Source organism: Arachis hypogaea, chromosome 3 (genome assembly GCF_003086295.3).
Source record: "Arachis hypogaea cultivar Tifrunner chromosome 3, arahy.Tifrunner.gnm2.J5K5, whole genome shotgun sequence".
NCBI lineage: Eukaryota > Viridiplantae > Streptophyta > Magnoliopsida > Fabales > Fabaceae > Arachis > Arachis hypogaea.
In genome coordinates, this window is record NC_092038.1 from 43,539,246 (window position 1) to 43,611,334 (window position 72,089).

Here is a 72,089-nt window from a genome sequence, read left to right on the forward strand (position 1 = left end):
TTTCGTATGTGTAATGAAACTTGTTATTTGTATCAAATATTTCTGTTTAATGTCTTTTATATCATTGACATTTATAACTAGAACAAGCAACATTATATCATGGTATGACTGATAACGAATAACATAACATGAAACTATAAATAATAAAATAAAAGTAGAATACATCAAAGTAAATGACATAACAAAACATGAGAGTACATAACATAAAATCAAATAACATAATAACAAAGTACATACCATAACAATGATAACCAACCAACATAGTACCCAATATAAATATGACAACAAGACAAAAACCACTATCCATGAATCATCTAAACAGGTGCGATCCAGTGCCGCATCGGCGTGGCACCCGTGTCCGGTAACCCCTACGAATAAGTGGCTCCTCATCCTCAATCGACTCGTCGCTGTCATCCGGAACTGGCTGTCTCGGGGTCATAGGCGCAACATGGACGGGTCTGGATGACGACGGGCCGGCAACTGAGTGTGATCCAATACTCTGCGCCGATGCTGGGGTCCCACCCATGGCAAAAGGATGCGCAGGAGCTACTGTGGCAGGCTCATTCAGATCGACGTCCAGCGGTGCCTGTGTCCCTGTCGTCTGAACCCGTCCGGCTGTAGCCTCATCCTCTTGCATGATGGTCCGGATATCCTCAAGGAAATGTGGTCCACCAAACTCGTGCACAATGCCATCACTAGCAAGTAAGTCTCCAAACATCGAGCCAGGACTCACCCATGGAGTACTATCCTGAAGGGTATGATCATCACCAGGAACACCTACGAAGTAATCTCCAAGACCTCCACCACCAAGCCCAGCATCAGTGTGACTCGTGGGATCTCCCATACCAGATCCAGGGGACCCACCATCATGCCCGCCCTGATGGGCCCTATCAACCCCCGCAACATCACCTCCCCCAGGCATCTGGGCACCCTGTCTAGCAGCACCCACCCTCCTCCTGCCTCCACGACCACGAAGTCTCCCCCCACCCCTAACTGGGTCGTCTCCGGCATCCATAGCCTGATCCACCCAGTTCCACTCACGCTGGCTACGACGTGTCCCAACTCGTGCTCTCCTCTCAATACGACGTCTGTCAGGAACATCCTCGACCCGGTCCATGTCTGGAAGTCGGCCTGCACCCCTCTGCGTCGCCTCATCTGGAATAGGAACACCTCTCGGATCCCCCAGTAACATCTCCGGCGACAGAAACCTCTTTCCGTGCTGATACCACCATGTCAAGAACTCATGTGACGGTCCGGGGTCGGGCACGATGTCAAACTGTAGAATATGATCAGTACGCTCCTGCCAGTGAAGATGCCAGTCAGGGTACTGTGCCGGGAACCAACGGTCACCTCCTCTCCCGTCCTTCGACATCAGGAAGTCGATGTTCAGGGCGGGAGACGGTATGGGCTGAACGCTGCCGAACTGAGGTAAAACTCTATCAACCTGATGCCACTCGACAACCGCAAAATAAATCAGGGATGTCCTGCATCGCCATAACATCGTATGCCTAGGCTCCAACACCTCAGGATGGACAACCTGGATGACGTCGACTGCGCTATACGGCATCCATATGAACTGAAAAAATCAAATCAAATCGTTTGTACTTTAAGTTAAGTGATATAAACTGAAACAATGACTTGAGATACACAAAAGTTCTGCTTACTTACCTTCCGAGGCTGTAACAAGTCGATCTGCATGCGAGCCATCTGTACCCGAGGTCCCTTGTTGCTAATCCCCGGGTTGTAACCAGACCATCTGCGTACAAGAAAACAGAAGGATTGGTGGCATAATTACAAAATAATAACAAAATGAATATCTAGTACAAAACAATAACGGTACCTCGAGGCAAGGGGCCAGCTAATCTCATCATACCCAGATGGTCTAAGTGTGGGAAACCTCCAGAAGATCCACGACTGTAATAACTGTAACGGGCCAGCTAACTTCACAATATGTCTGTTGGCGACTCGGCACATGCACCTGTACAGCCATGCTAGTGCCGCCGACGCCCAACTGTAGCGACCCATCTCCTCAAGCCGAGCAACATATGGTAGCCATGTGATGTGTATACGATTGCCGGACTTGTCGGCAAACAGTTGCGTACCCAATAACATCATGATATAGGCTCGGGCAAAGCGCCTAACTGTCTCCTCATCTGCCCCATCTGGACACTCTGCAAATGTCTCCTGAAACCAGGTGCAGTTGACTGCGAATTTCTGCACCTGGTTCTCCGGAGGTAAAACACCGAGCAACTCATGGAACCACTGCCAAGCAGGTCTCCCACCCTCAATGTAAAGGTGGAAGTCCGTAAGGCAACCACTAACATAATCTCCGTCGACTAGCAACCCCAGTTGGTATGCGACGTCCTGAAGCGTGATGGTGCACTCTCCGAACGGCATGTGGAAGGTGTGCGTCTCAGGCCGCCACCTCTCGACGAATGCGCTGACTAGGGGCTCGTCTAGTCGGAACCATCTGTCGTTCAGTCTCGCAAGATGGTAAAGTCCCGCCATCTGCAAGTACGGGACATACCTCTCATCAAGACGCATCCCCTGTTGCCGCCTAACGCTGGATATGCAACGACGAGGCTGGCCAGTACATAAACCACATTATTAGAACAGATGCACAAACCACTAACAGTAAAATAAACCGCTAAAAGAAAACCATTAACAAAAACCATCAACAAAGAGCATCAACAAAAACCATTAACAAAAACCATTAACAAAAACCATTAACAAAAACCATTCACCAAAAACCATTAACAAAAACCATTAACAATAAACCATTAACAAAAACCATTAACAATAAACCATTAACAATAAACCATTACCAAAAACCATTAACAATAAACCGCTACAACAAAACCATCAACAAAAACCATTAACAATTACCATTAACAAAAATCATTAACAAAAACCATTAACAAAAACCATTAACAATAAACCATTAACAAAAACCATTAACAAAAACCATTAACAATAAACCGCTAAAACAAAACCATTAACAAAAACCATTAACAAATACCATCAACAAAAACCACTAGCCTACACTATTTTCCTAAACCATTAACAAAAACCATTAACAATAAACCGCTAAAACAAAACCATTAACAAAAACCATTAACAAAAACCATCAACAAAAACCACTAGCCTACACTACTTTCCTAAACCACTAACAGTAACATAAACCATTATAAAAAACCAATAACAAATACCGTTATCATAAACCGCTTTCATAAACCACTAACCTCGTCGTTGATCACACCGGCGATATGAGCTACTCCATCCAAACGATAAAGCCTTCCCGGATCGTCCCCCATCTACAGAAACAACCGCTCTGGTCGCACTCGTACTGAACGTTGGTCTTCTTCTCTGGGATTTGGTGGGGTTGGAGAATGAGAAAGTGATTCGAATGAAATTGGCTCGAACTCCTTTTATAGCCGAACTCCTTGAAATTCGAATCAAGTTGATTCGAATTACTATGCAACTCAAATTTCACCTAATTCGAATCAAGTTGATTCGAACCTCCCTACAATGCGCTTCTCCTAGTAATTCGAATTAAGTAAATTCGAATTACGTTGATGTATATCATACTGCTACTGCAGCTCGACTTTCCTCCTTTGTATCCTCTCATATGGTATTAATTTAGTATAAATAATGCAATGGATATTCGTTTTTTAATTTGAATATGGAAGCAAAGTGTAGTTGGACTCGGATAATGGGAATATAGCGATGTTATGCTTTTTAATTTGATTTTTGTTTTTTCGTGGTTGATCTCATTTCCATTTTGTTTATTTTTCATTGTTTTCTTTTTGGTCTAAATTTCATCTCCAATTTTTTTTGTTTTTTATTTGTGTTTTTTTTTTCTGATTTTGTCTTTTTTAGATCTCATTTTTGATTTTTTCTAAACTTTATTTTGTGTTTGTGTTTTGATTTCTGTTTTTTTCCTGGTTTTCTCTTTTTTGTGTGTTAGATCTATCTCATCTCTGAATCTCACTTTCTTTCATACACTTCATTTTGTTTGAGAATATTTTTAATGATCTAATGTTTTGTGATTTTCTCCTAGTTTACAACAAGTGAATATGTCTTGGAGGACGTTCTGGGATTAGGTGCTGCTGAGAAGTCACCTAGTGGTAACAGCACATCATCTTCCGAGGATGAAAAAAACAGAGAGCGTGGATTCCATTTGGAATCTCCGAAAAGAGAAGAACACGACAAAGAAAGTTGGAAGGATGGATTTGATTTCTCGGGTTTGGATGAGTCCCACATGGCTGAGTTATTGAGGAATCCCCCATTAGAGGAACTACTGAAGTCAAACAATTTATATCTCCTTCTAATTAAGTATGTATTGTTATAATTTATTCATGTATTATCTCGTCCATCAATTTATGTATTTTTAGTAATAATTTTATTTTGTTTATTTTTCAGAAATAATATTATTAATGCCGATGAGGATTTGATTATCAAGACTAAGGATTTGATTATCAAGACTAAGGAGAAGCTCTTTTACGGAGTTCCATTCATTGAAGTTAAAGAGCAGGATTGTCCTCCAATTTTGGAAGATATCTTGGATGTCTCCAAGGTTGCTTGTCCGACCATCCTCCTCCTCAGGGGATCGCAGTTGGTCAGCCATTATCCATATTATTCCACTACTGCAACTCAACTTTCCTTCTCTGTCTCCCCTTATATCGAGGCTGACATTCGGGATTTAATGCCTTGAGCATTAAAAACTAAAAACTATGGGAAAATTTTCAGGTGTTACAATCACTTTACTGATACATTGGTATGACAAGTACTATCAGGTAGCCAATTAAAAAGTTGTTGTGTATAATATTGTGTAAAGACCAAAAAGACTATGGAAGGACACTCAATGAAACGGCTAAAGATAATCCTCAAAGAAAGCTTATTATGAGATAGCTGAATTGGAATAAGCTGGTGGTGGCTCTTGGCTAATGGGCTTTGATCGTATGCCCGTTTTTTTATTTTTGGACTAACTTATTTCTTTTAATTAATGGTTGATAATTTTTAGCCCAAACTGTATGATGAGTTTGAAAAAGAAAAAGAAAAAATATGTGAAATAAAAAAGTTATAACTAATCAGATTTGTAATTAATAGAGTTAGGTTTTTCGATCCGCAGGAGATTGCTTCAATCTCGTTGATGCTCTCCAAGAACTCTAATCTCTCTCAGTTTCTCATACCCAAAAAAAAGAAGAAGATTTGTAATTAATTAAAAAAGTAATCAAATTTGTACTGTATTGGATAGATGATATTTTCCACCGTTATGGAGGATTGGAAGGTTAGGAAAGTGTGAGGAAGAAGAAGGTATAATTTTGATGCTGCCGGGATGTGTGTTAAAGGAACGCAATGTTGAGATGCATAATGCTATGCTGAGTTCTGTCATCTTCCCAAGGAGAAGAGCCGATTTTAAGATATTCCAGCAGCTGATTCCTCTCCCCGGCGACCTTCTCTCCAGTGGCTCACTCCTTGCGTCGCCGTCTCCCACCGCTATTGAAGCAGCAAGGTTCTTATCTGGTAGGGCCTTGGATTCATTCAAGGAGTGCCGTAGGCTTATGTGCATCGGGATTGGGGAGGTAAGTTCCACTAAGAGGGAGTGTAGTTGTTGTTAGTGTTTTTGTTTTACATCGTATTTGTCTTTTGGGTGTGATTCCGGGTCGGCTCAATCTTAGGCCACCCTGCCGAATACCTTAATAAAAAGAAAACTGTGTTTTTCAAAGAATATGATTGTTGGAGCAATAGTAGGGAGCTTACAAAGAGGAGGTAGGTGGTTTACCGACGTGGTGGTTTTTGGGGTCTTCCATTTCTGTGTTTGTGTCATTTGAATGTGTTCATGGAGTGGATGTAGTCAGGTATTGAACGGTTCCTGGCGTGGTGGGTACAGTGCTGGGCAGACGAAGTTGATGGGATAAATACTCAGTACGACAAAGTGCGTTGTATTTAGAGCAATAGGTGAGTTTCACTTTAAAATCTGTAAAGTAGATGTTGTGAGCCTGGTGAAATAAGCGAAAAAGTGAACGACACATTAAGTATACCCAATTGTGCTAATTGTTGTTATGATTTCAATTTATTCAGAGAGGATGGGGTCCTGCAGCCGTGTTGTAGAGGGAACGTGCCAGTGGAATGTGAGGAGCAGGGATGATTGGGTTCAACGCAGCGGTGTAGGTTTAGATGAGCAGGTACGTTCCTATTAGTGTTTGAAAGTATGCTTTAATCTCTGAATGTGACATAGTTGTTATTGGCAGGTTTAACATTAAATTTTGACGTGTTTGTAATATTTGGTGAATGTGGTTAGTCTTTGCAAGTGTTGTGAACCATAGGAGTACAATGAATTTAATGTTTTGTGATATGCGTTGTTTTTTATTTGGTTTGAATAAGGGGTATTCATGGTTCTGCTTTTTCGTAAACGGAACTGAAACTGGTGAAACCCCGCGTTCTTGGTGTACTCTTCCACCTCTTCTATGATGGATTCCTCTTCTGCCATCTTGTTTGAGTCATTGTTCTCTCTGTTCTATGTATATCTTTATATGTACCTTGATCATGGTCCATAGTCTTCGACTTTGACTCGTTAATGTTGGAGTTAATGTCAAGTTTCTCTAAATCAATAGCACCAATTACTAAGGCGTTGACTTCTTTGAGTAAAACTAAAACAGCAGCAACCCATGTCCCATGGTAATGCAAGTACCAAGTTTTGTGACTTCTTTGACTATAACCTATAGTCTATCAAAAGATTCTTTAGATATTTTTATTCTACTAATCAATATTTATCTGTTTTTACCTTATATTTGAATTAACACTAATCAACTTTCTTGTTATCTTTTTACACAAAAAATATTAGCCTTCTACTATTCTCCATTTGTATTATGTTATGAAAGCAATGGGACTCTTATTAACAAAAGAAATAAATAAATAAATAATGGTTGTTTGAGTTCATAAATCAAAAACCAAAAGCTATACAACTCCAAAAAGAAATAACAAAAGAAAAATGTGTAAGACATAACATTTTGCCTCTCAATAATCTTGTAAATCTTTTGTCTTTTAGGAAACACAGATTTATACAGAACACATATGACTAGAGGATTAGGAAGCATTAACAAATTAAAACTAACTGAACTGCCCCATCTTCGAAACTATAGTTAAATTCAGCAATGATTAATGTAAGCAAATTAAAGAGAAGAAAAAGAAAAATAAGAAACTCAATCTATATCTCTCCCATATGTGTTTTTGTTCCATATACAACTTGATGGACTTGGCTGTGTTTTCATTCTCTGCTGCATCTTTGTTACATTATTATTTTCTTCTTGACGAGGACTACTATTTAGAATGCTATTATTTTCTTTAACCACATCAACTTTGACTATGTGATGATCTGAAGTCCCTTTGGAAGAAAGCACAAGATAGGACCCTGCTACGAACTTATATGTTGAATCTGATGATGATAATATGTAATCTACCCTTGTTCCATACTTACATGTCCCTTGCACACCTGCATTATAATTTTGAGGATTAAAGAGTTTTCAAAATTGATGAAATGTATGTCACATAATTAAAAGCTTAAGGTATTCTTGTTTTACTTTGTCCTGTGGCAATCATCACAAAAGATTCACATTCCCGTGAATAGTCCTTAGCATCCGTGTACTGCTTACTATTTAGATATTTCATCACTTCAATCTTTGGTCTTGGTTTTCCAATCTCTTCATAGTACTGAAAAACAAAACAAAGAGAAAAAATAATATCAATTCATACATAGGACTAACTTGACTTAAGTTTGTATCATTACTCTTAGTTTTCTGTTGACGTATATCCTCTGCAGTTACTCGGATTGAATCAATGATCGATTTGTAGGTTTCACTGTAAATCTTTTCAGTTACTTCCGATTACGTAAATCAATCTTCAAGTCACATTCTAAAATAGGTCATTTTCTATAACTTCTCTAATAGAAACAATGATATCTCCAATTATATCCCTTTGGATGTAAAATAAATTATTTTATGGAATATTTTAATGACTAATTTGACTATCGTGTGACTTATTAGGAGGTCAATTTGGACATTAATCCCATTTGAATTAACTCATATTTACATTTGACTATGGTTAAAACTTTAAAGCTTACGGATAAGAATATACCTTAACAATATCAGTCCATCTTTCTTGTGACTAATCTGATTCATCAAGTGAGTTAAGCCCTCCAGCTAAGGTGTGAGGCTCATCATTATTAGACTGGATTATTGCATTAATCAGCTTCATCCTCCAATTCTCATCAAGATGATCAAGATGGGTGCAGTAAAAGTTCATTTCACCAGCTTCAGGTACATCGATGGTGGCCTTCAGAACATTCCTGTTGCCAACAAAATTAGTGACATTCGCACCTGTTGCTCCATCGTTTCCTCTAATCTAATCTATTTCTAACCCACCAGAATTCAGAGTCTTTTCTTGTTGTATTTTGTTTAATCTTCAGTTTTCACAAGCTAGATTTCCACTAATATTCCCATGATCATATTCTCTAGTAGATGGTCAATGCCAAGAAGCTGGCTTTGGAGTGAAGTAAGACAAGTTGTCTTGCTTCAATTATAGCAAGAAGAGTCTGTAATATTGTTACTCTTCCTTAAGATTAGGCAAGGTCGATATCTACCTACTCCTTCAAATGGCACCATTCATTGCCAAACTAAACTATGCTCCTTGTAATGAGGCAGCATTGTTTGTGGAAAAATGAGAATAAGTGTAGGAAAAAAATTTATTAATTAACATTAAAAAATTTTTAATGATGAAATTATTTTTTTAACTTTAAAATTTTTTAGTGGAGGAATTTTTTTTTCAAAAATAGGAGTTAGACTCGAATTCGAGACCTTTAGGCGAATACAAGGGGATTATGTCATTTGAGTTATAGCTCCTTGACTTTTAGTGGAGGATTTTTAATTATAATTTCAGTCTTAAAATATAAAATTCAGAATAGAATTTAAGATACAAAATTTATTTTAAAAAGATTAATTCATAATAGCTGAAAAAATGACTTTTTAAATAAACTTATGATTATTTTAGCCTTCAAAGTAGTATGTAATAACTAAGTTAGTCCTCACTTTGAGTGAGCTTATGAAATAGGACCAATTTTTTTAATGCCATAGGATAATTATTAATTCTTGAGGTTGTCTTATTAGCCAATTAATCTTTTAACACCAATCAGAAACTATTAAGACCAGAGACATGAAATTAAAGCACAGACTATGGCTACTGTATATGACGTCATAATCATTTTATGCTACCAACAGTAAAAAAACGTGCTTAGTATTGACATTACTGTAGTGAAATTAGATACCAGTTTTGTTGGGTTCAAACCTAATTGAACCATAAAAACTAGTTTTTAGCAAACTCGTTTTTATTCAAACAGTGTAGTTTCAGTTTACTGATTTTGTTTAAAAATTCTGGTTTATTAAAGCAATTTATGTGCAGTTTTGTTAAACTGGTTTTCTTCACCACCCGTGGCCCCGATGATGAATAATGGATTTCATTAATTATACAGGAAACATTATATGACATGGGAATTGAAGCAGAGGAATACTTTCGTGACTATGCAAGTAAGGATGATGGTCGTAACAAAGGGTTCGATTCGGATGAAGGAGTGGGGCCAGATGATGTCCTTCGAATGGAATTTAACACTCCAGATGAAGCCAAATCCTTTTATAATAACTATAGCCGATTAAAGGGATTTTCTACGAGGCAAGGGAGGAAGGTAACAAATACTGCAGGGGATATTGTGCGATACACATTTGTGTGCAATAGGCAAGGGTATCGGGAGAAGAAATGGCTACAGATGGCTAATCGAAAACGGGAGCACAAGATTGTGACTCGTTGTGGTTGCCTTGCCGAGATGAGGATAAAGAGAAAAGATGGGAGTGGCAAATGGTACGTGTCTCGGTTTGTGGATGAGCATAATCATGAACTCGCATCTGGCAAGTTCGTCGATTACTTGAGGTCGCACAGGCGGCTATCTGAAGTAGAGATTGCACAAATGACTAGCTTGAGGGAGGTTGGTATCAGCATTCCTAAAATATATGAATCCTTCGCGGCACAGCTTGGGGGTTTTAACCTTGTGACATTCACAAAGCAAGACATGTATAATGAGGTGAGGCGACAAAGAGAACTGCAAAATGGAGATGTAAGCGCTGCAATTCGATACTTGGAAGGTGTTTCCCGTGTAGACAACAGAATATTTTGGAGGTACAAGGTTGGGTCTGAAAACAATCTTTGTGACCTATTTTGGAGTGACGGGCGCAGTCAGTTCGACTATGCAATATTCGGAGATGTTCTAGCCTTCGATGCTACTTATGGCCGAAACAAGTACAATTTGCCTGTTGTGTTCTCGGGAGTTAACCACCACAACCAAACATGTGTCTTCGGATGTGCAATGGTCTCGTGTGAAACACAAGAGTCCTACATCTGGGTTTTGCGGCAGTTTTTGGAATGCATGGAAGGAAAGGCCCCTAAGGCAGTCATCACAGATGGAGATACCTCGATGCGAAATGCTATACGTCATGTATTTCCCGAAACCCATCACAGGCTATGTGCTTGGCATTTGCTTCGTAATGCGACTTCCAATATATGTGACTCACAATTCACCCAGCTATTTAGACACTGCATGCTTGCGGACATGGAGGTTGATGAGTTCGAGGTGCAATGGGAGGCAATGCTGGATGAGTGTGGGGTTCGTGAAGTCGAATGGGTGAAGGATTTGTACCGCAAAAAAACTGCATGGGCGACAGCATACATCAGAGGCCAATTTTTTGCTGGAATACGGACAACGTCCCGTTGTGAATCTCTACATGCCAAGCTGGGCAGGTTTGTGGAGAGTAGATACGGGGTCCTTGAATTTGTCACAAACTTCCAAAGATGCATTGATTTCTTGCGAGACAATGAGGACGAGCTTGAATTTCGTTCATGGTACGGAACTCCAGTCTTGCAAACTGAGTTTGTTGAGCTTGAGAAGGATGGGTGGACAAAGTATACACGGGAGATGTTTTGGCGATTTCGTGAAGCTCTTAAAAGGTGCGTTCGAATTCACATATGTGGATGCAATAAAAATGCTGAGGGTGAAGTATATGTTGTTCAAAAATATCGCAGGCCGGAAAAGAAGTGGGAGGTTTTGAGGCAAAATGTGGGTAACAAATTCAGCTGCACCTGCCTGAGAATGGAATCATTTGGACTGCCCTATGTCCACATACTAGCTGTGTTGGTGCGCTTGGATTATACTATCATTCCCAATACGCTTGTGCTCCGCAGATGGTCGAAGACAGCAAAGTTGCACTATGGCTTAAATTGCACTAGAAATGAAACACAGGAGCAAACAACAACGTATAGGTCCCGGTTGGGAGCTTTTGCTCAGCTATGCACACGACTTGGCCGGGTTGCATGCATGAGCGATGAGGACTTTAAGTACTACTCACATAAGGTACTAACTGACACTATCTGCCTGGAAATTAAGAATGGCCTCAGGCCCCCGGAAGACGTAGGACTAACGGCGGAGGAACAACGAGTGAAGGACCCCATCAGCGTGAGAACAAAGGGTACTGGTCGACTCAGCCAGGCATCTGCATCGACCGGGAAAAAACGACGCAAGTGCAGCAACTGTGGCCGACTCGGTCATCGAAGGACCCGTTGTCCAAATCGTGCAGGTCAGGAGGGTGGCCAACCGTGTGTGGGCGTGAATAAGAGAGTTCGAGGTACCCAGGTAAAGATGATCAGGTTCTCATTTCTTTTCTGCTGCATGGGCCCGTTCTTTGATGTAGCATATTACATTCAATTCCGTGAATACTTGGTTCAGGTCTTTGGTTAGAATGTGACTAAATGTTTCTCATGCAGGTGGTGCAGGAGGATGCTCCTTCCAACAACCCGGAGGCTGTGTCACTTGGCGACCTTTGATATGCTCCGGAGTGGCACTTGCTCATTTTAGTGGTACTAGTATATTAGGGGGAATGTTGTCGCTTCTTGCGGCTCCAGTTACCGGTGACTATTTGTAGTTACTTTGTTATATAGCACTTGTTGTTGAAAATCTTTATATATGGGTATTGCTCATTTGCATATTACTAGTGCAAATAGTTAAGTATCTGTGAATTCAGTGACAAACATTTCAGATCTGTGAAGTTGGCATTTATTTACTTATATTATTTACATTTTATACTTATCACTTGCGTGTTGTTATGCTAGAATGACTAATAATGTTTTTCTGAAAAAGGATGCTGTGTCTTGCTTCTTCGTACATGATTGATGGCAGATTTACATGACACTCAGCCATCTCCAGTGGGGAAACTATCCATAAATAAGACTGTTTGACATTTAAAGATTAATAGTTTAAATATGAATATCATTTATGATATGATACCATGACATTGTTTGATCATCGATGCTGCACCTTCTCTACTTGTGGAACACCCCCACCCCGTTTTCCTGTTTTCTTTCTCTCCCTCTCTCTCTCTGTGGCAAGCATTCAAACTGTTTTCCTATATTTGGTTCTGCAATGGTTTTTAATTCCAACAGGATGGAATGAAGAATATTATAACGTTGTTTACTCCTTTTACTAATGTGCTGTTATACTAGGACTCTCACACCCCAGGGGTTGGCTGACACTCTGTGTGGTTCACCACTATACATGGCTCCAGAAATAATTCAAAATAAAAAATATAATGCCACGGTGATGATAGTTAGAACCAATATTGGATTCTACATGCAAATGCTTGTTACTCCTTTTTCTTTTTTAAGAAGAATGAAAAAGTAAAATTGTATTGTAATTGCAGGCTGATTTATGGAGTGTAGTGGCAATATTGTACCAACTAGTCACTGGGAAGCCACCATTTGATGGAAATAGTCAACTGCGGGTTTTCGAAGAGGCTACTTCTGCTTCAATTCATTAAAACAAAACATCAAAGTTCCTTGTGATCCTATTTTTTTCTCTGACATTTTTTTATTTTTTTGCGTTGCAGCTTTTGCAAAACATTTTGACATCTACTGAGCCGCAGTTTCCGCAAGAAGCCTTTATTGCTTTTGGAATATGTCTGAGAATGAAAATAGTTATACCGAATTCTGCCGCTCTTTCTGTTGTCTTTTCTAAATATATAATAATTTTGGATGTCCAGGTATTGCAGTGCAATGCAAAATTGTAACTGGAATCGTTTGCAGTTAGGTGAGTAGTCTTGGCTATATGGAAGAAAGCTATATAAGTTTGTGAATCTTGGATGAATAAGGGTTTCTTGCTTGCAAGCACTTTGGCCAATGAAGCCAGAACTTCGTATGGAGTTGTGGGTTCATCACAAAGCATGGAATGGAAAATATATGACCTACTATGGCGTTGTAGAGGGACCTTGATATTTGCTTAATTACGTGTATATAAATGTTTTTAATTCTTTCAACGTGGAAATTGTAAATAGTCTTTAGCATGGAGTTCTGAACCAACTACATGTGCAATGTATTCAATTATTTCATATACAGCCTTCGTTGGAATTACCAGTCTAAACTTTTTCTGAAATTCCATGTTAATCATTACCGTACATAAACTAGGGCTGAAAATCTATACTAAATTACTTACTTAAGCTACTGCTCTCGAACAAATTAATAATTGTGTCATGTGTGATGATAATTGTGAAAGCAAATTCTCCGCGATCAGATAAGATGATATTCTAATATTCGATTATCTAAATAAAATCTTACAAATTTTTTAGCATTCCCTTACATTTACTTTGTTTCTATCGGGGCACCAACTATAACATTATTTGAGTGAGTCGCACGGTCCATTAATGTGTCCTCAAACAATAAGGTTGAAATATACTAAGCAGTTTTAGCTGAAATATCCATGCCCGGGGTCAGACGACTGAAACAAAAAAACTTGCCACACAGGATGTATCAATCTAGATTGCAGGCCGTTTTACATTAGTTATAATGACTATCATTCTTAGCTCAAATAGATACCTTACATAAACATAGTCATAATGACTATCATGCTTGATGCATCATTCTTAACTCAAACACATACCTTACACAAAAGTTGTCATAATGACACCCATCCTTGATACTGTAAATACCATCCTAAATGAGCAAAGACACCAAACATAGGTACTATAGTCAAAAAGATTAGGTCTTTTCCACCTTGATTGCAAAAGGGTAATGTGTTGATATGGGTGCTCCTACCATAGTGGAGGGACCACTCGTTTCCACACTTTACCATCCAATTGAGATCTATTAGAGTCATAGACTTTATATATATCAAACCTTAGTAAGCTATTTTACAAACCATAACCATTCACAACACATGGATATATGAGACGGTCATGTTGCATGTGTCCGTGACCTTGGAAACTAGTCATGAGCGCGCATGAGGGTGCGCCACAGCTTCTCTGCCTCCTCATCCACAACCTGCTTCTTCTGGTTCCAGTCAGACAAGATGATAGTTGTTGCAGTTTTCATTCTCACCTTTCCGTTCATCATGACACCAAGCCTCCTAGGGTCAAGTAACCCATCATTCAGCAGCCAGTAAAGGCACCACACAGCGGAATCGTTGCTGGTTTTCACAGAAATGACTTGTTAGAACCCTGAATTAGCATACTAAATATCGGTTTGGCAATAATAGTTGAACATGACATAGACTATCACTAAATAAATCGTTAAAGCACCTGTTTGGTAGGTTGGGTACTCCTTTGGGATAATTGATGGGTCCCCAAGTTGTAGGATCAGAAGAGATCTCTGTGAAACTGCTAAGATTCTGCTCTTGCTTGAAAATTTGTGACAAAGTTATCATCTGCATGCAACATGTTACCACGGTTAGTTGGTTGGCAAACGAGTTACACACCACACGGAAGTCACGAAGTCGTTAGAAAAGTATGTGAAAGGCCAAGAAACTTACGATTGTACGCATGTTGCGCTCTCTACGTTCCATGGTTTCTTTAGTCTTGGTGATATCAAGAGCGTAAACCTTGCCTTGTTTGACGTGGACTACCATAATATACCATGAATGACTGGGTTCACATATGGGAATAATAACCTGCCATGATCACCAAATAAGATTTTTCCACATCCGCCTAGCACCCTAACATTATGGAATCTGAAATTGAAACCAAAGATCTTTAAATTATACCTTCTCCAGTTTAGTTGTGGCAGGCATCCAGCAACACAGGTATTTTTTGACTATCATGTCGATGGGCCTCAGCTGAAGGACATCAACAGCGAAGGGACTTGGGAGGAACCAAAAACGAATGGGAGTTTCTCTTGATGCTCTTAGAGAAGCAAACAGGACAACAATGTTCACAATCTGCCATTTCCAATATGGGGAACCCATTAACCAACAACAACATGCAAGTCATCACCGACAAAGTTCGTATATTAGTAGGTCATTTATGTTTAGTTGGAGTCACTTACATCAGAATGGGGAACAAATTTTGGGATCAAAGAGTGGAACATGCCCCTGGCGACCTCCAACTCATAAAATTTGAAGACTACCTCACTGCAACAAAAAAAAGAAAGTAATTAAGATACTCCACACCGGTTTGGATATATATACTGGCAATCAGGAGAGGCAAAATAATGTCAAATTATGGAAGGACTTACTTAAGGTCTTCTGTCTTGCCGTAAAGATACGCAGCGATGCGGTACTCATCGTAGGTGAGATCCATATCCGCAGTTGGATCGAAAACCATCTCATAGCTCTGCAATCAACAAAAAAATTGCATAGTTTGCAGACCATACTTACACCTAAATTAATAAGGTTTGCACAGTTTCCTTTGTTACCAGGGGTATGAGATAGATAGGTGAGTCAAGCCGTGAAATCAGTCCAGGGTGCCTGACCCCGCTCCCACCCTGCCTCAGCGGAGCTACTGACTTTCCCGCCAACTCAGGTAGGATCTCGTTTGCATCATCAACCGTGGATATCGGCGGTTTGTGATGTTCTGAGATGGGGCCTGCTTGCTCCACCTTAGGTATCTTGGGTGGAGGCATCGGTGTAGGTGAATGCGAGAATAACTCACACACGACACTTGTGCAGTCAAGTTGTTGAAAACCAGGGAGGTCATTAAAGGCCTGCAAGATCTGGGAACAAATCAATCAACTGCTAGAGATGTTGTATCAAAAAGTTGGAGTTAAAACTCTTAACACATGAAGAAATGTTGGGAGTTATATGTGTACACCTTATCAGTTGACCACTGATCTGGACAGCGGCGCGTAGTGTTCCCGCCAAGGCTCAGCTTAGGTGTGCCAGTTTCCCAATGCATCATAGACCCAGTTTGCAGTCCCATCTGCCGCCCGCCAACAACTGGAGCTGGGGTAGATAGGTTCTCGTCGATGACAACGTCATCATCGTAACCAGGGGAGTTGGGGATTATGACATCGCACATGTACCCGGAATTGCTTTCTATAATACCCTTCCCTTTGTTGGCTGCATTGATCAGGTGGGTGTAGGTGTGGATCTTCTGATTCCCTTGACATCTTGTGGTGGTAGTGGTTCCCGTGTCTGGGCCGGGATGTCGTATCCCAACGCTGTGATTGTTTCTCGCAGATGTTGTCACGGTGGTAGTTCCTGTAGTAACAATCAAGGGGGTCACACCGCTTGAGTTCCGGACTTTGAGCAAACGCTGAAGTTCAACCAGGTTTGCTTCCAGAGTAACTGATCTAGCATCGATCCTCTGCATACAAAAAGAAAAAACTAAAACTTTTCAGAATGGGTTCCACCAATTATTAAAGCTACAAGGCCACAAAACAAGACATATTTAATTGAGATTGAGCATCATCGCGGACGACAAACATACTTGATGAAGACTTTCATCGGTTGCATTTTATAAAAAAAAATTGGTTATGCTTAAGAGGGGCCTTTCAAGGTCAGACTCCCACATCATGTACACTACATGTGTCGGACCCCAGTGTTGACCAAAATATATGCTAACATTTATAACTTTTGTGCCACCCCCATGTACACTTCATGCATTATCACTGTTTATATTTTGTTTCCCCAAAACCCCCTCGACTTTACTACAACAAGTAATGAAATAATGGTGTCAGGCACCAACCTCAACTGCATCCAGGATGCTTCGGAGAACGTCGGAGATAATGTCGGCTCGGCCCTGTTGACCCTCAGTTGTCGTCGTAACTTCCTCAAGTGGCTGCTGTGTTAAACCAATCACACACAAAACGTCTTAGCTCCATTATCCAAACAACATCTTCTGCATAAACAACAAATCTACACGGGTTTCCAAGGGTTTCGGATACTTACCGCGTCGAGTGGCAACTCTGGGTTGACGTTGATGTTTCCAACGTCAGTGGCTGATTGTGCCTTGGTAGGGCACTGAGTCGAGAGAACCCGCCTATAGAGAACAAAGAGAAGGTTACATCAGAGTTAACAATCGCATCTAACTAGGGGTGGAAGTACAAAATAAGAATCCCTATTTCATTAGAGAACGTACCGATTTCCTTCTTCTGATAGTTGAGAATCATTCGGCACAACTTGCTCATCCCCCATGGCTAACGACATAGTTAGGAACACAGCAGCGGAGGTTTGGAAATATGGAGTGAGGAGAAGATATGGAATTGGATGAAGGTGGAGGTGCAATGACGGATCCCTATATAAGCAAGCTTGCCTCTGTGCACCTTAGCTTTTTCTTCTCCAGACAAGACGTGTACGACGGAGTATGGCCTACAGAGAGGGCGTGAGCCGTGATGACTCTGAATCGATCTGAACCCGCTTTAGGTTGCTCCGTGCCCACTAGACCCGCGAAATGTTAATTCCTCCACCCTTCCCCAGTTTGAATGTTGTGTTTCAAAAGCCACAAATGAGATATCAATAGATACCATCAAGCTCTTTACTTGGAAAACCTTGGCTATTTGTGAAAGTTAAAACTAAATCAGTAGCGCGAATATTTTCCGACGGGGTATTACATAAAAAATCAAGCTATTTAATATTTTTTAGCTTCTGTAATAATTGCAAGAAACTTATTCAATTGCTATATGTAAATCTAAACTTTATTTTACAATAATATATGAAAAACTTTAACCTCATATGGTATTCTAACAGATTCGTATAATAACATATTTCTTAAGATGAATATTAAGACATACTTTTATTCCTCTCAATAAATAATATGTTATCACATTCTGTTCTTTTTAACATTAGTCCATAGTTAATTACTAAATTTATGCTTAGTTTTCTACATATAAATGAAACTAACTCTTACTTATGCACATCCTCGTTTTTTAGACAATTGGGGGTTAAATTTCTAACATTAACAGCATAAATTTAAAATAACTTAGTGATATTGACTGAAATTAGTTGAAAATCATTGTTACCTTCCTATTGGATTTGTAATTTACATGCTTTGTTTTACATGTTTTAAGTCACTATTAAAAATTATAAGTAAAATTATTAAATTTGTTCTTTATATCATAAATCTTTTTGGGCTCCTTCAAAAAATTAAAGATAAGTTACTTAAATAAATTGAAATGTAACTAAAATTACTCGATTACAACTTCTTGCTACTGCTAACCTGAATAAGCGTTTTCACAATTCTGTGTAAATTGGTACGGAGTGTGGCGGTGGAAGAAAAACGTAAAATGATTGAGTGCCATTTTTTCCAATACAGAGCGAGAAGAGTTTTCTATTCTTACCACATAAGCTCCAAATTAAATAATTAACATCTTTTATCCTATCAAGTACTATCTATTTTCTTATATCTTAATATAACAATATAAGAAATAAAAAAATATTGATTTGATTGCTATATCAAAATAAGACTATTCAAAATATTCATACCATATTTTAATTAAAATAAAACCATTTATAATACGGTTTTTTTATATTTTATCATTTTATTTTTATTAGTTTAATTACTCTGTTGGTCTCTATAATTTCGTGAAATTTTCAATTAGGTCCCTATACTTTTTTTCTTTTTAATTGGGTCCTTGTACTAATTTTTTTTCAATTAAGTTCCTCTTAGTAGTAATTGGCTTAATTATATAGGGAGCCAAGTAAAAAAAAAATAATTGGTATAGGGACCTAAATAAAAAGAAAAAAAGTGTACGGACCCAATAAAAAAAATCAGTGCAAAGACTCAATTAAAAGAAAAAAAATGTATAGGAACCAAAATGAAATTTCTTGAAACTATACAGAATAATTATACTTTTTTATTATTAAATTTGTATTTAATGTTATTTGTGGTCTGAAATTTCAGTTTTACTTTTATTTTTTTTACGTGTGGTTTTGTTTTTATATAGTTTGTTATTTTTTTATACTACAACAAATGCTAGACCCCAACACAATATACATGACACACATTTTACATTCATTTTTTTTCTTCACTTACCATATCATACACAATAAAACACTAAACACTCACGATATAATTATTTTTTTACCTACCAAATTCTACACAACAAAATATTTTATTTTATGTTATTTTTTTTACACTACCCGAATACGTGAAACAAATCCTTAATCCTCATTTAAATGAGATAATTAACTTTACAATACAATTTCATTGTTCCCGATTTGATATAATACAGTAATTGCACTTTAAATAAAAAAATATCAGTATATTATTATGTATAAGAAACTGTCTGATATAATAAAGTATAAATTAATCTTATTATTTCTTAGTTATAATAAAATAAAATTAATTTATATTTGAAGTATACTTATTCTACTGTATCAAAGAGAGAATAATAAAATTATATTTTAAACTTAATTTTCTTAATTAAATGATGATCAAGGATTCATTTCACATAAATTAGTAGCTTAAAAAAATTTAATATAATGTAAAAATAAGTTATTGTATAAGATATGATTCGTGAAAAAATTATTGTACAATTAATGTTTAGTATTCTACTGCGTATGACATAGTTAGTGAAAATAAAAAACAAATACAAAATTTGTGTCATTTATTTTTTGGTTAGGGTCTAGAACTTGCTGTCTTACTAAACAAAATTCCAAACTACACAAAAACAATAGCATATGTAAAAAAAAAATAGAATTAAAACTCGTATTTCATACCACATCCAATGTTAAACACAAACTTAACACTAAAAATTGTTACTGAGTTTCTTATATAATTTAGGTAACGTGCCCAAAAATTAATATATTGAATGTTCAACAAAAATTCATTCTAGTGTATTTCTGTTCTGACTAGTAAAATATATTTCTATTCATACGTTACGGTTATTACACAGATCTTATATGTATTTAACATATTGATTGTAGGTTGAATGGAAGAAGAAATACAGCGCACAAATCTCGTTAAATTGTTTATAACGAGATAAGTATTAAAGTGGTCCTTAAAATTGCACTCGAGCCTAATAGTAGTCCCTGAACTTAAAATTTACCCATATTCGTCCCTGAAGTTGCATTCGTCCGGCACATTCCGTGGACCTGGCATCACTGGAAAGCTGATCTGGACTCTCCAGTGACACGCTGGCCAGGTCACGGCGAGCTGACGTGGATTATAAAACTTTTATGGTGCAACTTGGTCCCTAAATCAAAATTAAAAATTTTAATCATCAATCTCTTCTCTACAATAATTCCTCTTTTCTCTACAGGCATAGATCTTCATATCCCAAATTCACAAGATTTTTCTTTTTGTTTATTTTTAGTTGAAGTATCTTATAACAATAACAACAACTACAGTCTTCTTAACGACCATTATTTGAACAAGTTTAACTGCTTTTATCCCATTTTTTTCTGTAAGAAAGATGGTGAGATTATAACATAAAAAAAACTTATGTGATATATATAATTAAAGAAATAATGCAAAGTTTAGTTTCTAAAGTTGTGAACAATCATTAAAATTTGTTGACTTTTAAAAATGATTAAATTGATTCCTAAATTCATAAATTGTGAATCTCAACTCATCTCTAATGTTAATATAAAATGTTAAAATGTTAGCATGACATTTACAAACAAAAAGATGATATCATTAATATTTTAATATGTCAAGTTAGTGTCTTAAATTAATTAATTATATTTATTTTACTTAATTAATTTTTTATTAATTAGAGACTAAAATAATAAATATTAAATTAGATAAATTTTTGCTATTTTTTGTCTCTCTAATATTACCATTAATTAATTTAAAATACCTATTTAACTATAATAAAATCTTAAACACGTCATTTTAATGGAGATGTCATCAGATTTGAAATGCCATAATATAACACTTTATATTAATACTATGTGAATGACAGTTAAATTAGGATGATGCATGGTTATTTTGGAACAGGATTCGAAAATAAATGTAATGTAGTATATAATAATAACAATGTAACTTTTTAATTCTGTAAATACAAGAGATATATTTTTGTAAAATCATATAAAAATATAAAATTGAATTTGGTCAAACATTTTAATTAAACTAGAGTTAAATGAGTGCATAAAATGTTCAATACAAAGACATAGTATATGTGACTCTTAACTAACAAAACATATGCGTACTTTCAACGAAGTTGTAATTTGTAGCCTCTTACACATCCATATGGAGAAGAGAAGAGAAGAAAAGGAAAGAGAGGGGTTACTATTATAGAGAAGAGAATAATAATTAAATTTGGGGATTAAAATTTTTAATTTTGATTTAGGGACCAAATTGCACCATAAAGGTTTACTAATCCACGTCAGCCGTTACCTGGCCAGCGTGTTACGAAAGAGTCCACATCAGCTTTCCGGTAGTGCCAGGTGGAGGGACTGTGCCGGAAGGACGAATCTGAGTCCCGGGATGCAACTTCATCGATGAATACGAGTCAATATTAAGTTCAGGGACTACTATGAGGTTCGAGTGCAACTTTAGGGACCACTTTGAGACTTATCTCCTTTATGACAGAAGACAATGACAAAGATGCATTTATATTTTAATATTCTTAATTATTACGAATTTTACAGACATATTTTTTGTATAATTCTAGCACAGGACATGAATACAACAATTTATAATTGAGATACATAAATAAAAAATTGAATTTTATTTTTTTTATTTTTTATGTCTAAGTTATAATTTATTGGTATAGAATTATACATTATATTTCTATTAATTAATTCAAACGTGAGTTTCTGGTGTCTCCCGCTTCAACTTCGAAAATAGACTCTATTATTAATGAATCGATCATACTCATCCTTAATTAGAATATATATTGTGAATGAATTTCATGCATTCATAAATCGAAGATACCCATTTCGATTTGTCTTTATTTCTACTAATTTGAATCATATTGTTTCAATTTAGCACTAGAGAAGCTAAGTTAAATTTGGTCAATTCGATTTACATAAATTTTTGTAACAAATTTGTTCCTGGGACATGCACTAGTAACTTTTTTTTATTTAGAACTTTTTGATAACACGAAATCTAACTTGATTTATTAATGTTATTTATCCGAAAAAATATTCTGTCCTTTAAACTTAAGCTTAGGCTTAAAATAATATTTTTATTTTTTTATTCTTTTAAAATTTTTACTGCTTATATTCATTTAACATCAACTCAAACTTAAGCTAAACTCAAATAAAAATAAAAAAGATATTTAGCTTAAATAAATTTTTTTTCTGCTATCTTCTCAATTATGGAGTACTAAAATTACATACACAAACTTCTTCTTTTTCTCTTAATAAATCTCCCTTAAAACTCTATATAATTTTAGAACACTAAATCACGGGTTAACTTAATTAACTCATTTATCTAAACCTTTCTTATTTTCTGAATTAACATTGACGTACAATTTGTTAAAACTAATACTATATCATTTAAAGAAATAATTTAACAATGAAAATTATGTTCTAAATCGATAATCATTCACTAAAGTAGAATACGGTGAAAATTTAAAAATATCAACAACAAACTTGGATTCTTATTTTAAACTTTTATTTCCTTACCTTTAACATTTGTTTATTTATTATTTTGTTAATAAATTTTTTGTTAAAAAAATGTGTTAATATAAAAAAATTGTAATATTAAATGATTAATTCATTCGAAAGTAAATCTAAAGAATCATCAACAAAATAAATTTATTATTTTTCTAATTATTTTTGTTTATTGTTATAGAATGTCATGATAAAAAAATCAACTATATACATATGAGATACCAAATTTTTTAAATTTGCATGATAATACAGTAATTTATTTTATGTTAATTGTGTATAAAAAATAATTATTCATTTAAAAAAACTTTAAATACCAAAAATCGATGCTTAATAAAGATATATTTTGTCATTCTAAGGTATTTAAAATATATTTTTAAAACAAATCAACCAAACATATTTTTAGTATTTTTAATATTTGAAAATCTATCTTTTTTTTAAAAATTTTTTAAAAAATTTATACTACGAAAATTGAGAAGTTAAACATAAAATTTGTTTTTCTTAAAATAAAAATAAAAAAATTAAACATTTCGCAGCGGAATGCTTTCAAAACTTCCATTTCACACGTGCTTTACATTGCTGCCTCCAATCAAACAAACCATTGTTATCTCACCTGCAACCGAAGAGCGGGATTTACATCCCTGCCCATGACGATTTCCCGTACATTGAACAATGGTTTGTTTGTGCACCACATGACGTCAATCTTTTTTATATTGGTAATCATTATCCTATTCTAGAAGAACATATCACGCCATTTCTGCAGCAGAAGATAAAATCTGCACAAGATTTATTATCTGCCCCCTACAATAGGGAGATTACTTTCGGCGTGAAGCCAGTCATCAATAGTAAAATCCACCGCTAGATCTGCGTTGATGTATCAACACACAACCCGGGCTAGGAGGCCCGAATGGAATAATACTGAAACACAAGTTTCCTTTGATCCCATCCATGACACATGAATGGCCACGATCTAACTATAAAATCTAACGGTGAAAGACACTTCCAGCCGTATCCGATTTTTTTTATCCTCACTCCTGACGCCACATGTTGGAACAAAGAGTTTGTACAAATACATTCTAATCATAAGATTTTTTAAAAATATTGGAACTCTGTCATGTGTGCCTCTTGATCCCACCACCATATATGTGAACGGTAAATTATTGAAGTTTTTGGAACTTAATTAAAAAAAAAGTGAAAATAAAATAAATAGTATCTTAATTTTCAACAATTGTTTTGTATTTTTATTTTTTAGTAATTTTTTACCTTCAAACATCTTTTAAAAACAATGACAATACTAATTGCACTGATGTATTAAATAACATGTCCACCACCTATCACTCCTAATTGGTCATGCAGTTAGTAAGACCACCGTTTACCTCTCATTCAATCCGAATTACATTATTTTTTTTGGTATGATATTTTAATTGAATTTACGTTATAATAATGTCACTCATATTCTAATTATTTTTTGTAAATTTAGTTTTGATTAAAAATAAAATCGTGTTAATGCAACTTATGTTTGATAATTTTTATATTAAAATAGATACTAATAAATTAAATATTATTTAGATTATACTACTAAAAATTACTTTTACAAGATAAAATACTAAAAAACCATGAATTTAAAGAATTAATTTATCTTATCTTATCATGTTAATTTACATTTTTTAGATAAATCTTATTAACCAACTTTATAATAACAATTAATATTTACTTGTTAAATTAAAAAATACAAATTCTAATAGACAAAATATCAAAAACAAAAGACATATATGAATAACATATCAATATATAGTTTATTAAATTATATTATCTATAATTTTTTTTATTACTTTCACTATTTTTTTATTTAGTATTCTTTTATACCGTAGATTTTTATTACTTATAATTCTACTATTATTTATAGTTAATTTTTTATTTATTTAGTATTTTATTTATTCGCTAACCCCTCCATTATTTATAACTATATCGATCTACTATTACAACTACTAACACATGCTTATAAGAAACCAAGTCATACCAATTAAATCCACATCAGGTTTTTCACCGAAGAAAAAATTTTCTGGCCTGCTACAAGAATACTTTTTATTTTTTATCAGGATATGGGACAAACATATTTATCTTAACAAAGTAACAATACAAGCCCATAAATCAATCCAACTGGCTATTCAAAAACAAAATAAGAAGACCCACTCCACTAAATAAAGCTCACAACAACAAAGCCCATCCAACAATTCATTGGCTTTGAACAAATTCAGCCACAAAGCCACTGCGCTATGAGCCGTTCACGAAGGGCAAAACTCCAGGACACTCAACTCATCGATTTTTGGTTAACGGGAGATCAGGTTCTTGTCTATCCTTGCTCTGCAATTTATTAGCGCCACCACACAAGCTACCTTGACGATCTCAGCCATCAACATATATAATTCAATATCTTCACGGTTTGAAATCATGTCATACCAGTAACCAGTATATCAAAAAAGTACACTGATACATTGGAAAATCTTCCAAAACTATGTTGTTTATTGCAATGAGATTCAAAGTTTGCGGGTTTGGATTCAAAGTAAATGGATATTACAAACTACGGTGATGATGCCATTTTTATTCCGTATGTGATGTGTTGGCACAGCTGTGGGGTGACACGTTTTTTGTTTTTTTTGCAGGTTAGTGAAGTATTGGGTCAGTTGGGTCAGGTTTGGAGTCAGGTTTAGATTGCTCTATCTCCTCATACATATTCTTAAATAGAGTCAGATTTAAACATAGGTGACGTTTCAAAAAAGAAAAAAAAAAAGACATAGATGACATTAATAAAATAAATTAAGTATCAAATTAAAGAATTTTTATTAAATAAATTAATTGCACGTTTTATTTATTAAAAAAGTATTTAATTTTTTAAATAAATAAATTAATGTTTTTTATTTTAGAATATTAAAAAAAATACTTTTTAAAAAAATATATATATAATTTAAAAAGTATTTATTAATTTATAAAATATTATTTATCTTATTTATAATACAAACACGAAATAAATTATATTGCAAACACTAATTTTTTAGTTTTTTTATGGTCTAATTGTACAAATATTTAGTTATGGTAAAAAAATGTTTTTATTTTTATTTTTTGAACTCTTAATATCTCATGTGCAAATTAGATTTAATCAATTAAAATTTTACTTATTTTATTTACATTTTATATAAATTTATACAATTTATTTTATTATCACTGTAAATAAGATGTGTAATAAAGTATAAAAATATAACTTCTCTTAAGATTATATATTAATAAATAGATATATGAAAGAAAAATGAGATTTAAATTTAAATTAGACGAAAATTTGAGAAAGAGAAAAAGTTGGACAATTATTAAAATAGTTGGAAGGTTAATATTGTTTTTTAATTTTATCGAAAGTTTCTAAAATATTAAAGTGGATGAACACAGTAAATCGACAAACTGATTTTCTATTGTTTTGAAGTTTTTTTATTGTTTTGAACAGATTAATTTTTATAATTTTATTTTTAATTTATAAATTGTTAAATAATTAAAAAACTTAAAAATATTAAAATTCAAAAATAAATATGAAAATTTTATATGTTATTTAACTTTTAAATTAGATAAAATATTAAAAAATTTATTATGTTATTATTATATATAACAAAATCAAGATAAAGATTTATAAATATTATTTATAATTTAATTATTTATAAATATTATTAAATTTATTTATTTATTTTTTAACAATATTTAATTTGAAGTAGAAATAATTTTTTATGCAATGTTATCTTTATCTTCATACATATTTTTAATAAATAAAATATATATTTTTAATTTTATATTTAATTTCCTAAATTATCTTTAGTCTTATTTTTTAATTATTAATTTATATTTTATTATATTCTCTCATTGCTCCAATTGCTCCAACAACATACAAGGTAAAAAGGGTAAAAAACCATAAAGCCAACTGGCTCAAAAAATTACGTAAATACGCCAAAACAAAAATCGTTCCAGCAATAAGCCAGATCGTATTTTTATATAATTCGAACCCGGTTGGTTCGAACTCTAATTGTTAGTAAATCGAACCAGGTGAGTTCGAATTAGGTTTTATTGGTTGGTAATAAATCGAACCAGCTTGGTTTGAATTAAGAATGAACGTAATTCGAACCAAGCTGGTTCGAATTATAGAGAGAGACGGTTTCCTTGTAATTCGAACCGGTCTGGTTCGAATTACACAAATCCTAGTTCGAACTAGACCGGTTCGAATTAGTGTGAGATTGAGCTGTATGTATATGGTTCCAAACGTGAGTTAGTCTCATTAGAGGGAGTAAGATGGCTAGTGAGGAGAGTTTTGTGGTTTTGGTGCATCACAGAGGATCTGTTAATAGAAAAACTCGTTCCGGAGTAAAGTTCACAGATAAAAATCCTCTATGTATTGTCATAACATCTACGACGAGTTATGATGACCTTGTTAGCGCTGTACTAATGAAGCTCGGTCTGGATGGTGCGAAGCGGGTAAAGAAGTTTTTCTATCGCATTCCAGTCACGGTGCTACAGAATACGGTGAAGTATGATTGCTTCACGATTAATAATGATGTGGACTTGCAAGTAATGTTTCTTTGTCGGCGGCAGTTTCCGGAGGTGAGGACACCGGAGTTGTTGGCACGGCTGGTTGATGTTGTATCCAGCTCCAGCGGTTCGAACAGGAATACGAACACTATAGCGAATCCAGCAGGTTCTAGTTCCCGGCCTGCCGTTGCTTCCTCGTCCGTCCCTGTGTACGAACCAGTGGTCCAACATGTCGCCTCCCCATCTTTTGCTGTTGACCTCAATGGCACCGAAGGCGACGAGGTAGTGGAAAGGGAAAATTTGCCGAACGCTTTAGTGGGAGTTGCACCTGTTGGCGTAGGAGACGGTTTTTTGGTTGATGAAGAGGAGGATGACGTCGAGCCGGATATGATTGACGATGATAGCGCTGATGATATTGGAGCGACTGGGCCTGCATTGGAGGTAGGTGGTTCTAGCTCTGACACACAGCAGTATCCACCACATTTTTCCTCGTTGGACTTGGACGCCATGAGACATGAGGGGGTTTTAGGGCACGCTGTTGGATTCGGAGCTAGAGATGCGGAAGGGACTACTGGTCTGACAGAGTTCCAGGTTGGTCAGCAATTCCAGGATAAAGATGAGGCCCTTTTAAGTGTGAAGACTTACAGCATCCGGCGAGGGGTACAGTACAAGGTGGTGGAGTCCGATCACCGCCGGTATGTGGGCAAGTGTTCCAAGTTTGGGAATGGGTGCACATGGTTGATTCGACTGAGTCTCCGGAAGCGCAAGGGCATTTGGGAGGTCAAACGGTACAATGGACCTCACACTTGCCTGGCCACATCCATCTCGAGTGACCACAGGAGTTTGGATTATCATGTGATTTTGGCGTTCATTATGCCAATGGTTAGGGCCGATGCATCCGTGAGCATCAAGGTGCTCTTGAACGCCACGGCAGCGCACTTTGGTTTTAGGCCGACTTACCGGAGGGTTTGGATGGCGAAGCAGAAATCTATTGCCCTCATATACGGTGACTGGGATGAGTCCTACAACGACCTGCCTAGGTGGGTGTTGGGTGTGCAGCTGACGATGCCTGGTAGTGTTGTCGTCCTTAAGACGACCCCGGTTCGAGTTGGAGGACAAGTGGACGAGTCTCAAGCGTACTTTCACAGGCTTTTCTGGACTTTCCCGCCGTGCATCGAGGCATTCCGTCATTGCAAGCCGCTAGTGAGCATTGACGGCACACATCTGTATGGAAAGTATGGGGGGACGTTGCTCATCGCGATTGCACAGGACGGGAACTCGAACATTCTACCTGTCGCATTCGCACTAGTAGAGGGTGAGAATGCGGAATCCTGGACATTCTTTCTCTCGCACCTTCGACAGCATGTGACCCCGCAGCCCGGTCTGCTGGTTATATCGGACAGGCACAACGGCATCAAGGCTGCGCTTGAGGCCCCTGACGGCGGTTGGCTACCGCCATCTGCGTACCGTGCATTCTGCATACGACACGTAGCGGCTAATTTTGCCTTAACCTTCAAGGGCAAAGACGCTAGGAGGCTACTAGTGAACGCGGCGTATGCGAAGACCGAGGTTGAATTTGATTACTGGTTTGATATCCTGCGATCTGAAGATCCGGCGATGTGTGAGTGGGCGAACCGGATTGATTACTCGTTGTGGACTCAGCATCGTGATGAGGGGCGGAGATTCGGTCACATGACGACGAACATCTCCGAGTGTGTGAACTCTATCCTGAAGGGGGTCAGAAATCTCCCTGTAGCATCCCTGGTGAAGGCAACATATTGTAGGCTTGCGGAACTGTTTGTTCGCAAGGGGAGAGAGGCTGAGGCCCAGATGGGAACAGGACAACAATTCAGTCAGCATTTGGTGAAGTGTATTGAGGCCAACATGAAGACGGCCAGGTGCTTCACGGTGACGCTGTATGACCGGGATAACTCCGAGTTCACTGTAGCAGAGACCACTCCGACTGGTTCTTTCTCCTTGGGTACTTACAGAGTATCACTTGCCTCTCGGACATGTGACTGCGGGTACTTCCAGGCTCTTCATTTCCCGTGTCAGCACGCACTTGCATGCTGTGCATACTCACGGGTCACCTGGACCTCTTACGTTCACAGCGTCTATCAGATTAGCTCGGTGTTCAATGTGTATCGGATGGGATTCACACCTCCGATCCTAGAGGGCTTCTGGCCACCTTACGACGGGCCCACGGTGATTCCAGACCCTGACAAGAGGCGTGCCAGAGAGGGTCGTCCTAGATCCACTAGGATACGGACGAATATGGACGAGGCGGATCCGAATCGGCCAAAGAGGTGCGGCCTATGTCGCCAACCCGGACACACACGACGTAGTTGCCCACAGGTTGGAGGCTCGTCTCAAACAGGACACCATTAGTATGCATGTTGTTAGTGTTAGCATTATCTACATTAGTGCGCATCTTGCTAGTCTTAGAGTTATTTAGATTATTTCGCATGTTGTTAGTGTTAGTATTATTTACATTAGTGCACATGACTTTTAGTTTGATTGTTGCGAGTAGTAATGAATATGGCTTCTTTAATTATGTATAATGCTACATTTTCCGTAGGTGCACAATTTAATAAGAAAAAATAAACACTGAACTGTTTCAAGATTCGTTGACCATACATAATCAAAGTCCAACAACACAAATAAAAAAAACATAGCTGAACAGACTATAACATAACAAAAAAAATACAAATAACTTTCATACATGAATGAACTTTAAGGAAAAAAATACATGAAACGTGAATCATCTAAACAGATGCGACCCAGTACCACAGCGACGGGCTACCCGTGTCCTCTGACCTCGGCGGATAAATGACTCTTCATCCTCGATGTCATCCCCATCATCCGGTGGGGCAGGCTGTGCTGGTGGCGCAACATGCAGGGGTGCCGCCGAAATCCCTGCGACAGACTCTGATGCAGCGGTGAAGGCGGATGGAGGAGTACCTCCGAGACAGAATCTGGGTCGTTTTCGCTGAGATTTTGTGGGGTAGGGGGTAGGAATAATAGTTCGAATGAGGGTGATTCGAACTCCTTATATAGCCGAATCACCCATAATTCGAACCACCTTGGTTCGAATTATGAAGGACCACGCCAATGGTAATTCGAACCAGCTTGGTTCGAATTACATGGTTTGGTTTCCAATGAATAATTCGAGCTAGGCCAGCTCGAATTACGTGCAAGAAGAGTTTGAACCATCCTGGTTCGAATTACGTTTAAATTTTCTCTCCCTAATTCGAACCACCCTGGTTCGAATTATTAAGGTTTGTAGTTCGAACCACCTTGGTTCGAATTACATAAAGATAGTGTTTGGCTTATTGCTGAAAAGATTTTCGGTTTGGCGTATTTACGTTAGACCCTTCTTGCCTTGGCTTATATAAGTTTTTTACCCAGGTAAAAAATCATCCACGGAGCATGAGACACATATTTGTAAAATATAAAGTATTTTTTTAGATAACTCGTAATGATATTTTGATATTTTATTGGTATTGAAATATAAATTAATTTTTTTAATTATTTTTAATGTCTTATTTTAATTATATTAAGTATTTAAAATTTTTTTGTTTTAATAAATAATAATATATATTATATCTAAATTTATTTCAAAAATACATGTTAAGAATAAGATTAAATTTATTGATACGTGATGTTATTTAGGTGTGTCCAAGTATATCTAGAGAAGAATTTTTTTTATTTTTTATCAAGACACGGTTGGATACGGTAGACACGCGTGTCGAACGAGTGTCGTGTCCGAAATGTGTCCGACACGCAGACACGACAATTCAACGAAGTATCTGTGCTTTATAGCCTATTATCTTTCTCCTTCTATATTCTTCTTCTATTAAATAAAGAAAAAAATTGATGCTTAAACTGTTAAAAGGTTACTCTGATATTGCAACGGAGATTATATTTTTCATGTTGAATAAAGTTGTAAAAAATAATTTTATACCAGTGATAATAAATTAAAATTTTTCTTTTTTTAGCAACAAACTCACAAGAGCGGAACCAACTCATGTTAGTAAAGAACACCATTGCAGGTACCTTTTATTAGATTAAGAAATTGTACAAAATAGAAGTAATATTGGCTAATTATAAATTTGAATGCTCTACAGAGAATTTAATAGCTTCTTATATTGTGCATGTGTAGAAAATTCCGTCTCAAACAAGAAATTTCAATTTTATAGGTTTTTTTTGTTAAATTGTCATTCAAATATAATGAAATTTGTATTGGTAAATGGTATATTTTATTGATTTCTAAATTTTATAGTTCTTCAAGGTTCAAGAATTTATTGATAAGAACATGTATAAGGAATTGTTAAAGTTTTTTACTCAGTACAAATTCAAAAATTACTTACTTATAGTTTGATCTATAGCCTCAAAAAAAGACAATTATTTTTCTTCTTTACACTTTTTGTAGATACATAAAAGATTTTTCAAATACAAATCTTTGGCTTTCCATTTAAAAAAAGTCTCTAAACAAAAAGAAAATATGACTTTTGAATATGATTCATCTTTTGTAAACAATCTTGTTTTTATATTTATTTTATGACTTTGAGTTAGACAAAAGAAGATAAAATATTATTGTAATAACTATTTTATGGATTATGTTATTTATAGATAGGTGATGTATGTATTCATTATAATTAAAATATTTTCATATTGTTATTGTTTATAGATAGGTAATATATATTTATTTTAATTTTAATATTTTTATATTATCATTGACTACTCTATTATTATTATTTTTATATTATTCAAATTTAAAATTTCAAAAAATATTAAAATAATCAACTTTAAATCCTATAAAAAAAAGCGACTGGCAATGCCCGTTAAGCATCGATTTGCTGTATCCAGATATGGGGCCCTCCCCCATACTTCTCGGAGGAACCTTATCTAAGTCATCCAAACCGTATTTCTCGTAGGGGGAGGCCTCCAACCAATACAGAGGAAAGCGAGGAACAGAATTTTCATCCAGGAAAAAGGGGTGGTGACCTTCTACACCTTGAACTTTGAAAAAATAATTTTTTAAGTCATGGAAGGATTCATCAAAAAGGGTGAAAACTCTCCGACCTTGTATGGCTCGGAAAGACCCATTGCTGCTTGTTATTTAGCCCACTGAAGGACTTGGTCATATGAAAAAGATAGAAGAAAATCCTCAAAGTGGTCGGAAAATCTAAGGCGTGGCTGATAAACTGGTAAATTTTCAGAAAATCCCAAGAATTGGGGTGAAGTTGGGTAGGAGCAACTCGGCAGTGACACAAAACAGCTATTTCAAAATCAGAAAATGGAAGAAAAACACCCAAACGGGTAATCATGCTTTCATACATGTAGAAGAAATGAGGGACCTCCTCAGTATCCTTCCCAAAACAAACCCGGTCTTCCAGACCCGGGACCACCAATTCATACTTCGGCTCATCCTCCTCAGAAATACAAATATGGTGATGAGTACGAAGGTTGGTGATGAATTCGGCATCGACCAAGGGTTCCTTTCCCAAGACCGTAACATTAACCCACTGAGCAAGAACTTCTACAGAAGACATTTTTTTCTAGGGTACGATGAAAACCTACAAAGGGAAAAGGAAAAAGAATAAAAAACGAGAGTTCCTAAGGGGCATGAAATCTAACAGAAACCTATGACGTCACCTTCTCCCTCTCCAAAGAAAATAAAAGGCATGCAAACAGAAGCACTTAATAAAAGGGAAGAAAAACCAAGTTGGGTTGGTCTAGTGGTTAGCTCACTAGTCCGCTTAAGCAAGTGTTGGGGTTCGAATTCCGCCTTGTGCATGCAGCAATCCATTGGCCAGCGGCAAACCCTTAAATGGAGCTCAGTACCGTGGCGGATTAGTCATTGGCCTGCCGGGCTGGGGGATACCGTGGGAAACAAAAAAAAAAATAAAAGGGAAGAAAGAACCAACCTTTGCCTGAAAATGAGTAGAGGAAAATGAAAGCCTTCAACGAAAGTATCCCACGAACAGATACGAAAGTGTTCCACGAACAGATAAAAGGGAAAAATTTGAAAAATCGAAGAAATGAAACAACGAAAGAAGAGGGAAGTACTTATAAGCACGTTGGGGCATAATGGTAAAAATGGAAGTAGTCATTAATGAATGCACCTTACCAAGGTAATTAATACATACGCACACCCCTAACGGACGCGACGTTTGATTAGACGTAACTGTGAAAATCAAAAGTCACGAAAATTCACGTCGGTTGTAAACAAATCACGTCGGTTCCCTCACAAGTCGGTTACGACCCCGAGTAGAATACTCGAACCCAAATCTTAAAATAAATTGGGCTCGAGTAGGGGCACTGTTCATACCCTGGCCCAACGATAAGGCCCAGGTCCCAACAAAAGGCCCAACCCAAAAGGGTTGAGCTTCGCCTTGTACCGACCTCCTTCCTACGAAGTTGGTTCTTATCACGACTAACCCTAAAGAAGTCGGGGACGAAGATTTGCTGGCAGATAATCACTTATTCAAATGAGTAACTGCCCCTAAAATCTCTCTACCCACTTCCAGGAGCCATATCTCAACCTCCCTAAGATAAAGGAACGGTTATCCACCTTAAAAGGCGGAACTACTTCAGTGGTGGTTATGGGTTCACCCCTATAAATACACTGACACCTCTCAGGTATCACATAAGCCCAATACTCTCTAGACCTGTTTTACCCCTTTGCTGACTTTGGCATCGAAGTGTCTTTGCAGGTACCACCCCCATTCTCCCTTACACAAGTCGGACGGGAGCCTTGGATCACCAACTCACTTGGACGTTTCATCGTTGAGACGATTGGGCCAGCCAAACTCGTCCAACCTATTAATCTCCGGTTATCCACCGTAACAGTCACTATATTTAAATCTGACTCTATTTAAGAATCCGTGGACATGAAGCAATTTAAACCTGACTCCAAACCTAACCTAACTGATCTAATACTTTACTATCCTACAAAGAACAGAAAACATGTCCCTGACCCAACTGATCTTGTATGAAAATGTGTCGCCCCTTTAGCTATGCCAACAAATTTCATCACATAAGGAATAAAAATGGCATCATCACCGTAGCATTACCCTTAACTTTATCGGACAATAAAAATTTAGTATAATAATGCAATGGATATTCGGTTTTTAATTTGAATATGGAAGCAAAAAGTGGTGTTTGGATATGGATATGGAGAATACAGGTGCTTCACAGTCATGTGGTGTCAGTAAAACAGAACGAGTTTTCCATATATTCCATTTCATAAATTGTCTCACATATTAGTTTTGTACCCCATGAATCTATATCCGGACAGATCACACATAAGCTTTCCATATCCATAAAATTGAGCCATGGATATTTATTCAATAGAGAAAATAGAGCTTAAAAATAAAATGAATGGATATTTAGCCTCCGAAAAAGTTTTCTTCTAAAAAATGTAGATACTTTATTACTTATTTGAGTGAATTTTTTTTGTCGATTTTGAATGAACTTTTAAAAAAATTATTATAAAATTTAATACAATTTAAGGATTCAATTAAAAAAACATACGAATTTAATTAAAATTATAATAAAATTATACAGACTTATAGAATATAATAATTAAACCTATTCTTTATCAATAATTTGACAAAGGGCGAGTCCTGCACATATAATATTCATAAATAAAAGTTATTTTGAAATTAGATTGTGCACTCCTTTGGTATGGTAGTTGGATCCGTGAAACTATATTACTAGAAGCCACATTTAGTACAATTTTATCCTTTCACTTAACTTTTGCTTATATCGAATTTGTAAAAAAATGTTTTACCACAACCTTCATAACCATAAAAAAAAAAACAGAAGAATCATCATTGAGAATCCATTATATTAAACCACTCACAAATGGATAATATGTTAGAGGGTATATATATATAATTGATGGACTGTTAATATAAATTTACTTCTAATTAAGTAATATCACATTAAAAAAAAATAATTATTTTTATGATACATTCAAAAGAACGAATGTAATTAAATGACCCTATAAAAAATTTGTCACTATCAATGAATTAAAAATAAATTATATTTATAAAAAAATAGTGTTTAAAACGTTTAATATTATTTAAAATACTTTGTATTCCCAAATTCAATATGAAGATTTTGTATAAGAGATTAATATATTTATTCCCTTAATTGGAATAAATATGCATATAATTATGTTTTTAAAACAACCAAGCAATTATAATTTTTTTTTTGATTTAATTTTGATAGTTTAAAAGTATATAAAAGTCATAGGTAGAGTATCGAATTAGCATCATTTTTTAACTCGATTACTTGAATTTTTTTATTATACCAATAAAAACAAAACTCAAAAACCGTAAAAGAAAATTGATGATAAAAAACTACTGAAATTACATATTCAAATTAAATGGACTTAACAATAAGTTGAGGTTGCCTCTCAAGTTTCTTTGAAAATAAACTAATCAAATTCTACTATTATTATTACAAGCCACATATATCAAATAATATATTTATTAATTTTTTAATTTATTACAAAAAATTTAAATCATAATACTAATAATACATCACAGAGTTATTATTATTAATGTATTAATTATATTTTGATTTTTATTATTTATATATTTAAAATTATATTAAGAATTATTTATTTCGTTTTATAATAAATAATATTTTAAATATGAATAATTTATTAGTTAATATATAAGTACTATATCATACATTCAAGAATTTATTAAAAAAAATAATATTAATATAATGAATTAAAAAAATTCAAAAAGAGATATTATATCAACTTTTTTAGAATAAAATAAATCTTTGAACCAATTTAAAAACAATTAGGTCCGTGCTTAATTGTATTACCTAACAAATTAACATTTGACATTATATTACCTAACAAATTAACATTTGACGAAAAAGATAGGAACTGAAGTGAACTAATTAATCTCAATTAATAATGTACGGAATTTTGTTTTTACCATTTTAAAAAGGCCAAAATTGATATATAAGATTATTATTGATTGAATCGTTGTTATATTCGAATTAATTATAAGGAATGGTTTTTTTGATAATCTAATCTCAATATAATTGAGATATTCCCATGTTAAATAAGGTGTTACATAGCACTTGCACCTGAATCTTTGCGGAAATTGCACTCGCAGTTTTGTAAAATCAAACTCGGACTTTTCTATATAAATAAATAACAAAAATATATTATTTTTTAAAATACGCACGAAAAAAATGCTTCCCAAAATATGCAGGACTACTTTAAGTGTGGCGCATGCAAATTGAATTTATACGCCAATTCAGGATTGACGGCCACGAATTGAAACTGGCAGTGACAAGTTGAAAAGCTGAGACTCCAATTTGTTATTGGCGTACACGAAATGAATCAATTCACTACTCGCACACGTGAGTTGGGCCACATCAGAAGCATAGCAGAGGTTACACTATGTTCTAATAATAATGCAACTTACCAATACCAATCAAACATAAATATGACACCATTGATAACATACTATTTTGAATTACAAAATTACTATAGCTGTAGTTAAAAGTAAGTTCTCATATCAGTCTTTATATATTGATGCACTTTGTTTTTTAATTAAATAATTACATATTATATAATAAAATAATAAAAAATATAATAGACAAATAATTAACAGCAGCTCTATTAGTATAATTTATTATTATTGATCGGCACTTAATTAATAATATTTAAAATTATTTGTAAAAAATATAATGTTAAACTGCTGGATTATAAATATTGAATTGTTGACTAAAAATACTAACAAATATAGATTAAAATCGTTGATATTTAAATCAGTGGTGGATCCAAAAATTTTATAAAGAAGAGGCCGAAAATAAAAAAATTAAAAATACCATATTAAAATTAAAAAGTTTAATAAAAAAATAATTATATATTTTAATATTATTTTAAACTAAAATTAATTTTAAAAAAGGGTAAAGTATACTTTTTGTCCCTGAAGTTTGATAAAAGTTTCAAAAATACCCCTAAGTTTTATTTTATTTTAATTTTATTCCAAAAGTTTTCGATTTGTATCAAATATACCCCTGACAGTTAATTTTTAAAAAAATTTAAGACCAATTCAACAACAATTTCATAAGAATAACCCTCAACACAAACAAATCAAGAATAATTTTCATGCATTATTGTTAGATTGGTCTTAAATTTTTTGAAAATTTAGCCGTCGAGGGTATATTTGATGCAAATCGAAAACTTCTGGGACATAATTGAAACAAAATAAAACTTAGGATTATTTTAAAAACTTTTGCCAAACTTTAGGGACAAAAAGTATACTTTACCCTTAAAAAAATTATTTATATCAATTTTTTTTCATAAAATTTTAATTTTTGTCCTTATTAAAAAAGATATAACATAAATAATATAAATTTATTTCTCTAATAATTTTAATATATGTATTTAAAATAAATTAATGAATATAATATATAAGATATATTCATATTAATAAATAATTCACTTAATATATTTTGATTTTAATATTATACAAAATAAAATTTAATCTAATTTATTTTTATGTATATATTTTCTTATTACATCCAATTAAAAATTATTATAAAAATCAAAGTATTTTTATATAATAATAGATAGAAAAATTATAAAAAAAACTTGAAAGAACAAAAGAAAATAAATTTTAAATGAATGACATGGGACTTGAACTCATGCTTTGAAGTATAAAATACCTCCTTTTAACCACTAAACTAGAAAGTATATTTCTCAAAATTTTTAAACATTAGATATCATGTATTTTAAGATTTGGCCCCCTAAATCCACCTCTGATTTTAATCTTTTTCAAAAATTAAATTTATAGAGTAACATAATAAAAAAAGATTATGAGATACTAAATTTGTCTTTCTATTTGTAGTGGTTGATTAGTAGTTAATTTTTAAAATTATTTATGCAAATATTTTAATATACAAGTGATATACATAAATTCAAAATCAGATTATCTAAAGTAAAATAGTTGAGTTAGTAAACAAATAAAATAAAAAGTTAATTACTATTAGATTTATAATTTTTATAAATTATGTGTTTTATTATCTTAATTAAGAATGATTATTTTTTTTTTATTTTAAAAAAATTTGAAATATATAATAAATTTTTTTTCCATCAATAACAATGGCGGATCCAGAAATCTTATAAAGAGGGGTCGGAAATAAAAAAATTAAAAATGCCATATTAAACTGAAAATTTTAATAAAAAAATAATTATATATTTTAATATTATTTTAAACTAAAATTAATTTTAAAAAAATTATTTATATCAAAGTTTTTTTCATAAAATTTTAATTTTTGTCCTTATTAAAAAATAACATAAATAATATAAATTTATTTCTCTAACAATTTTATTATATGTATTTAAAATAAATTAATGTATATAATATATAAGATATATTCATATTAATAAATAATTCACTTAATATATTTTGATTTTAATATTATACAAAATAAAATTTAATCTAATTTATTTTTATGTATATATTTTCTTATTACATTCAATTAAAAATTATTATAAAAATCAAAGTATTTTTATATAATAATAGATAAAAAAATTATAAAAAAAACTTGAAAGAACAAAAGAAAATAAATTTTAAATGAATGACATGGGACTTGAACCCATGCTTTGAAGTATAAAATACCACTCTTTAACTAGTGAACTAAAAAGTATATTTGTCAAAAATTTTAAACATTATATGTCATATATTTTAAGATTTGAAAATTTAGGGGAGGCCAAGGCCATTCTGGTGCCCCCTAAATCCGTCTTTGTCAACAGGTCATAAGATTCGAAAGGAAAATAAACCATGTAGAAACAGGAACAACACCAAAACTCAAAGAGGTGCAAAAAGTAAAAAGAACTACACGAGTACGTTATTTCAAAAAAGAAGTTATTCATACCCAAGATCGAGCCACCCGACCCGAGATGTTTAGCGACAGAGCAACCGACCTCTTCAGGTCCGACTATCTGACCTCTTCTCAAAGAGCTCGGCCAAATTGTTAGGAAAGCCCAGTAAAGGACCCAAATAGAGGAACACGACCCAAATCCAAAGGCAGCCCAAGCCTATAGAGATAAGGGCGATTCCCTTGAAGATACGAGGACCTCACTCAAAGATAAGATAAGATAAGATAAGATAACTAACTTATCTTATCTAAAAAGGTCACTCCACACCATTATAAATACGCTGGAGCACCCAGGTATAACTCATACTCTGATTCTACTCAATACCTGCTTAATACCCTTGCTAACTTAAGCATCGGAGTCCGTTGCAGGTACCACCACCCTCCGATGATAAAGGATCAGCAGCACCCCCAGTTCGACAAGTCGGATGCAGCCGCTCCGGCTGCCACCAGCAAGTCGGACACGACAGCGCCGACCAGTGCAGAAGATCTCGTCCGAGATCGACCTACAGTTTCAGGTAATCCTCGGAACATTGGCGCCGTTGCCGGAGAACCTGGAAGTCATCCCACGACCATGGCGGACAACCTTGACAATGATCACAACTCAGGTCTAGAAGATAGAACGCCACACAAAAACGTGGACACTACGCCCAAAGATACCCCGCAACCTAACGGAGACAAAATTCACCAAACCCGGGAGCCCTTGAGACGCTTCAAGATCGTTTAAAACAACTTGAGAAAGAAGTCCAACACCAGCGAAAAGCTGGGAAAGACCTACAGAGGGAGATAAGGCGACGCCGGAAATTGGAGGACAAACTCCTAAAACTCGAAGCCGATCTCAAAACTAAGGCGACTCGATCTACCCACGAGGACAGCTCCCGCAAGGACCAAAATCCATTTACCAAGGAGATCATGAAGACCGAAATTCCAAAAGACTTTAAACTCCCATATATGGCCTTATATGATGGCACATTTCAGAAGTCGAATGTACCTCACCGACGCCTCAAACCCAGTCCGCTGCAAAGCCTTCCCGACTACCTTAACAAAAATGGCGATTAAGTGGTTTGACAATCTACCCCCCCAGATCCATCTCAAGCTTCGACGACCTAGCCAAGAAGTTTCTAGCCAGATTCTCTATCCAGAAAGACAAAACCAAGCAAGCCCCAAGTCTATTAGAAATTAAACAAAGAGATCGGGAAAGTCTCCGCAACTACGTGGAAAGATTCAATAAAGCATGTGTAGACATACAAAGTCTGCCTACAGAAGCGGCCATCATGGGCCTCATCAATGGCCTACGAGAAGGGTCTTTTAGCCAATCCATATCAAAGAAGCATCCCACATCTCTAAATGAGGTACAAGAACGAGCAGAGAAGTATATCAACATGGAGAAAAACGCTCGACTAGGAGAGACCTCAAAATCCGGATCCTCCTACTCTTCCTGAGATAAGGATAAAGAATCCAAGAAAAAAGAAGATCGACATGGGGAAAAGATAAAAAAATACCACAATTATACCCCTCTTCGGATATCCCTTGTGGATGTCTACAGAGAAGTATGCCATACTGAAAAGATACCTCCAGCTCGACCACTCAAAAGCATAAAAGGAGGAGGAAACCGGGCAGAATATTGTGAATATCATCGAATCTATGAACATTCCACCAACGAATGTTTCGACTTAAAAAATATCATAGAAAAACTGGTGAGGAAAGGAAAATTAGATCGGTATTTGGCGAGCTGAGCTGACGATCCCAGAAAAAGAAGGGATGAAGATGTTGGACGGGCAGAACGACCACCCTGTACACCCGAGAGACATGTCCATATGATACACGGAGGATTTGCGGGAGACGGGATCTCCAAATCATCTCGCAAAAGATATATCAAATAGGTATATCATGTTGAGGGAAGAGAGGAAACACCCGACATCCCCACAATTACTTTTACCAAAGAGGACGCATCCGGCATCATCCCAGAACACAACGATCCTATGGTCATCACTATCGTATTGGCAAACGCAAATCTCCACCGCACACTGATAGACCAAGGAAGCTCCGCCGACATACTATTCAAAACTGCCTTTGACAAACTCGGCCTAGAAGAAAAAGAACTCAGAGCATATGCGAACAACCTATTCGGACTGGGAGACACCCCAGTTCAATCACTTGGATACGTCTCACTACACATGACCTTTGGAAATGGAAACCAGTCAAGAACACTCAAAATAGACTACATTGTGGTCGACATAAGCTCAGCCTACAATGCCTTAATAGGTCGGACAACATTGAATAAGCTCGGTGCAGTAGTGTTGACTCCACATCTATGCATGAAGTTTCCAACTACAAAAGGAATATCTACAATAAAAGCAGACCAGAAGACGGCGCACCGCTGCTACAATGAAAGTTTAAACCTCAGAGGCAGAGGAGAAGAATTCCATACAATCGAACTCGGTGGAGCTCAGAGGCGGGAAGAACGCTGCCCACAATCCGAAGGTGAAGTAGAAAAAGTCCAGATCAGAGATATCCCGGACCAAACAACCAATATCGGTACAATCCTAAAAGGAGACATAAAAGAATCACTCGTACAGTTCTTGCGAGATAACGTCGACCTTTTTGCATAGAAGGCTGCAGACATGCCAGGTATAGACCCCAAGTTAATGTGCCACAAGCTAGCAGTCTACCCAGGATCTCAGCCAGTACAACAGAAACGTAGAAAGCTCGGGCCAAAACGATCCCAAGCTGTGGAAGAGCAGGTACAAGCTCTACTGGAGGCAGGATTCATAAGAGAAGTCACTACCCACTATGGCTAGCTAACGTTGTCTTGGTGAAAAAATCAAATGGGAAGTGGCGGATGTGCACTGACTACACTGATCTCAACAAAGCCTGCCCAAAAGATCCTTATCTACTTCTAAGTATCGACGCTCTGGTAGATTCCTCCTCTGGGTATAAATACCTCTCGTTTATGGATGCATATTCGAGATATAATCAAATTCCGATGTAGGACAACGGAGTGCGAGCAGGCCTTCCAAGATTTCAAAAGATTCTTGGGACAGCCACCTATCCTAACTCGGCCTTGGGAATGAGAACCACTTATATTATATCTTGTAGTAGGAAGTCGGGCAGTAGTCTCAGCATTAGTCCGAGAAGACGACAATGGGCAACAACCTGTATACTTAATCAGCAAAGCGCTACAAGGATCCGAGACGAACTACCAAAAAATAGAAAAATTCGCCTATGCTCTCATACTAACCTCTCGACGACTCCGTCCATATTTCCAAGCTCACATCATTAAGGTTCGGACCAACCAACCCGTAAAATGAATTTTGCAGAAAACAGACCTAGCAGGCAGAATTTTACAATGGGCAGTCGAGTTGTCTGAATTCGACCTTCAATATGAAGTCTGGACAGCCATCAAATCGCAATATCTAGCTGACTTCATTTTAGAATTTATAGACACTTCGAAAATTCCTATAGAATGGAATCTTTATGTGGACGGTTCCTCAAACAAAACTGGAAGCAACGCAGGCGTCATCATAGAAAGCGACCAGGGAACCCAAATCGAACTTTTCCTAAAATTCGGGTTCCCTGCCTCCAACAACCAAGCCGAGTATGAGGCACTACCGGCTGGTTTCAAGTTGGCTAAGGAGGTTGGAGCTCAAAAGCTCATCATCTTCAGCGACTCACAGGTAGTCACTTCACAAATAGCAGGGAGCTACCAAGCCAAAGAGTTTACCATGAAAAAGTACCTGGACAAAACCAGGGAACAGCTCGGACAACTTGGGAAATACGAGTTTCGCCACATACCCCAAGAACAGAACGCCCGAGCTGATGTACTCTCAAAACTAGCCAGCACCAAACCAGGGGGTGTTCATACCCTGGGTCGAACTGTCCGACCCGGGATGTTCGACAGATAAAGCGACCGACCTCTTCAGGTCAGGACAACCCGACCTCTTTTGTAAGAGCTCGGCCAAGTCTACAAGGAAGCCTAAATAAGGGCCCAAATAGAGGAACACGCCCCAAATCTTAAGGCGGCCCAAGCCTACAGAGAGAAGGGCGGTTCCCTTAAAAGATAAAGATGACCTCACTTAAAGATAAGATAAAGATAAGATAAGATAACTAACTTATCTTATCCATAGAAGGCCACATCTCACCATTATAAATACACTGGAGCACTCAGGTATAACTCATACTCTGATTCTACTCGATACCTGCTTAATACCCTTGCTAACTTAAGCATCGGAGTCCCTTGCAGGTACCCCCCACCCTCCGGGGACGAAGGATCAGCAGCACTTTCAGTCCCACAAGTCGGACACACCAGCTCCGGCGACTATATACCAGCCAGACACATCGGCTCTGACCAACACAGAAGATCTCGACCGAGATTGACCTACAGTTTTAGGTAACCCTCGGAACATTGGCGCCGTTATCGGGGAGCCTGGAAGTCATTCCAATACCATGGCGGACAACCATGACAACGACCACGATTCGAGTTTGGAAGATAGAATGCCACACAAAAACATGGATGCTATACTTAAAGATACTCCAGAATCCAATGGAGACAAAAATTCATCAAATCCAGGGGCGATAGAAGCACTTCAAAATCGATTGAAGCAACTTGAGAAAGAAGCCCAACATCAACGCGAAAAAGAAGAGGATCTACGTCGGGAGATAAGGCAGCGCTGAGAAATAGAAGATAAGCTTATGAAACTCGAAGCTGATCTCAAAACTAAAGCTACTCGACCCTCCACAGAGGATAGCTCTCAGAAAGATCAAGATCCATTCACCAGGGAAATTATGAAGACCAAAATCCCAAAAGATTTCAAACTTCCGGATATGACTCTATATGACGGCACCTCGGACCCCAAACACCATCTCAGCAACTTCAGAAGTAGAATGTACCTCACTGATGCCTCAGATGCAGTTCGCTGCAAAGCCTTTCCAACAAGTCTTACCAAGACAGACATTAGATGGTTCGACAACCTACCCCCAAAATCCATCTCGAGTTTCGACGACCTGGCCAAAAAGTTCCTGGCTCGATTTTCCACACAAAAGGACAAAGCCAAACACGCACCCAGCCTACTAGGGATCAAGCAAGGAGATCGGAAGAGTCTTCGTAACTACATGGAAAGATTCAACAAAACATGCATGGATATACAAAATCTACCAACAGAAGCTGCCATCATGGGTCTCATAAACGGCCTACGAGAAGGACCATTTAGCCAATCTATATAAAAAAGGTACCCGACATCCCTAGACGAAGTACAAGAACGGGCGCAGAAGTACATCAACATGGAGGAAAATTCTCGACTTGGGAAAGCCTCGAGGTTCGGCTCTGCATACCGAGAAAAAGATAAAGAATCCAGGAAAAAAGAAGATCGCTCCGGAGAGAAAATAAAAAAATATCATAACTACACCCCCTCTTAGGGTGTCCCTGGTAGATATTTACAAAGAAGTCTGCCATACGGAAAAAATACCCCCAGCTCGGCCACTTAAAGGCAAAACGGGAGGAGGAAATCGAAACGAATACTGTGAGTATCATCGAGTCCGAGGACATTCCACCAACGAATGTTTTGACTTGAAAAACGTCATAGAGAAATTAGTTAGGGAAGGAAAACTAGATCGGTTCCTGGCCAACCGAGAGGAAGAATCAAGAAAAAGAAGAAGGGATGAAGATGTCGGACGATCTGAGCGATCACCCCGCACACAGGAAAGACATATCCACGTGATACACGGTGGATTTGCTAGAGGAGGAATCTCCAAATCATCCCGCAAGCGACACCTCAAAGAAGTGTATCATGTCGAAGGCAAGAAAGAGGTGCCAGACATCCCAGTAGTCACGTTTACCAAAGAAGATGCATCCGGAATCATCTCAGGACACGACGACCCCATGGTCATCACAATTATATTGGCAAACGCCAACCTCCACCGTACATTAATTGACCAAGGAAGCTCCGCCAACATCCTATTCAAAACTGCCGTCGACAAGCTCGGCTTAGAAGAAAAAGAGCTAAGAGCATACCCGAACAGTCTGTTCGGACTTGGGGATACCCCAGTACAGCCACTGGGATACGTATCGTTACATACAACCTTCGGAAAGGGGAACCAATCCAGAACACTTAAGATAGACTATATCGTGGTCGACGTAAGCTCAGCCTACAATGCCTTAATAGGTCGGACAACGTTAAATCAATTTGGAGCAATAGTTTCAACTCCACATCTATGTATGAAATTCCTAACTACAGAAGGGATAGCTACAATAAAATCAGATCAAAAGATGGCGCGTCGCTGTTATAACGAAAGTCTAAATCTCTGAGGCGAAGGAGGAGAGTTCCACACAATTGAACTCGACGGAGATCAGAGACGAGAAGAACTCCGCCCACGACCCGAAGGAGAAATAGAAAGAGTCCAGATCGGAGATACCTCGGACAAAACAACTAATATTGGCACGATCCTGAAAGGAGACGCAAAAGAATCGCTAATACGGTTTCTACGAGATAATGTTGATCTCTTCGCATGAAAAGTTGCCGATATGCCAGGCATAGATCCCGAACTAATGAGCCACAAGCTGGCAGTCTACCCGGGATCCCGACCGGTACAACAAAGACGAAAAAAACTCGGGCAGAATGGTCTCAGGCTGTAGAAGAACAAGTACAAGCACTACTGGAGGCAGGATTCATAAGAGAAGTTAAATACCCACTATGGCTAGCAAATGTCGTCTTGGTGAAAAAATCAAATGGGAAGTGGCGAATGTGCACTGACTACACCGACCTCAACAAAGCCTGCCCAAAAGACCCTTATCCCCTCCCAAGCATCGACGCTCTAGTAGATGCCTCATCAGGATATAAGTATCTCTCGTTCATGGACGCGTACTCAGGATACAACCAGATCCTAATGTATCCACCAGATCAAGAAAAACCTTGTTTCTCACACCAAAAGCGAATTATTGCTACATCGTAATGCCTTTCGGCCTTAAAAACGCGGGAGCCACTTATCAAAGGCTAATGAATAAAGTCTTCTCAAACCACATCGGAAAAATCATGGAGGTCTATGTGGACGACATGTTGATAAAGACACAAAATGAGGAAACATTACTAACCGACTTGGTTCAAGTGTTCGACACCATACGGAAGCACAACATGCGACTCAACCTGGCTAAATGCACCTTCGCAGTAGAGGCAGGAAAATTCCTGGGCTTCATGCTCACACAAAGAGGAATAGAGGCAAATCCAGATAAATGCCAGGCCATACTCAACATGAAAAGCCCGACCTGTGTCAAAGAAGTCCAACAACTCAATGGGAGACTGGCAGCCCTGTCCAGATTCCTAACAGGGTCAGCAATAAGATCCTTCCCCTTCTACGCTACCTTAAGAAAGGAAAAAAATTTCGAGTGGACAACGGAATGTGAACAAGGCTTCCGAGACTTTAAAGAATTCCTGGGACAGCCCCCCATCCTATCTCGACCACGAGAGGGAGAACCACTCATACTATACCTGGCCGTAGGAAGTCGGGCAATAGCCTCAGCATTAATTAGAGAAGATGAAGGGGGACAACAACCCGTCTACTTCATTAGTAAAGCACTACAGGGGTCAGAGCTAAACTACCAGAAAATAGAAAAGTTCGCCTACGCTTTAATACTCACATCCCGACGACTTCGCCCATACTTCCAATCGCACACCATCAGAGTTCGGACCAACCAGCCCATAAAAGGGATACTGCAGAAAATAGATCTAGCAGGAAGAATCTTATAGTGGGCAATTGAGTTGTCTGAGTTTGACCTTCAATACGAGGCGCGGACAGCCATCAAATCACAATACCTAGCCGACTTCATTGCAAAATTCACAGACACCACAGAAATCCCCATAGAGTGGAACATATACATGGACGGCTCCTCAAATAAAGCCGGAAGCGGTGCAGGTGTGATAATCGAAAGCAACCAGGGAACCCGACTTGAGCTTTCCCTGAAATTTGGATTCCCGGCCTCAAACAACCAGGCGGAATATGAAGCGTTATTAGCTGGCTTGATGTTGGCTAGGGAAGTTGGAGCTCAGAAACTCAACATCTACAGTGACTCACAAGTCATTACCTCGCAAATAACGGGAAGCTACCAAGCCAAAGATCCTACCATGAAAAAATATCTGGATAAAACCAAAGAACAGCTCGAACAACTGGGAGAATATAGGACCTGCCACATACCCTGCGAGCAAAATGCCCGAGCTGACACGCTCTCAAAGCTAGCCAGCACCAAACCAGGGGGCAACAATAGAAGCCTCATCCAAGAAATACTGCAGAACCCATCGATATCAGAAGAAGAAAAAATCCTAGCCATAACAAGTCGGGATCAAGGATGGATGACCCCTATAATTAACTACCTCAAAACAGAAGCGCTCCCCACAGATGAAAATGAGGCAAAAAGGTTAAAAAGGGAGGCACAGTACTACACTATCATAAATAACATCTTATACAAAAGAAGGATCTCAACACCACTGTTAAAATGTGTATTGACCTCCAACACAAAAGAAGTCTTGGAGGAAGTACACAGCGGCATTTGTGGTAATCATCTCGGAGCGCAAGCTCTCACCAAAAAGGTACTCTGAGCAGGATTCTACTGGCCAACTCTACGAAAAGAAGCAACAGAATTTGTAAAGACATGTCCACCGTGTCAGAAGCATGCCAACTTTCACATCGCTTTGCCAGAAAACTCATTAGCGTGACCTCACCCTGGCCATTTGCAAAATGGGGACTCGATCTTCTCGGACCCTTCCCACAGGGATCGGGACAAGTAAAATTCCTTATAGTAGGGGTAGACTATTTCACAAAAATGGATCGAGGTAGAACCCCTAGCCAATGCTACTGCTCAAAGAAGCCGGAAATTCCTATCTAGGAACATCGTTACAAGGTTTGGGGTCCCATACTCCATCACCACAGACAATGGCACCCAATTCACAGATGCAGGCTTCAGAAAGTTAGTGGCCGACTTAAATATAAAACACCAGTTCACCTCCGTCGAACATCCCCAAGCCAATGGACAAGACGAAGTGGCCAACAAAGTCATATTGGCCGGGTTGAAGCGTAGACTGCAAGAAGCAATAGGGGCCTGGGCTGAGGAACTTTCACAAGTCCTATGGGCGTATCGGACGACCCCCCATTCTACCACGAACTAATGACCATTCCGACTAACATACGGAGTGGAGGCAATGATTCCAATAGAGGTCGAGGAAGGATCTCCCCGAGTAGTCCACTACAATGAACAAACCAATTCTCAACTCCAAAGAGAAGAGCTCGACCTACTTCCAGAAATCCAAGAAAGAGCTCGGATCAAAGAAGAAGCACTAAAGCGGCGAATGGCTTCCAGGTATAATCAGAGGGTAGTGCCAAGAGATTTCACGGAGAACGATCTCGTCTTAATCCGAAATAATATTGGAACAACTCGACTTGGAGAAGGAAAGCTGGCAGCTAATTGGAAAGGACCCTACCGAGTCACAGAAGTACTTGGGAAGGGCTACTACAGACTGTCCGAACTCGAGGGACGAGAACTCCCCAGATCATGGCACGCCTGTAACCTAAGAAGGTACTATAGTCAGATAAAGGTCTCATCACAAGACGCACTCTTTTTCCTGAAAAGGTTTTTTAATGAGGCGTCAAGACTGAGATTTAATCCGACTTAAGGGTATAAAAAACTCCCGCCTGTATATATTTGCACTTTTTTTTAAAAAAATACATTTCAGATATTCTACAAAGTACTCAAGACGCATTAATCTGAAGCATTCATCGTCCGATTATAAAGCAACAGATCGAACAAGAAGTGAAGAACAGATTCACTATACGATCTTGATAGGAATAATCGACCGACAAAGGTGAAAATGCGATTCACCTAAAGGTCGATTAAACCAGGACAGAAAACCACAATCTACAAATCGGCAAAAGATGAATACAGAATAATGCAAGAAGTTATCGAAAGTGATCCCAAAAAAGAACCTGACGAGGTCTTATGGATTGCTATATAATAACTTAAAAAAAGACTGGCCGACATTAAAAAGTCGGATCAAGCCAGTCCAAGTTATCAGCAAATCCCTGGAAAGAGGTCCGGCCAACCCTATTAAAGAGGAATTGCTATAACTTAGAAGAGATCGACTTAACGAAGTCGGTTTCCTACAAAACAAGTTGTAAAAGTAATCCCTGAAAGAGACCTAACAACGGTCCAAGAAAGAGGATTACAAAAACAACTGAGAAGAGATCGACCTAACGAAGTCGGTTTCCTACAAAACAAGTTGTAAAAGTAATCCCTGAAAGAGACCTAACAAAGGTCCAAGAAAGAGGATTACAAAAACAACTTAGAAGAGATTGACCTAACGAAGTCGGTTTCCTACAAAACAAGTTGTAAAAGTAATTCCTGAAAGAGACCTAACAAAGGTCCAAGAAAGAGGATTACAAAAACAACTTAGAAGAGATCGACCTAACGAAGTCGGTTTCCTATAAAACAAGTTGTAAAAGTAATCCCTGAAAGAAACCTAACAAAGGTCCAAGAAAGAGGATTACAAAAACAACTTAGAAAAGATCGACCTGGGCGAAGTCGGTCTCCCACAAACATAAGTTATAAAAAGTAATCCCTTAAAGAAACCTGGCAAAAGCCCAGAAAAGAGGATTACAACAATAACTTAGAAGGGGACCAACATAAAGAAATCGGTCATAAGGCGCTAAAAATACAAACAAAAGCGAGGAAACCGAAAAACAAGTTGGACCCCCCACAAGTCATGACCTCAAAAGGATCCAAGCTACAAACAAAGGTACGAAAGCAATCTAAAGAGGCCAAGCAGCAAGATTCCAACAGACACCCTGCTAAAGCACAATGAAAGCATAGTATGCTAAAGCTTCAAAGAGGCCACCGAAATCAACCTCAGAGAAACCATTTTGTTTTCAAAATAAAGTTGCTAAAAATAGCAACTAGAGTATCAACAGTCAATAAAACATCATTCACAACAATAAGTTCAAAAGCCCACAAATCGGGCTATTTACACAAATATTCAGAAAAAAGATCAGCTAAGATCGGGAGCCTTCCCGGCAGCATCAGTACGGGGAGAAGGAGGGCGAGCCTAAAGGGGCACAGAATCTACAGTTCCATCATCCCGGTTCAGAATCTGGCAATCCGGATCAGATGCAACGGGAGGAACCGAGGAGGTCGACACCTTAAGAGAAGGCACTGGAAGAGGGTCAGCATCATCATCATCCTGGTCATTAGGGACAATTTTACCATCCCTCACAACATTGTCCAGGCTGACAAGAGTCAAGTCGGCATCAGGGGCAACAATTCGGAACTGTTCCATTAGGTTCTCGGAGGCAGCAGTTACGCTACCTACAAGGTGACCCTGAAGCTCGCCATAATTAGCCCGAGCAGTTTCCAACTCATCCCGGAGGCGCATTAATTCCCTATAAGCTGAGACATAGCTATCCTTATGCTTCAGGGCCATGTCCTCAGCCAACTTCAAAAAAGCAGCCAGGGCAATAGAGCTGGCCTTCTCACCCTCCAGCTCCTTCTCCACCTTCGCCAACTTCACCTCCAACTCCTCCTTCAGACCCTTGGTTCGATCAAATTCCAACTTGGCCTCCTCCATGAAGGATTTTGTGGCATGAATCGGAATTCCCTGAACTGTTCGGAAAATAGCCGCACCCATATGAGTCATCTTCACACTACTTTTGGTGATAAAATCCAGATGCTGAAGAAGAGACACGTCGTCCATGGAAAGCCCACCATAGGGGGCAATTTGCTGGTCAACAAACTCGATAGCTTCAAAGTCCGTGGCATCCAGATTAATGGGCTCGGATGTCTTTTGCTTTTTTAAGGGAGGGACACCAGAAGCAATGGCAGAAGTTTGAGGAGGATCGACCTGATGAAACTGAGGAGTAGGAATTACTTTCCTCGACTCAAGGGAACTTGGCACAGGAGGCTTTATAGGGATCTGTGAAGATCCCTCGCCGGCCACCTTGGCCGAGATGTTCAGAGCAGCAATTGCTTTCTTTGCCCTTTTAAAGGCCATCATGGAGTCACTATTCTTTGACATCTCTGCAAACACAAAGACAGTCGCAACAAAGAGTTACAAATTCAATGAGTGGAAGAAAAAGGAAACAAGTATAGAAACAAGTCAAACAAATAGTCAGACAAATACCCAAAACAGTCCGAACCAAGGACGGGTCATTCAAAAATCTTTTTGTATCAAGATGGGGTGGTTTCCCCCAGAGATCCTCAAGAACAACTACAAAAGTGCGCTCGACATCGTCAAGCATCTCCCAAGTATAGCGAGACACTCTTACATCCTTCTGCCACTCTAGAGGGAAGGAGGGCTCATCATTTTCATCAAGAAAAAAGGGGCGGGCCCCCTCAACAGCACGAATTAAAGAAATAATTCTTGAGTCTTTAAAAGACTCATCATATATAGCAAAAACCTTATGGCCCTGGGCAGACCTGAAGGAAACCCAGGAAGCTTTCTTTTTCGAAGAACCGCCGGGCTTGGCGGAAACAAACAAGTAAAGGAAAAGAGTTTGAGAGGGTGTTACATTTAATTCTCGATAGAGAAGCTGAAAAATTTTAATAAAACCCCAGGAATTCGGGTGAAGCTGGGATGGAGCAATGTTACACGAGCACAACAGGTCGATCTCAAAAGTAGTGAAAGGAAAAGAAATGTTCAACTGACTGAAGAAGTATTCATAAGCATAAAAGAAAGGACGCTCTCCTTCAACAGAAGTCAGAGAGCAAACTCTCTCATCAGAATCAGGGGCAACAAGCTCGTAATCCTCCTCACGGGCATTGTTACCACAAATCCTATGGCGCTTCCTCAGTTCTGTGCAAAACTCAGCATCTACAATAGAAACACACAACAAAACAAGGGAGTCCAGCCAACCGGACATCCCCTCGGGAACTCTGGAAGACATCTCTACAATGTTATTGCGAGAAGACATGAGGTCAACTAATCCTACAAGTAAGAAAAGAAGATGAGGTTACTACAAACATCTCGGACAAAAGAGAAAACAACTCTGACAACACTTCTCAGGCAATGAAAAGCAAGAAAAGGAAAACCCCAAGACTCAAACCAAAGTCCTAGGGCATCCTTTGGAGGCGATAACAAAGCAAGATTTCCAGAAAAAGATCTACAGCTTGCATCCCATCATTTCTCAAAAAGAATTCAAAACAAGTTGAACACTTTTCATCAGAAACACAAGGAAATCATCACAGCAAAAAGCACGCCAAGCAGAGACCATTAAAAGATGCAACCTTTTTGAGTTGACAAAAGCAAACCTTCAAATAAACGAGGACAGACACGGACAAGCAGTATCAAGAAACAGAAACAACAAAAACATGCAAAGCCCTAAAGGCACCCAGCAAAGAGCAAAAAGGATCATGCAGAAGATAGAGAAACTCTCAGAAAGCACATTTCAACAAATCTAGGGCTCAAGAACAACAGAAAGATCCAAACTTTTTCAAAAAGAGAGGATCAAAACCAAAACCTCATCACAAAACCAAAATCAAAGAGAAAGCACGAAAGGGGACTAACCTGGAGATGGAAGAAACTTCGAAAAAGGGCAGAAACGAAAGTTGCCTAGGAAACTGCCAAGCAACGCCACTAACGCCAGGAAGCAGAAGTGCAGGCGAAAGACAGAGAGCGAAGAGAGAAGAGGAAAAAGTTACGAAGAGGTTACAAGGAAAATAAAAGGAGAGAAACCGTTTTCTGGGTTTTCAAAATCAAAAGTAAAAAGCCCAAGGGAAACGGGGCAATTAATGTTCAAATTAAAGAAGGCATTAAACCCTCGCACGTTCCCAAAAAAGAGCCGATAGAAAAGCGCATGTCTTTTAGAGGAAACGACCTACATTCAAAGCTGCTACAAAGGAATCAACGAAATGCTTGAGCTCGGCTTCACAAAAAAAGAAGACCGAGCTCAAGCAGGGGCACTGTTCATACCCTGGGTCGAACTGTCTGACCCGGGATGTTCGACGGATAAAGCGACCGACCTCATCAGGTCAGGACAACCTGACCTCTTTTGTAAGAGCTCGGCCAAGTCTACAAGGAAGCCCAAATAAGGGCCCAAATAGAGGAACACGCCCCAAATCCTAAGGCGGCCCAAGCCTACAGAGAGAAGGGCGATTCCCTTAAAAGATAAAGATGACCTCACTTAAAGATAAGATAAAGATAAGATAAGATAACTAACTTATCTTATCCATAGAAGGCCACATCTCACCATTATAAATACACTGAAGCACCCAGGTATAACTTATACTCTGATTCTACTCGATACCTGCTTAATACCCTTGCTAACTTAAGCATCGGAGTCCCTTGTAGGTACTCCCCACCTTCTGGGGATGAAGGATCAGCAGCACTTTCAGTTTCACAAGTCAGACACACCAGCTCCGACGACTATATACCAGCCAGACACATCTGCTCTGACCAACACAGAAGATCTCGACCGAGATCGACCTACAGTTTCAGGTAACCCTCGGAACAGGGGGTAACAATAGAAGCCTCATCCAAGAAATGCTACAGAACCCGTCAATCACAGAAGAAGAAAAAATCCTAGCCATAACAGGTCAAGATCAAGGATGGATGACTCCTATAATTAATTACCTCAAAACAGAGACACTCCCCACAGATGAGAAAGAGGCAAAGAGGTTAAAATGGGAGGCATAACACTACACAATCATAAACAATACTCTATACAAGAGAGAGATTTTAACACCACTGTTAAAATGCGCACCGACTTCCAACACAAAGGAAGTCTTAGAAGAAGTACACAGCGGCATCTGTGACAACCATCTCGGAGCACAGGCTCTTGCCAGAAAGGTACTCTGGGCCGGATTCAATTGGTCGACTCTACAAAAAGAAGCAATAGAATTCGTAAAGGCATGTTTACCATGCCAGAAACATGCCAACTTTCACATCGCCCCACCAGAAGAGCTTGTCAGCGTATCCTCACCCTGGCCATTCGCAAAATGGGGGCTGGACCTCCACGGCCCCTTCCCCCAAGGATCGGGACAAGTAAAATTTCTCATCGTAGGGGTGGATTATTTCACAAAGTGGATCGAGGCGGAACCTCTGGCCAATGCCACGGCTCAAAGAAGTTGGAAATTCCTATATAGGAACATTGTCAAAAGGTTTGGGGTCTCCCTACTCCATAACCACAGACAATCGCACCCAATTCACCGACGCAGGCTTTAGGAAATTGGTGGCCGACTTAAGAATAAAACACCAACTCACCTCCGTAGAACACCTACAGGCTAATGGACAAGCAGAAACTGCCAATAAAGTCGTACTAGCTGGGTTAAAATGAAGGCTACAGGACGCAAAAGGAGCCTGAACTGAAGAACTTCCACAAGTCTTGTGGGCATATAGGACAACTCCACATTCCACCACAAAGGAATCACCCTTCCGACTATCTTACAGAATTGAGGCAATGATACCAGTAGAGGTCAAAGAAAGATCTCCCAGAACAATTTTCTACAGCGACGAAGTCAACTCCCATCTTCAAAGGGAAGAACTCGACTTACTTCCAGAAATTTGAGAAAGAGCTCGAATCAGGGAAGAAGCGCTAAAACGTCGCACGGCCTTAAGGTACAATCGAAAGGTGGTGCGAAGAAGCTTCGCCAACAACGACCTCATCCTAATCCGAAATGATATTGGAACAAGTCGACCAGGAGAAGGAAAACCGACAGCAAATTGGAAAGAACCCTACCGAGTCACAGAAGTACTCGGAAAAGGATACTACAGACTGTCCGAACTCGAAGGGCGAGAGCTTCCCAGGTCATGGCACGCCTGTAACCTAAGAAGGTACTATAGTTAAAAATAATATAGATCTTAGGATAAGGTGCACTCTTTTTTCTGAAAAGGTTTTTTAACGAGGCACCAAGCCAAGATCCATAAACCACTCGACTCAGAGATAAAACTCCTACATGTATATATCTGCATTTTCTTCTGAATAAAGTTTTTTAGATTTTCTACAAATTCTCAAGATGCATTAGTCTAAAACACTAAAATAATTATCGCCCAATTACAAAGCTACGAGATCGATAGAAAGTGAAGATCAAATTCACTGTCTGACCACGATAAAAGACCAAAGGAGGTGAAAACCAAATTCATCAAAAGGTCGACTGATGAGCGGATAATTTATACGCTTTTTGGCATTGTTTTTAGGTAGTTTTTAGTAAGTTTGAGCTACTTTTAGGGATGTTTTCATTAGTTTTTATGTTAAATTCACATTTCTGGACTTTACTATGAGTTTGTGTGTTTTTCTGTGATTTCAGGTAAATTCTGGCTGAAATTGAGGGACTTGAGCAAAACTCTGAAAAAGGCTGACAAAAGGACTGCTGATGCTGTTGGAATCTGACCTCCCTGCACTCAAAATAGATTTTCTGGAGCTACAGAACTCCAAATGGCATGCTCTCAACGGCGTTGGAAAGTAGACATCCAGAGCTTTCCAGCAATATATAATAGTCCATACTTTATTCGGAAATTGACGACGTAACTTGGCGTTGAACGCCAAGTACATGCTGCTGTCTGGAGTTAAACGCCAGAAAAACGTCATGATCCGGAGTTGAACGCCCAAAACACGTCATAACTTGGAGTTCAACTCCAAGAAAAGCCTCAGCTCGTGGATAGAACAAGCTCAGCCCAAGCATACACCAAGTGGGCCCCGGAAGTGGATTTATGCATCAATTACTTACTCATGTAAACCCTAGTAGCTAGTCTAGTATAAATAGGATAAGTTACTATTGTATTAGACATCTTTTGACAGTTTAATCTCTTGACTGTTTAGCCTTTGATTATTCGGTCTCTTGATCACTCAGGGGGGCTGGCCATTCGGCCATGCCTGAACCTTTTACTTATGTATTTTCAACGGTGGAGTTTCTGCACACCATAGATTAAGGGTGTGGAGCTCTGCTGTACCTCAAGTTTCAATACAATTACTATTACTTTTTATTCAATTCTCTCTTATTCTTATTCCAAGATATACGTTGCACAACACTTTGATGAATGTGATGACCCGTGACACTCATCATCATTCTCACTTATGAACGCACGTGATTGACAACCACTGCCGTTCTACCTTAGGCCGGGCGCATATCTCTTAGATTCCCCAACAGAATCTTCGTGGTATAAGCTAGATAGATGGCGGCATTCATGAGGATCTGGAAAGTCTAACCTTGTCTGTGGTATTCCGAGTAGGATCCTGGGAATCCGGAAAGTCTAACCTTGTCTGTGGTATTCCGAGTAGGATTCCGGTATTGAATGACTGTGACGAGCTTCAAACTCCTGAACGCTGGGCGTGATGACAAACGCAAAAGAATCAATGGATTCTATTCCAACCTGATTGAGAACCGACAGATGATTAGCCGTGCTATGACAGAGCATTTGGACCATTTTCACTGAGAGGATGGGATGTAGCTATCAACCAAAGGTGATGCCTCCAGACGATTAGCCGTGCAGTGACAGCGCATAGGACCATTTTCCCGAGAGGATTAAAAGTAGCCATTGATGATAGTGATGCCCTACATACAGCTTGCCATGGAAAGGAGTAAGAAGGATTGAAGGAAGAGCGAGTAGTGAAGTAGAGTTTCAAGAGGAACACAGCATCTCCATACACCTATCTGAAATTCCCACTATTAATTTACATAAGTATTTCTATCCTTTTTATTTTCTTTTTTATTAATTTTCGAAACTATAAACCAATTTAATCTGCCTAACTGAGATTTACAAGGTGACCATAGCTTGCTTCATACCAACAATCTCTGTGGGATCGACCCTTACTCGCGTAAGGTTTATTACTTGGACGACCCAGTACACTTGCTGGTTAGTTGAACGGAGTTGTGAATTCAACTGGTGCCATAATAATAATTTCATACAAGTACAAAAGAATATGGATCACAATTTCGTCCACCATCGACCAAACCGGGATCAAACCTAATTTCGACAAAATCGGAAAAGATGAAAAAGTGACAAAACAGAATAATGCAAGAAGTTATCGAAAGTGATCCATAGAAAGGACCTGACGAGGTCTTAATAAAATGGGTTGCTAAAAAAAAACTTAAAAGACAGGCCGACGTAAAGAAGTCGGGCCAGTCGACCACACTAACCAAAGTTATAAAAAGTCAATCCCTGGAAAGAGGCTTGGCCAGCCCTAAAAAAGAGGATTACTAAAAATAACTTAGAAGAGACCGACGCAAAGAAGTCGGCCCCAAAATCCAAAAAGTTATAAAAAGTAATCCCTGAAAGAGACCTGACAAAGGTCCAAGAAAGAGGATTACTAGAAATAACTTAGAAGAGACCGACATGATGAAGTCGGCCTCCCACAAACATATCATAAAAAGTAATCCCTAAAAGAGACCTAACAAAGGTCTAAGAAAGAGGATTACTAGAAATAACTTAGAAGAGACCGACATGATGAAGTCGGCCTCCCATAAACAAGTTACAAAAGTAACCCCTAAAAGAGACCTAACAAAGGTCCAAAAAAGAGGATTACTAGATGTAACTAACATGACGAAGTCGGCCTCCCATAGACCTTAACGTTATAAGAAAGTAATTCCTAACAAAGTCCTCACAAAGGTCCAAATAGAACGGATTACTAGAAATAACTTCAGGCCAAAGTGAGAAGGCCGACATACAAGTTGGACCCAAACATACACAACCTCAAAGGAATCAAGCCACAAGTACGAATTACAAGGGCAATCCAAAAAGGTCAGGCAATAAGGCTCTAACACTCCCAAAAAACTTAAAAAGGTATCAAGCAAACGCAGACAAACATGCCATGAAAAAACACAAGATATAACAATAAACTCAAGAGGCTGCCAAAATCGGCCCCAAGAGCTCGAAAACTACTTTTTGTTTTTAAAGTTGCTAAACAAGCAACCGAGAAAGTAGCAAAAGACAGAAACACCATTCACAAAATAGAAAGTTCAAAAGCCCACAAGTCGGGCTATCTACACAAACATATACATAATCATTGAAGATCTGAAGGCTTCTCAGCTACATCAGCACGAGGTGAACGGGGGCGAGTTTGAAGAGGCACCGCATCCACTATCCCATCATCCTGGTTCAAGATTTAGCAATCGGGATCTAACTCGGAATGACCGACCACAGCTGAAGGAGTTGAAGAAGTCGGCACAACAGAAGCTTTAGCGATAGGTGCAAGAGGAGGTTCAACATCATCGTCATCAGGGTTATCAGGGACAATCTTACCGTCCTTCACAACGTTGTCTAAACTAAAGAGAGTAAGGTCGAGCTCGGGTGCAAGAACCCGAACATGCTCCTTCAAGTTCTCATAAGCAGCATTCACGCTGCCCACAAGGTGACCCTGGAGCTCGATATAATCAGCTCGGGCAGACTCTAAATCATCCCTGAGACGCATAACTTTCCTGTAGGCCAAAATATAACTCTCCTTGTGCCTCAACGCCGTATCTTCAGCCAACCTCACAGAAGCCGCCAAGGCAACAGAACTAGCCTTTTCACTCTCCAACTCTTTCACTACCTTTGCCAACTTCGCCTCCAGCTCCTCCTTCAAACCCTTAATCCAATCAAACTCTAACTTAGCCTCCTCCATAAAAGATTTTGTAGCATGAACCGGGATACCTAAGCAGTTCAAAAAAGAGCCGCACCCATGTGAGCCATCTTCACACTACTCTTAGTGATGAATTATAGGTGGTGAAGAATGGACACATCATTCATCGAAAGTTGACCATATGGGGCAATCTGCTGGTCGATAAACTCGACAGCATCAAAGTCAGGGGCATCCAAGTTAAAAGGCTCAGCTGTCTTTTGTTTTTTAAGAGGAAGAGCGCCAGAGGTAGCAACAGAAGACTGCAGAGGATCAACTAGACAGACTCGAGGAGTATGGATCATTCTCCTCAGTCCAGGAGAGCTCGGCACAGATGGCTTCAACAGAACTTGAGAGAACCTTTCCCTATCCGCCCTGGTCGAGATGTTCTGAGCTGCAGTAGCCTTTCTCGCCTTCTTGAAAGCCTTCATCGAGTCGTTATTCTTGGCCATCTCTGAAAAAAAAAATTAATAGTTTACAAACCAGAAAAGAAGAAGAAAGCAAAGAAAAAATGAGAAAAAAATATATCAAGTAATACCCAATGCAGTTCGAACAAGGGATGGGTCCCCCAAAGATTTTTTAGTGTCCAGATGAGGAGGTTCCCCCTAAATATCCTCCAAAACAGTTACAAAAGCATGCTCAACCTTGTCGAGCATTTTCCACGTATATCGAGATACCACTACATTTTGTTGCCAACACAAAAGGAAGGATGGCTCATCATTCGCTTTCAGAAAAAAGGGCCGAGCTCCCTCAACTGCTCAGACCTTGAAAAAGTCATTCTTGAAGTCCCTAAAGAACTCGTCATACATGGCAAAAACCTTATGTCCTTGTGCAGATCTAAAAGAAACCCATGAGGCTTTCTTTTTTGAAGAAATCCCGGGCCTAGTTAAAACAAAGAAATAAAGAAAAAGAGTTTAAGAAGGAGTAACGCCCAACTCTTGGCACAGAAGCTGAAAAATCTTGACAAAGCCCAGGAGTTCGGATGGAGCTGGGACGGAGCTACATTACACGACCACGAAAAATCGGTCTCAAAAGAAGTGAAGGGAAAAGTGATGTCCAACTGGTTGAAAAAATAGTCATAAGCATAAAAGAAAGGGCGCTCCCCCGGGGTCAGAGCAGGGAAGCAAACCCTCTGCTCAGAATCAGGTGCTACCAATTCATAATTCCCTTCGTGATCTTTACTCTTATAGAGGCGGTGATGTTTCCTAAGCTCCACATAAAACTCAGCATTCACCACAGAAACACACATTAAAACAAGGGAGTTCAACCAATCAGACATCCCCTCAGGAACCTTAGAAGACGTCTCTACAATATTTTTACGAGAAGACATGGCCAACTAGTCCTACAAACAAGAAAAGAAGATGGATTACTAAAAAACATCTCGGGCGAAATCAAAACAACTCGGCCAGCATGATTTAAGCAACAAAAGGAAACCACAGGACCCACACCGAAGATCCAGGGGTACCCTTTGGAGGCAGTGACAAAGTAAGGACTCAGGAAAAATCTACAAGACCAACATCTCAACAAAACCCCCTTTTTCAGACAAGCAACAACATAAGGAGAAAGACAAAAACAAACCATGAGAAAGAACGTTACCCGCTTGATGAGCGGATAATTTGTACGCTTTTTGGCATTGTTTTTAGTATGTTTTTAGTATATCTTAATTAGTTTTTAGTATATTTTTAGTAGTTTTTAGTTAAAATTCACTTTTCTGGGCTTTACTATGAGTTTGTGTGTTTTTCTGTGATTTCAGGTATTTTCTGGTTGAAATTGAGGGTCCTGAGCAAAAATCTGATTCAGAGGCTGAAAAGGACTGCAGATGTTGTTGGATTCTGACCTCCCTGCACTCGAAGTGGATTTTTTGGAGCTACAGAAGCCCAATTGGCGCGCTCTCAACGGCGTTGGAAAGTAGACATCCTGTGCTTTCCAGCAATGTATAATAGTCCATACTTTGCCCGAGATTTGATGGCCCAAATCGGCGTTGCAAATCAGCTTCAGAATTTCCAGCGTTTAACGCTGGAACTGGCATAAAAATTGGAGTTAAACGCCCAAACTGGCATGAAAGCTGGCGTTTAACTCCAGAAAAAGTCTCTACACATGAAAGCTTCAATGCTCAGCCCAAGCACACACTAAGTGGAGCCAGAAGTGGATTTTTACGTCATTAACTCATTTCTGTATACCCTAGGTTACTAGTTCACTATTAATAGGATCTTTTGACATTGTATCTGTACCTCATGACACTTTACACGTTTCTTTGTGTACTTCCTACGGCATGAGTCTCTAAACCCCATGGTTGGGGGTGAGGAGCTCTGCTGTGTCTTGATGGATTAATGCAATTACTACTGTTTTTCATTCAATCATGCTTGCTTCCAGTCTAAGATATCACTTGTTCTTAATTCTGATGAATGTGACGATCCGTGACACTCATCATCATTCTCAACTATGAACGTGTGCCTGACAACCACCTCCGTTCTACCTTAGATTGAGTAGATATCTCTTGGATTCCTTAATCAGAATCTTCGTGGTATAAGCTAGAATTGATGGCGGCATTCAAGAGAATCCGGAAGGTCTAAACCTTGTCTGTGGTATTCTGAGTAGGATTCAATGATTGAATGACTGTGACGAGCTTCAAACTCGCGATTGTGGGGCGTTAGTGACAGACGCAAAAGAATCACTGGATTCTATTCCGACATGATCGAGAACCGACAGCTGAATAGCCGTGCCGTGACAGGGTGCGTTGAACATTTTCACTAAGAGGATGGGAGGTAGCCATTGACAACGGTGAAACCCTACATACAGCTTGCCATGGAAGGAACCTTGCGTGCTTGAAGAAGAAGACAGTAGGAAAGCAGAGATTCAGAAGATAGAGCATCTCCAAAACCTCAACCTGTTCTCCATTACTGCAAAACAAGTACTTATTTCATGTTCTTTTGCTTTTACAATCAACCCTGATAATTATTGATATCCTGACTAAGAGTTACAAGATAACCATAGCTTGCTTCAAGCCGACAATCTCCGTGGGATCGACCCTTACTCACGTAAGGTATTACTTGGACGACCCAGTGCACTTGCTGGTTAGTTGTGCGGAATTGCAAAAGTGTGATTGCAATTTCGTGCACCAAGTTTTTGGCGCCGTTGCCGGGGATTGTTCGAGTTTGGACAACTGACGGCTTATCTTGTTGCTTAGATTAGGACTGTTTTATTTTTGTTGGTTTAGAGTCTTTTATTTGAGTCTAGTTTCATATTTTAAGTTTGGTGTCAATTGCATGCCTTTGTTTTCTTTTAATTTTTCGAATTTGCATATTCTTAGTCCTTTCTTGTTCTTTAGAAATTCTAAGTTTGGTGTCCTCCTTGTGTTTTTCCTTTAAGTTTTCGAAAATTTGTGTCTGATTTTCTAAAAATTTTAAGTTTGGTGTCATTTTGTTGTTTTTCTCTTTCCTCATCTCAAAAAAATCTTCAAATCTTTTTCAAAATAATTTTCAATCATATCTTTTTAATTGCCAATTCCAAAATCTTTTTAATTAGTTGATTGATTTAGTTTTCAATTTGCTTTGATTTTATTTTTCTTTTAGTTTTCGACATTTTATTTTATTTTCCTTTTGTTTTATTATTATTTTCGGTCATTTTTTAAAAAAAAAAGAAAAAAATATATACTTTGCTTGTGAATTCATATCATATTCCCTTTTTCCATCATGGACCTAAGTGGAATTGAACAGTCCAGAAGGACTCTGGGGTCATATGCTAACCCCATTACAGCTGCATATGGGAGTAGCATCTGTACACATCCCATCAAAGCAAGCAGCTTTGAGCTAAATCCTCAACTCATTATCATAGTGCAGCAAAATTGCCAGTATTCCGGTCTTCCACAGGAAGAGCCTACTGAGTTTCTGGCACAGTTCTTACAAATTGCTGACACAGTACGTGATAAAGAGGTGGATCAGGATGTCTACAGAATATTACTGTTTCCATTTGCTGTAAAAGATCAAGCTAAGAGGTGGTTAAATAACCAACCTACAGCAAGCATAAAGACATGGAAACAGTTATCAGACAAATTCCTGAATCACTTTTACCCTCCAAAGAGGATGACACAGCTAAGGCTGGACATCCAAGGCTTTAAACAAGAGGATAATGAATCCCTTTATAATGCCTAGGAGAGGTATAGAAGTATGCTAAGAAAATGCCCCTCTGAAATGTTTTCAGAGTGGGTACAATTAGACATCTTCTACTATGGGCTTACAGAAAAAGCTCAGATGTCTTTAGACCACTCAGCTGGTGGATCTATACACATGAGGAAGACAATTGAAGAGGCTCAAGAGCTCATAGACACTGTTGCTAGAAATCAATATTTGTACTCTGGCAATGAGTTCTCCCCAAAAGAGGAAGTCATGGCAGTAGCTACTGATCCTAATCCTCAAGAACAGATGATTGAGCTTAATCAACAATTACATTTGATGACAAAATAGTTAGCAGAATTTAAAGAGATGCTCCATGAAACTAAAACTGCTAACAAGAACATAAAACTGCAGTTGAATCAAGCAAAACAGCAGATATCTAAACAGATAACAGAAGAATGTCAAGCAGTTCAACTGAGGAGTGGGAAGACATTGAATAACACTGCTCAAAGTAGCAAAAAGCCAAATAAGGAACAATTGACAGAGGATAACCAAACCACTGTCCAAAATCCCTCTGAGGACAGTAAGAGCCCAGAGAGGAGTACTTTTGGCATTCAAACGCCAGAAAAGGGAGGAAAGCTGGCGTTAAACGCCCATTCCCTGCCCAGTTCTGGCGTTCAAACGCCAGAAAAGGGGGAAAAGTTGGCGTTAAACGCCCATTTTCCACCCAACCCTGGCGTTCAAACGCCAATGGGGAATCAGACACCTGAGAGTGCTGATAGTGACCCCTCTAAAAAGGCTTCTCCAACCACTTCTGTAAGGAATAAACCTGCAGCAACTAAGGTTGAAGAATATAAAGCCAAGATGCCTTATCCTCAGAAACTCCGCCAAGCGGAACAGGATAAGCAATTTACCCGCTTTGCAGACTATCTAAGGACTCTTGAAATAAAGATTCCGTTTGCAGAGGCACTTGAGCAAATACCCTCTTATGCTAAGTTCATGAAAGAGATCTTAAGTCATAAGAAGGATTGGAGAGAAACTGAAAAAGTTTTTCTCACTGAAGAATGCAGTGCAGTCATATTAAAGAGCTTACCAGAGAAGCTTAAAGATCCTGGAAGCTTTATGATACCATGCACATTAGAGGGTACTTGTACCAAGAAAGCTCTATGTGATCTTGGGGCAAGTATCAACCTAATACCTGCATCCACTATCAGAAAGCTTGGCTTGACTGAAGAAGTCAAGCCAACCAGGATATGTCTCCAACTTGCTGATGGCTCCATTAAATACCCATCAGGCATAATTGAGGACATGATTGTCAAGGTTGGGCCATTTGCCTTTCCCACTGACTTTGTAGTGCTGGAAATGGAGGAGCACAAGAGTGCAACTCTTATTCTAGGAAGACCTTTCCTAGCAACTGGACGGACCCTCATTGACGTCCAAAAAGGGGAATTAACCCTGAGAGTCAATGAGGATGAGTTCAAGTTGAATGTTGTCAAAGCTATGCAGCATCCAGACACATCAAATGACTGCATGAGCACTGATATCATTGACTCTTTGGTGGAGGAGGTCAATATGACTGAAAGTCTTGAATCAGAGCTAGATGACATCTTTAAAGATGTTCAGCCTGATCTGGAGGAACTAAAGGAAATAAAAGAAATTCTGAAAATTCCTCAGGAAGAAGATAAGCTTCCTAAACCAGAGCTCAAACCACTACCACCATCCCTGAAATATGCATTTCTGGGAGAAGGTGACACTTTTCCAGTGATCATAAGCTCTGCTCTAAATCCACAGGAAGAGGAAGCACTAATTCAAGTGCTAAGGACACACAAGACAGCTCTTAGGTGGTCCATAAGTGATCTTAAGGGCATTAGCCCAGCAAGATGCATGAACAAGATCCTATTGGAGGATGATGCTAAGCCAGTGGTTCAACCACAAAGGCGGCTAAATCCAGCCATGAAGGAGGTGGTGCAGAAAGAGGTCACTAAGTTACTAGAGGCTGGGATTATTTATCCTATTTCTGATAGCCCCTGGGTGAGCCCTGTCCACGTTGTCCCTAAGAAGGGAGGCATGACAGTGGTTCATAATGAAAAGAATGAACTAGTTCCTACAAGAACAGTTACAGGGTGGCGCATGTGTATTGACTACAGAAGGCTCAATACAGTCACCAGAAAGGATCATTTTCCTTTACCATTCATAGACCAGATGCTAGAGAGACTAGCAGGTCATGAATACTACTGCTTTTTGGACGGCTACTCAGGTTACAACCAAATTGCAGTAGATCCTCAGGACCAAGAGAAAACAGCATTTACATGTCCTTCTGGAGTATTTGCCTACAGAAGGATGCCTTTTGGTCTGTGCAATGCACCTGCAACCTTTCAGAGGTGCATGCTCTCTATCTTCTCAGATATGGTAGAGAAATTTCTGGAAGTCTTCATGGATGACTTTTCAGTATTTGGAGACTCATTTAGCTCCTGCCTTAACCATCTAGCACTTGTTCTGAAAAGATGCCAAGAGACCAACCTAGTTCTAAACTGGGAAAAATGTCACTTTATGGTGACTGAAGGGATTGTCCTTGGGCATAAAATTTCAAACAAGGGAATAGAGGTGGATCAAGCTAAAGTTGAAGTAATTGAAAAATTACCACCACCTACCAATGTTAAGGCAATCAGAAGCTTTCTGGGGCATGCAGGATTCTACAGAAGGTTTATAAAGGATTTTTCAAAAATTGCCAAACCTCTGAGTAATCTGCTAGCTGCTGACACGCCATTTATCTTTGATAAGGAGTGTTTGCAGGCGTTTGAGACTCTGAAAGCTAAACTGGTCACAACACCAGTCATCTCTGCACCAGACTGGACATTACCATTTGAACTAATGTGTGATGCCAGTGACCATGCCATTGGTGCAGTATTGGGACAAAGGCATGGTAAGCTTCTGCACGTCATTCATTATGGCAGCCGTATTCTAAATGATGCACAGAAGAACTACACATCCACAGAAAAAGAGTTACTTGCAGTGGTTTATGCCATTGACAAGTTCAGATCTTATTTAGTAGGATCAAAAGTGATTGTGTACACTGACCATGCTGCTCTTAAATATCTACTCACAAAGCAGGATTCAAAACCCAGGCTCATAAGATGGGTGTTGCTTCTGCAAGAGTTTGATATAGAAATAAGAGACAGAAAAGGGACAGAGAATCAAGTAGCTGATCACCTGTCCCGGATAGAACCAGTAGCAGGAGCATCCCTCCCTCCTACTGAGATCTCTGAAACCTTTCCGGATGAGCAATTGTTTGCTATTCAGGAAGCTCCGTGGCTTGCAGACAGTGCAAACTATAAGACTCAAGGTTCTCCTTCTGTAACCATGGAGAGGAAGCATGAAGGGTTTCTCTCAAAACAGAGTCAAATAGAGCCCCCACAGTCAAACTCTAAGTTTGGTATTGGGAGGCCACCACCAACTTCTAAGTTTGGTGTTGAACCCCCACATTCAAACTCTAAGTTTGGTGTTGGGAGGTTCTAACATTGCTCTGAACATCTGTGAGGCTCTATGAGAGCCCACTGTCAAGCTACTGACATTAAAGAAGCACTTGTTGGGAGGCAACCCAATGTTATATTTATTATTTTCCTTTGTTATTTTATGTTTTCTGTAGGTTGATGATCCTGGGAAGTCACAAAATCAATTGAAAAAGCAGAAATAGAATGAAAAACAGAAAGAAAAACAGCACACCCTGGAGGAGAACTTGCTGGCGTTTAAACGCCAGTAAGGGCAGCAAATGGGCGTTTAACGCCCAGTCTGGCACCATTCTGGGCGTTTAACGCCAGAAAGGGGCACCAGACTGGCGTTAAACGCCAGGAATGGGCACCAAGCTGGCGTTAAACGCCAGAAATGGGCACCAGCCCGGCGTTTAACGCCAGGATTGGCAGGAGCAGCATTTTGCTCGCCACTTGGTGCAGGGATGAATTATCCTTGACACCTCAGGATCTGTGGACCCCACAGGATCCCCACCTACCCCACCACTCTCTCTCTTCTTTCTTCTTTTGCTCGAGGACGAGCAAACCTTCTAAGTTTGGTGTGGTAAAAGCGTTGCTTTTTGTTTCTCCATAACCATTTATGGCACCTAAGGCCGGAGAAACCTCTAGAAGGAGGAAGGGGAAGGCAAAAGCTTCCACCTCCGAGCCATGGGAGATGGAGAGATTCATCTCAAGGGATGCACTTTCCTCCACAAAACTATTGGGAGCAAATCAACACCCCCCTAGGAAAATTGAGTTCCAACATGGGACAACTAAGGGTGGAGCACCAAGAACATTCCATCATCCTCCATGAAATTAAAGAAGATCATAGAATCATGAGAGAGGAGCAACAAAGGCAAGGAAGAGACATTGAGGAGCTCAAGCACTCCATAAGATCTTCAAGAGGAAGAATAAGCCGCCATCACTAAGGTGGACCCGTTCTTTAATCTCCTTGTTCTTTATTTTCTATTTTTCGAATCTTTATGCTTATGTTTATCCATGTTTGTGTCTTATTACATGATCATTAGTATCTTAATGTCTATGCCTTAAAGCTATGAATGTCCTATGAATCCATCACCTCTCTTAAATGAAAAATGCTTTAATCACAAAAGAACAAGAAGTACAGGATTTCAAATTTATCCTTGAAACCAGTTGAATTAGTTTGATGTGGTGACAATACTTTTTGTTTTCCGAATGAATGCTTGAACAGTGCATATGTCTTTTGAATTTGTTGTTTTGAGAATGCTAAAATTGTTGGCTCTTGAAAGAATGAGGGAAAAAGAGAACTGTTATTGAGGATCTGAAAAATCATCAGATTGATTCTTGAAGCAAGAAAAAGCAGTGATTCAAAAAAAAAAAAAAACGAAAACAAAGGGAGAAGAAATAGAAGAAAAAGAAAGAAATAAATTTGTGATCCAAGGCAAAAAGAGTGTGCTTAAGAACCCTGGACACCTCTAATTGGGGACTCTAGCAAAGCTAGGTCATAATCTGAAAAGGTTCACCCAAGTATGTGTCTGTGGCATGTATGTATCCGGTGGTAATACTGGATGACAAAGTGCTTTGGGCCACAGCCAAGACTTATGACATAGCTATGTTCAAGAATCATTATACTTAACTAGGAGAATCAATAACACTATCTGAGTTCTGAGTTCCTATAGATGCCAATCATTCTGAACTTCAAAGGATAGAGTGAGGTGCCAAAACTGTTCGGAAGCAAAAAGCTATTAGTCCCGCTCATCTAATTGGAGCTGAATTTCCTTGATATTTTGGAGTCTATAGTATATTCTCTTCTTTTTATCCTATTTTGATTTTCAGTTGCTTGGGAACAAGCAACAATTTAAGTTTGGTGTTGTGATGAGCGGAAAATTTGTACGCTTTTTGGCATTGTTTTTAGTATGTTTTTAGTATATCTTAATTAGTTTTTAGTATATTTTTAGTAGTTTTTAGTTAAAATTCACTTTTCTGGGCTTTACTATGAGTTTGTGTATTTTTCTGTGATTTCAGGTATTTTCTGGCTGAAATTGAGGGTCCTGAGCAAAAATCTGATTCAGAGGCTGAAAAGGACTGCAGATGTTGTTGGATTCTGACCTCCCTGCACTCGAAGTGGATTTTTTGGAGCTACAGAAGCCCAATTGGCGCGCTCTCAACGGCGTTGGAAAGTAGACATCCTGTGCTTTCCAGCAATGTATAATAGTCCATACTTTGCCCGAGATTTGATGGCCCAAATCGGCGTTGCAAATCAGCTTCAGAATTTCCAGCGTTTAACGCTGGAACTGGCATAAAAATTGGAGTTAAACGCCCAAACTGGCATGAAAGCTGGCGTTTAACTCCAGAAAAAGTCTCTACACATGAAAGCTTCAATGCTCAGCCCAAGCACACACTAAGTGGACCCAGAAGTGGATTTTTACGTCATTTACTCATTTCTGTATACCCTAGGTTACTAGTTCACTATTAATAGGATCTTTTGACATTGTATCTGTACCTCATGACACTTTACACGTTTCTTTGTGTACTTCCTACGGCATGAGTCTCTAAACCCCATGGTTGGGGGTGAGGAGCTCTGCTGTGTCTTGATGGATTAATGCAATTACTACTGTTTTTCATTCAATCATGCTTGCTTCCAGTCTAAGATATCACTTGTTCTTAAATCTGATGAATGTGATGATCCGTGACACTCATCATCATTCTCAACTATGAACATGTGCCTGACAACCACCTCCGTTCTACCTTAGATTGAGTAGATATCTCTTGGATTCCTTAATCAGAATCTTCGTGGTATAAGCTAGAATTGATGGCGGCATTCAAGAGAATCCGGAAGGTCTAAACCTTGTCTGTGGTATTCTGAGTAGGATTCAATGATTGAATGACTGTGACGAGCTTCAAACTCGCGATTGTGGGGCGTTAGTGACAGACGCAAAAGAATCACTGGATTCTATTCCGACATGATCGAGAACCGACAACTGAATAGCCGTGCCGTGACAGGGTGCGTTGAACATTTTCACTGAGAGGATGGGAGGTAGCCATTGACAACGGTGAAACCCTACATACAGCTTGCCATGGAAGGAACCTTGCGTGCTTGAAGAAGAAGACAGTAGGAAAGTAGAGATTTAGAAGATAGAGCATCTCCAAAACCTCAACCTGTTCTCCATTACTGCAAAATAAGTACTTATTTCATGTTCTTTTGGTTTTTACAATCAACCCTGATAATTATTGATATCCTGACTAAGAGTTACAAGATAACCATAGCTTGCTTCAAGCCGACAATCTCCGTGGGATCGACCCTTACTCACGTAAGGTATTACTTGGACGACCCAGTGCACTTGCTGGTTAGTTGTGTGGAATTGCAAAAGTGTGATTGCAATTTCGTGCACCACCGCTACAAGTCTATCAGTAAAGAAAGCTACAAAAGGCGCAATCTTTTTGCAAAATGGGAAAAATTAAGCAGTTCATCGGCCCAAAACTCCAAATACGAAAGATACAATCAGAAGCAGTGAGCAAACATGAAAAACCCTAAAAAACCTCAACCATCAGAAGAAATGCCAAGAAACATGCATCACAGCAACAATTGAGCATAACGATGCAAAAAGGTTCAGACTTTCCCGCATGCATTTCAAACAAAAAACCAAAGCTTTATAAAAAAATTGAAGGCAAAGCGACGAAAAAAGTAAAGAAGTAGAAAGTAGAACCAACATGGAGAAAGGAGAAAAGCTCTGAAGAAAAGCTGAAAGACAGAGCGATAAAAGTTGTCCTTCGAAGCAAAGCACCAACAAAGTACCAAGACAAAGCGTCACAGTCACAGAGAAAAACGAAAATGCAGGACAAAACAGAGAAAAAGAGGGGAAGTTACAGAAAAGAGAAAACCGTTTCTTGAATACAAAATTCAAAATAAAAGAACCAAGAGAAACGGAGCATTAAAATCAATTAATAAGGGTATTAAAACCCTCGCACATTCCCAAAGCCAGAGCGCTAATACAAAAGCGCGCGCTTTTAAGAGAAACAAAGCGTTTCGCATTCAAAAGAAAGAAGAACACCCTAAAAGAAGAAGTCGACAAAATGCTCGAGTTCGGCTTCATCCAAGAAGGTTCGAAGTCCTAAGACTAAGACTCGACCTCAAAAGAAAGACCGAGCCACCCGACCCGGGATGTTTGGTGATAGAGCGACCGACCTCTTCAGGTCCGACTATCTGATCTCTTCTCAAAGAGCTCGGCCAAATTGCCAAGAAAGCCCAGTAAAGGGCCCAAATAGAGGAACATGACCCAAATCCAAAAGCATCCTAAGCCTATAGAGATAAGGGCGGTTCCCTTGAAGATACGAGGACCTCACTCAAAGATAAGATAAGATAAGATAAGATAACTAACTTATCTTATCTAAAAAGGTCACTCCACACCATTATAAATACGATGGAGCACCCAGGTATAACTCATACTCTGATTCTACTCAATACCTGCTTAATACCCTTGCTAACTTAAGCATCGGAGTCCCTTGTAGGTACCACCACCCTCCGGTGATAAAAGATCAGCAGCACCCCCAATTCGACAAGTCGGACGCAGCCGCTCCGGCCGCCACCAACAAGTCAGACACAACAGCGTCAACCAGTGCAGAAGATCTCATCCGAGATCGACCTACAGTTTTAGGTAACCCTCAGAACAGAAGCTGTATTAAGTACATACCAAAAACTAGAAAGATAACAAGACCAAAAAAATTATTAAAAATAAATTAAAACAACTACATGAGGATTATAATTTCTTCGAGTTCGAGATGGCAAGCACAAAAAGATTTTGAGGTTTGGAATTTGGATAAAGAACACAAATTATTAAGGGTAATTCACTCATATATGTCAATGAGTGTGAAAAACGACACAAATCAGCCAATAATGAAACTGGTTCATGATTCAACCAGAGACACAATTCTATCTAGTTTGAATTAGCCTAATTCGAACTTCACGTTCAAGGTATTTTGAATCGGTGTGATTCGAATTACACACACTAATTCGAATTAGGGTGATTCGAATTATACACACGCAATCCAATGTAATTTGAATTGGTGTGATTCAAATTACTCAATGTATGGTTCTAATAGTAATTCGAATTAGGGTGTTTTGAATTACTCAAGATTTGCCTATAAAAGGAGTTTAAACTAACCTCATTTGAACCACTTTTCCAACAACATATCCCACAAAATCCCAGAGAAAATGACCCAAAATGACTCCAACAAAGGCTTGAGCAGGATATTCAGTCGATGGGGGATAATTCGGACAGACTTTATCAGTTGGATGGAGTAGCCCATATAGCCGGGATAATCAACGAAGAGGTTAGTACGAAATCTTTTTTTTTTAAAGTAGGATTAAGTAACTGTTCCGAGAGTCACCTGAAACTGTAGGTCGATCTCGGATGAGATCTTCTGCGCTGGTCGGAACCGATGTGTCCGGCTGGTGAATAGCGGCCGGAGCTGGTGCGTCTGACTTGTTGGACTGAACGTGCTGCTGATCCTCTGTCACCGAAGGGTGGGGGTACCTGCAAGGGACTCCAATGCTTAAGTTAGCGAGGGTATTAAGCAGGTTTTATGTAG

The 72,089-nt window shown here is 38.4% G+C and overlaps 3 protein-coding genes across 5 annotated transcripts; 2 read left to right on the plus strand and 1 right to left on the minus strand.

Annotated features, from left to right (window-relative positions):
- The first annotated feature begins 3,485 nt into the window (after window positions 1-3,485).
- On the plus strand, window positions 3,486-4,925 carry LOC140183786 (uncharacterized). Its single transcript, XM_072232938.1, has 3 exons — window positions 3,486-3,631; window positions 4,061-4,335; window positions 4,423-4,925. The coding sequence occupies exons 1-3, from the start codon at window positions 3,629-3,631 to the stop codon at window positions 4,712-4,714; spliced, it is 570 nt and encodes a 189-aa protein (XP_072089039.1). The 5' UTR covers window positions 3,486-3,628; the 3' UTR covers window positions 4,715-4,925.
- Window positions 4,926-5,092: 167 nt separating this feature from the next.
- On the plus strand, window positions 5,093-12,184 carry LOC112790467 (protein FAR1-RELATED SEQUENCE 5). 2 transcript variants are annotated; one of them, XM_072232937.1, is made up of 6 exons: window positions 5,108-5,585; window positions 5,862-5,961; window positions 6,085-6,188; window positions 9,527-11,049; window positions 11,125-11,731; window positions 11,863-12,184. In XM_072232937.1, exons 3-6 carry the CDS (start codon window positions 6,090-6,092, stop codon window positions 11,920-11,922), a joined length of 2,289 nt encoding a protein of 762 aa, XP_072089038.1. In that variant the 5' UTR covers window positions 5,108-5,585; window positions 5,862-5,961; window positions 6,085-6,089; the 3' UTR covers window positions 11,923-12,184. The 2 variants fall into 2 exon arrangements, with proteins under 2 accessions (XP_025688670.1, XP_072089038.1); XM_025832885.2 differs by having other exon boundaries at window positions 5,093-5,585; window positions 9,527-11,731.
- A 1,709-nt stretch (window positions 12,185-13,893) lies between these two features.
- LOC112790469 (uncharacterized) lies at window positions 13,894-17,887 on the minus strand. Of its 2 annotated transcripts, none has more exons than XM_025832888.3 (11): window positions 17,439-17,887; window positions 17,249-17,339; window positions 17,046-17,141; window positions 16,170-16,664; window positions 15,775-16,062; window positions 15,595-15,692; window positions 15,406-15,490; window positions 15,125-15,298; window positions 14,894-15,031; window positions 14,664-14,788; window positions 13,894-14,551 (listed from the first exon to the last, which is right to left on the minus strand). In XM_025832888.3, the coding sequence occupies exons 1-11, from the start codon at window positions 17,504-17,506 to the stop codon at window positions 14,350-14,352; spliced, it is 1,860 nt and encodes a 619-aa protein (XP_025688673.1). In that variant the 5' UTR covers window positions 17,507-17,887; the 3' UTR covers window positions 13,894-14,349. The 2 variants fall into 2 exon arrangements, with proteins under 2 accessions (XP_025688673.1, XP_025688672.1); XM_025832887.3 differs by having other exon boundaries at window positions 15,775-16,071; window positions 17,439-17,848.
- Between the last annotated feature and the right edge of the window lie 54,202 nt (window positions 17,888-72,089).

Excerpts from the sequence above, each read along its gene's own strand:
- LOC112790469 (XM_025832887.3), bottom strand. The coding sequence starts at position 17,506 with ATGTCGTTAGCCATGGGGGATGAGCAAGTTGTGCCGAATGATTCTCAA. Across the intron at positions 15,032-15,124 it reads CCACAACTAAACTGGAGAAG|GTTATTATTCCCATATGTGA; the intron begins GTATAATTTAAA and ends TGATCATGGCAG. Across the intron at positions 14,552-14,663 it reads GTACCCAACCTACCAAACAG|CAACGATTCCGCTGTGTGGT; the intron begins GTGCTTTAACGA and ends TGTGAAAACCAG.
- LOC140183786 (XM_072232938.1), top strand. Across the intron at positions 4,336-4,422 it reads TTATATCTCCTTCTAATTAA|AAATAATATTATTAATGCCG; the intron begins GTATGTATTGTT and ends TTTATTTTTCAG.
- LOC112790467 (XM_025832885.2), top strand. The coding sequence starts at position 6,090 with ATGGGGTCCTGCAGCCGTGTTGTAGAGGGAACGTGCCAGTGGAATGTG. Across the intron at positions 6,189-9,526 it reads GTGTAGGTTTAGATGAGCAG|GAAACATTATATGACATGGG; the intron begins GTACGTTCCTAT and ends TTAATTATACAG. Across the intron at positions 11,732-11,862 it reads AGAGAGTTCGAGGTACCCAG|GTGGTGCAGGAGGATGCTCC; the intron begins GTAAAGATGATC and ends TTTCTCATGCAG.